Source organism: Hyaena hyaena, unplaced genomic scaffold, assembly GCF_003009895.1.
Source record: "Hyaena hyaena isolate Hyena2069 unplaced genomic scaffold, ASM300989v1 scaffold_102, whole genome shotgun sequence".
NCBI classification, from domain to species: Eukaryota; Metazoa; Chordata; class Mammalia; order Carnivora; family Hyaenidae; genus Hyaena; species Hyaena hyaena.
In genome coordinates this window covers 3,015,965-3,088,053 of record NW_024080734.1, presented here as the reverse complement: position 1 = coordinate 3,088,053, position 72,089 = coordinate 3,015,965, and the positions used below count along the sequence as shown (strand labels likewise).

The 72,089-nt window shown below is 42.4% G+C and overlaps 2 protein-coding genes across 2 annotated transcripts in view; both read right to left on the bottom strand.

The window, feature by feature from the left end:
• The window catches only part of CREBRF (CREB3 regulatory factor), a 52,777-nt gene extending 26,108 nt beyond the window's left edge, over window positions 1-26,669 (bottom strand). The window contains exons 1-4 of the mRNA XM_039235730.1: window positions 26,573-26,669; window positions 6,713-6,919; window positions 4,629-4,754; window positions 1,898-2,984 (exon numbers count right to left, since the gene is read on the bottom strand). Of these exons, the coding sequence (XP_039091661.1) occupies window positions 1,898-2,984; window positions 4,629-4,754; window positions 6,713-6,721 (1,222 nt within the window). The 5' untranslated portion in view covers window positions 6,722-6,919; window positions 26,573-26,669. The remainder of the gene's footprint in view (window positions 1-1,897; window positions 2,985-4,628; window positions 4,755-6,712; window positions 6,920-26,572) is intronic.
• A 12,594-nt stretch (window positions 26,670-39,263) lies between these two features.
• On the bottom strand, window positions 39,264-70,590 carry ATP6V0E1 (ATPase H+ transporting V0 subunit e1). The gene is made up of 4 exons (XM_039235750.1): window positions 70,410-70,590; window positions 64,436-64,483; window positions 47,721-47,851; window positions 39,264-39,764 (listed from the first exon to the last, which is right to left on the bottom strand). The coding sequence occupies exons 1-3, from the start codon at window positions 70,511-70,513 to the stop codon at window positions 47,758-47,760; spliced, it is 246 nt and encodes an 81-aa protein (XP_039091681.1). The 5' UTR covers window positions 70,514-70,590; the 3' UTR covers window positions 39,264-39,764; window positions 47,721-47,757.
• Window positions 70,591-72,089: the final 1,499 nt, after the last annotated feature.

Here is a 72,089-nt window from a genome sequence, read left to right as displayed (position 1 = left end):
AAAGCATTTCTGTTTCAAAGTAGTGTTGGTTACACCAACAAGCTCACCAATCAGGATTCTTCTACAGGAGACAAGGCAAGAGAATGTGGCAGGAGAGGACAACATCAACTGAAACACTGGTCCCTCCTCCTTATGAGAGTCAAAAGGCTGAGAACATGGAAATGAGGGCCAACTTTCCAAGTGATCTCTCTTCACAGACCTACTCATCTCTCAACACATTTATCCAAGTAAAACCACATTAAAAGATAAAGGATGAATTTAAAGTGGACTTGAAAGCCAAAAAAAAAAAAAAAAAGCAAAACTACAACCAGAAGTGAGACAGACAGTACATGGTGATGGTGGGATTTACTGACCTCCTCTGATTTATATATTCCTTTAAAAGTACTCACTGGCAAATCTCTTTCTCTACACATTCCATTTCCCTTAGTTATTACCCATCTCCTCTTTGTCTCACCCTTCCTCTACCCTCCTACCCTGGACCTAAATATGGAACTCAAAGCAACAGGGCTGATCTACAGACCTTGATGACCACTCATAAATAGCACTCTGGTCTTCCCATGGGAGGGAGCTATGTAACTTACCACTGGCTACAAAGACAACTTTCCCTGAAACACCTCAAAGCAGATTTTTTTAAAAAGAGTAAAAAAAAATTTTAAGTACTCTCTACACCCAACCTGGGGCTTGAACTCACAACCCCGAGATCAAGAATCACAGGCTCTACTGACTGAGCCAGCTAGGGGACCCTCAAAGCAGATTTTATTAATTTGTTGAGAAGGAAGTTTCCCAGCTAAGTAGAAAAAGCAAGTGTTCTACCTAGACTACACAAGAGTTCTAAAGTAGACCAAAAAAGGCACAAGCCCTTCTCTTTCACATTAAATTTAAAGGACCCTTTCCTTACTTGAAACTCTACCCAAGTCAAACAGCTGGGTTGTATCAAATACACAAATCTAAGCGTTTGTTGTAACAGAAAGATTTCATTAAAGGCAAGTTTTTCAGCAATAATAGTGCTTCAAGGACTACAATATAAACTACCATGGCTTAAAAACCTTTCTGAAAATTAAATATTAAAGTTTGTACCACCAGAAATTCTAGCAATTGTAACAAAAGGGCTCTCTTTGACAATTTATAAAGTTTAAAACCTAACTTAGTTTTTTTTTAATGTGTAAGTTATAGTATCAACATTATTTTTAAAGAAAATAACTTTTGCTTAAATTCGAAGATCTTCACTTCTTTGTGCGGTTTAAACTGTGTGCCACTTGGCAATACCATTTTCATAAATACTGCACAAGCCAACGTGGCAACAGCCTGAGCATGTAAACGCTGAATGAAGTGAACCAGCTCCCACAGGTTTCTTTCTTTCTCCCTTTTATTTGTACGTGCTGCACATCAATAAAGTAGAGTGGCCTGCATGCTCATTAAATTACGGCATGTATTTTTCTTAAATGGAAAAATACTGCGAATGAAAGACAGGGCAGACACAGAGAAAAAGCTCTTTTTTACATTATTGACTAAGTGGGCCTCGTTGGTTATGAGCCTAAGTAATACAGACCATCATCACTTGGTTTACCATTGTGGGCCCTCCTACCTTGCCTCAACTATAAGAGAAGGATGTGTGTATAAACAGGAATAATTCTAAGTCAATCAATTCTCGGTATCTTTGCACAGCTGCTGAAGCGAGTAACAAATTAGGTCCCTTAGATAAATTAAGAAGAAGCTCCTGAGGCATCAGCCTATACAGGCCAAAGTGATGATTTCAGAAGTGCTTGAATAGAAAAAAGCAATTACATATCTGAGCCGAGATACTAAGTCATCTGATCCCCAAACCAAGAAAAAGAAAACATCCGCGTCTCAAGATAGGAGGAAGGTCATTTCGGCAAGCCTCCAAGCATTACCATACCTGGCTCAGAGAAAGTGTCACTAATATCATCATCTTTATCATCCTCGTAATCCTCTTCCTCTTCTTCCTCCTCCTCATTTTCAGAAAGTTCATGCTCACTCCCAAACCCTTCGTCATGGTCCTCATCATCAACGTCTTCCTCGTCTTCTTCGTCTTCCTCAGGGCTGCATTTGGTTGGCTGTTCACTCAAGTTGTCGGAGACAAAAAGGGAATAATTGTGCTCTTCTTTTTTCTGGGAGGAATCCGAGACCAATGTGCTGGCAGAAAGGCTGCTACTCTCTCCTGCTGCAATTGACCCAGGACCCTCCTGGGACAGAGGACTGAGTAATAGTTCCTGGGTTTCTTTAAAAGGCAAAGCTGGAGTGGCCTGACCCTGAAGAGGCTCCATCCCTTTTCTCTCCGGTCTCTTTGCGACCGCACCACAGTAGCAGGTGTTCTCCTTTGCTGCATCCGCGTGAAGCTGGCTCAGCAAGGGCCGGCTCTGCTGCACTGGGCTGATCTTTACCTTTGCCTTTTTTACATAGTCTTTACATTCGACATGGAAGTTCACCTTTTCATTATGATACATGTTGGTCTTCACCATGATCTGTGTGCTTGACGTGGGTTTACTTGCTTTTTGGACACAGTCTGACAAAGGGACCTCAGCCTGAAGAGTCTTAGAAGAACACACAGGGGCAGCTGCTCTGCTTGAGATCTTTTTACTAGGGAATGAAGAGGGCAAGGGATTTTGTTTGACACTGAAAAGTGAGTCAGGGTAGTAAAGGGAATCAGAAACAGACTGAGAGTCCTCACTATTAAGCTGGGCCAAAGTTGGAGTTTTACTTATGACCTCTTCATCTTGGTAAGGACTAGAAAAGTCATCAAGACCCAAGTAATCCACTTCTTTTGTTCCCCAGATGTCACAGCTGGTTAGTTTGGTATACTTTGTTAAGTCTTCACAGTATGTATCCCACTGTTCCCAGTTTGAGGTTAAAGCACCCTCATTATCCAGGACATCTGTGAAAGACTCTAGATTTTCAATGTCTTTGCAGTCCTCCAAAGAAAGGAAGTTGTCTCTAGGATTCTGTTGATAGTTCATTTCTCTATCCTGAGAAAAGTTTAAAAAAAAAAAATCACACACCATATTTTAGGAAAGAAAATATTCACCTCCATCCTCACGTCCATGTATCAAATTGAAAAATCAGTACTTGACCTCTGGTCTGTTTTACTTTAAGATAAAGGGTATTTACAGATCACTTCACCATTCCATATAATATTATTTCCCAGTGCAAGGAAAAAAAGGGAAAATATGCCCCTTGAGAGGCTTAGGTATGGTCTAAATATCAAGGGCTCTTGAATTTTACTATAAACACTCTTCCTGAAAAAGGTTTACATTTCCTGATCTTTGACTTAGAAGGATTTGGGGATCTCCTTAGAAAGAAGCTTCAATTACAAAGCAAATAATGAAAACCTTACCTTTATCACAGAAGGATCTGTCTTCTTAAATGAGAACTTAATGTTGAGACAAAGAGCAAACCAAAGAAGAGTTGAAACTCAGTCACAGAAGGGTAAGATCTTTGGTAAGACCTTGTTAACAACACCTGGGCATGGGGACGACATTACTTCTCAGGAGTATGCTACTTCTCAGGAACAGAGATGGGATTTTTAAAATAGATCAGTGAGACTATGCAGCCATTAAAAAGAATGCAGTTAAAGTCTAATGTACGAACATGAAAGGCTGCTCACCATACATCTTTGTTAAAAGGTTTAAGTTACAGAATACTGTATCTACGAATGTGTCACCCAGTTTAAAATACTCATATATTTATTTATGAACAGAAAAACTGTTAGAAGTATCTATCTTTGGGGAGAAGGTTTGGAGAGTGGAAGTCAGGAAGGAAACAAGGAAATTTTTTTTTTGGTGCGTTTCTGTTCTGTTTTGGTTTTTCCTTTTGTTTGGGGCTTTTGTTTTGTTTTTGCTTATGTGTGTGCATGTCGGTATATTCTAACAGCTTTAATAAAATACAGTTTACAGACCTCAAAATTCACCTATATCAAGTGTACAATTCAGCGATTTTTAGTAAATTAGCAGATTTGTGTACTTAGTTTTAGTTTTGCAGTTTATATATTTCCATGTTACTCAAGGGGTATGTAATTAAAATTATTAAAAAATTTTTTTTATCACTCAAGAATAAGTGATAAGTATACTGTTTGGAATTGCTATTTTTACCTCACATTCTTTGTGTCATATGCTTTGCTCAATGTTATCATTCCTAAACATCCCATTTGAAGAGTCCTTTAGCAGTTAGGCATATCAAAAAGTTTCCCAGCCTCGTCATCAAAAACTGGACTTATCTAAAGATAAACCCTCCTCTATTTTCTCTTATGTGAGTGCAGGTAGGCATATAATTTTTTTAAATAATTATAATGCATAGTTTTAAATCCAGTATTATTAACATACAGTGTTACATTAGTTTTAGGTATACAATATAGTGATCCAACAATTCTATACATGACTCAGTGCTCCTCATGGTAAATGTACTCTTAATCCCCTTCACCTATTTCACCCACCTCCTCTCCTTTTACTATTTTCAATGAGTTCATACAGCTTTCTCAACTTACTAGACTGACAGTCACAAGAACCAAACTTGACATCCTTTTTTCTTTTCAGGCATCTATAAATTAAGTAAAACGATACCACCACATTCTACCTCAAATCAATTAAAGCAGAATCCAAGAAAATGTTACTTACCAGTTCATACATGAAATCTGGATCTGAACTGTTTGCTAAGAGATCTGTGCTCATCAGAGTCTGTTCTGAAAAGGTGTGGCTTCGAAAGGCATCCCCGAAAGGCGGATCCATTCCGCTTACACTAGGCTACAACAGAGTGATTTTAATTTTAGAAAGTTAAAGACTACTCCAAAGCCAATTTATTACACATACACCCCACTCCCATGCCTACTAACTTATTATTTTCAGAATTTTGTATATTTTTTACTTTATCACTTTTAAGAGATTGAATTAGCATTAAGTTGTGACCTTAAACTAGGAAAATAATGAAGGTATATTAAAAACAGAAAAAGAAATAGTGGCAAGTGTTATTAATATCTAACTTCTAAAAACTGAAGTTTATTTAGCCACTAGAATCAGCATACACTACTTAATGAGTACTTTTATTCAGCTACATAACATTTCTTCAAATCTATCTCTAACAACACACCCTCTTCTAACTCCCTGAGTTAGCAAAGAGAGTGGAGAATTCCCTGCTCATTCAGGCATCGATAGCGCAACAAGTGCCTCCAGGAATGTGAAGATAGGAACAGCCAAATATCCAAAATCCTACCGGTGACACCAGTCACTTGGGCATGAATGAGCTCAGTAGCCTTAATCCTCATACCCCACCCCCTCAGCCAAAAAATCCTGATTCCAGAAAAGGGTACCATTCATTCTGTAATAAGTTATGGGGGAAAAACTTGGCACCCAGAGTTGATGCTCCTTCTCTCCATCCCCCTTTTCCATTTCAACATCTACATAAATCTCTCCAGAGTGAAGTCGGGACTCATACTCCAAAGTGGCCAAACAAGTGAAAAGGCCAAACTTTGAAATCTAAGGTGGATGAAGGAAGAGGATGGAAAAAATAAAAATTCTGTCTCTGCCTTTTTGTCATTCTGCAAGTTTTTGCTGATAGTTTAAAAAATTGTATTAGCCTATTTGCTTGTATTCCTCTATTCATATAGCTTCTACCTATCACAGACTGGCCTTTTTACACCCTCTCTTATGTTTTTCTTCATTAGTACTTCCCAACCCATTCTTTTCTTTCTCTGATTTTCCCCAGCCATACCAGGCCACAGGCTCAAAACAACTGTTTTATAGCTCTAAATTCAAGTATTCAATAAAGAGCAAATTAAACACTGGGAAAGAACTCATCAAATGATACATGTAGTCCACTTGGCACAGAGATTGGGGTGAAGATAGGCCGCTGGTCTTCTTAATATCAACCAGCAAATCCCCTTTCTTTGCCTCTGCTGCCTGCCTCTGAGCCCCTGCACAGTCCCAGCAGGTTGTTTATTTTCTGTGCTCAAGGTGTAATTCTGCCTGGCCCACGTAAAGCCACCTAAAAAAGCCCCTGCCCTCTCATTATTTCTCGGCTTCTCCTCAGCACTGAACAAACACAAAGAGGTAAGGGGGTTGGAACTAACCACTGGAGGGGGAAAGGAAGAAGTATGGATGTGCAATTGGGATTAAAAGGGCTTCATTGTTTTTTTTTCAGAAATTGCTTCAAACCAGAACTGATCAATTCTAAGTAGTTACCGTAATATAAATAGATTTAAACATTCAGAAATGTTTTATGGGAGGTATATATATATGTATGGGAATGTTAAGTGTGTTTACGAAAGAGAGAAAGGTTGATCTCTCTCACCATTTCCTCTTAAGTACACTTTTCAATTTAGTAGGCATAAATGGAAAGGAACAACTGGGAAACAGAAAACAGACAAGGAGATGGAAGTGGGCTTTCTGTGGCTGGCTGATTTTCACGGGAGTTGGGTTAGCCTCCATAAAGTCAGCAGATATGTCCACCTTCGAATCAACTTTTCTCATTCACCATGTTTCCCATGTGAAGCTCATTAAATTTCAAAGTGGTAGCAAAGGAATAAATAGAAGCAATGGAAGGAAGGACATGTATTCAAAACTAGCTGAGATCATAAGTAAAATGTCTTAATAAAAAGGGAGTTTGTCAAGTTGTGTTAAGATTTAGAGAACTTACAGAATCCATGGTATGGACTTTTCTGCAGTGGGAAAATATAAAACTTTGCACCTACTCTGTTGTAATTTACCTGAGGCATTTCCAAGCCCAGATCCTGTGAGTCCGATCCCAAACTTTTTTTTTTCCTCGTTTGTGAATTCCTTTCCAGCTTTACTTTTAATTTCAAGATCAAAGACGACTTTCACAATAAATGGCAGGTTTTCCCAGAATGCCTTCAATTCAAATGCTTGGATCACTGCTCTCTCTCTCTCTCTTTTTTTAATAATTCTCTGTGAATCTGTCAAACAACAACACAAAGTAACTTCACTGAGTTCCATTAAAAACAAGTTGACCTTTCAAAAATGACATTAACAAAGAACATTTTAAAGGAGTCGGTCTTATGGTTGCAATTTCAAGAATTTGGTCATTTCTTGATAGTAACTTTTCTGAAATTCTCCATCCTTCTCTTTGTTTCTAAAATAGGATAGGTCAATAACCAATTGGCAACATAAAAAAAAAAAAAAAAACTTGACAAAATTAACTGAGGCCTACCTTTTCCTGTGATTTGAAAGATAAAGTTCCCATCACTTTATGTTCTGTATGAGAAACTATAATGTCTCAACATTTAATTCCATCTATTGTGTAATCATTACTGTGAAACTGATCTACATTTCATCTCTCTTATAAATCTACAAGAGTAATGAATACATAAAAGTCAACAACAGAATTTAACACATCATCCTCTGCATTAAACAAAATCACATTCATAATGGCATATGCAACATTATTCTTTGAGTTTTAAATGAAAGCTGTCCTTGAATTGAGAATTATTCCAATAATTTTTTTTATAACTTATTTAATAACATGTTTATTCTGAGAGACGGAAAGAGGGATAAGGATTACTCCGCAGAGGGGTTTCAAGGGTTAAATTAAATAATGACTGCAAATCACCTTGCACAGGTGCAAGACTTAAATTTAAATGTTGACTGTGGTGGAGACTTAAATGTTAATTCCCTTTTCCCTTCTCTGCAAACGCCTTAATTAAGAGGAACTAAACGGCTATATATACCCACTTCATCAACTTTTCCTATCAGTGGTCCTCAAAGCATGATCAGCGTGACCAGCAGCATCAGCATCAACTTGGAAATGTGTTACAAGTGCAGAATTTTGGGCTTCATCCCAGACCAGCTAAAGCATAAACTCTAGGAGTGTTTCTCCCAGTTGTGTCTTAACAAGCCTTCTAGGCAATTCTGATTCTCCCTAAAATTTGAGAACCATCGCTCTACACTCAACTCTTTGCTCTCATTCCATCTAGTTGCAGTATTGTTTCTTAGACTGATGTGAAGAGCCAACTTAAGCTGAGCTGCTCACAGTTAACACATCTGGACTAGAGCATAAGAGTAGTACCTTATATCACTTTCAAAGGCCTCTGCTGAACAAATAAGAGTGTCAACAAGGGATTCAATAACTGTTCCACTTTTTAGATTAATAAATTGACAACCATTTGTATTTCCTGGATCTTTGCTGGGCTCTCCCCTGTGGTGGGCTGTCATTCCTACATTGCTGTTCTAGCCTAGGAAACACCATCAAGTACCCAGATGTGGCCTAGAAACAGAATTAACATTTCAATAATTATGCATCTCAAGCCAATGCTACAGTCTAACCAGATTATTCCCTGCTCCTGCCAAAGGCCAGTTCTGGTTCAGTTTCTCCTAATACAGCCTTATGCTTTGGTCCTACTGCTGATATAAAATCTCAGTCCAAATTCCCTTGATTCTTGTGAGAAACAAGGTCAGTTGCCTTTTCTAGACCTATTACTTTAGACTGAAAAAAGGTGTATGATTCAAGTGATGCAGTCAACAAACTGGGTTAATATGGATTTGGGAGACGAGTTTGATACTCTCTAAAATGTGCAGTTTACCCTTACTAGGCAACACAGCTAAAGTCTCAAGAAAAATTAAGTTCTAGTCAACAAATACTGACATCTACTAAAGACACCAGCTACCAACAACCAGGCTTATCCTGGAAACACCAGACCAAAAAAGGGCTAAGTTCTAGTGGCAGCTCTCACTTGCAAACTACACAACACTGAGTAGGTCAATCTTTCTAAGCCTCAAGTTTCTCATTTCTAGAAAGAAAATACTACTACTGGAAATACTAGTTTCCTGGCCACTGAATTCTCTAAGCCATAAAACCATATACAAATACGGCTATATCCCACTTTTTGAAGTTCATCTTATGCCACCTCGCTTTTACAAAAGACCTACATTAGTACCGGTTTTTGCTAACTGAAAGAAATCCAGAGAGGACTTTTTGATTTTATGAAAAAAGGAAAATAGTGGTAAGCATTTGTTGGGCCCTTCTAGAGGCAGCGCACACCCCAAGCAGAGCAGCGAGAGCAGCCTCACCAGCTCCTTCCCTGGGATCCACACTCGGCGTCTCAGCATCAAGCTGCCACAGCTTGAATAGTGTCTGTGAGCACTCGGTGTCTCAGCATCAAGCTGCCACAGCTTGAATAGTGTCTGTGAGCATCTGCGATTTACCTCGATTTATTTTGTGCATCTGTTAGCAAGATGTGTCCTAGGTATCAGGAAATCCTAGGAGAGGTTATTTTTTGGGTCTGGGAATGCTCAAAAATTTTCCTCATAATTAATGGTAATTGCTTCCTCATTTTATGACATTTCAGCTTACGAAAGGTTTCCTAAGAGTGTTCTAGTTTTGCACAGCAGGAGAAACCTTTTTTCATTTAAAATTTTATGTAAACACTGGAAATCAAAACTAGGCTGTCAATGCAATTAGCAAAAAGACTACTTGTCTGGAGTACTTGACAGGAGACCTGGATTCCAGTTTTGATCTCATAATTAAAACTAAACAGTCTTAGGAATTTGAACAAGTTACTTAAATTTATGCCTTAGCACCCAAACTGAGGAATGACAATTATTCTCTTTTAACTATGTAACAGGAATGTTATGAGAATTGACTGAGATATTAAATTAGGATGTACTAATAAAATAAATCTGAAAGGTGGTTATTATAATAGGTATATTTTGCCAATGCTTTCTTTTGTTCCATAGTAGTCCGTCTCAGAAACTCAACATCTGTGACAGCTATTGGCAGCAAGGCTGAATGTTTTAAAGACACCAATTCCCAAAGAGAGGGAATCCACCATGAAAAGAGTTGAGCACGTTCTCTTGGGATAAAGGTCCTTAGTTGCTTCTCCCAGTCTCTCAGGTAACAGCAGACAGGATGGGTGAAGAGCCAATTGTACCCCAAGCAGTAGAACCTCTTTTCAGTGATAAACTCTATTAGTCTCTAAAACTAATGATCCAATGCCACGGCTAATTATCTCATTCCCAAGGTTTTGCACCCATTTTCCAAAATGCTTGGTACCATTCCAAACGTTTATTGTGAAACAACCATGAACTAAATTACCACCCAAAAGTGGAGGGGGAAAAAAAGGAATAAAGATTTCTACACCAATTACCATTGCACAGAATCTTCTGTAACAATACACCACTCCCAAATTATCTTCTATACCAGGGAGCCATATACAGAGGGTACATTAACGTTTAGATGGGCAAGTAACAAGAGGAAAAGTGTAATAACTGGCTTTTCAGAGTGCCTTCACACTTCTCAAGAATACCCAAATTCTACTCAAAGCTTTGATATTAAAGTTATGTACTTTAAAAGCAATGGTCTAATTTCCCAATGTGTGACCTGGGGAGTATTTGTTCCAAATAACGTGAAATGGCTACTCAACAAAAGAGTTGTGAGGTCTGGAAAACACCACATTAAATAAAACTGTTATACTATCTTTTCATAGGGCTTCTTGCAAACTTTAAGGTGCTAGGTGCCAATGTGCATTATAAATCACCAATAGGTGAACACAGCAGATACCATTTCCCAATCTTACTTTATCCTAAAATCCTCTACCCTGCAATCAAGGAGACCCCGAGTTTCTTAAACAACACCACCACCATAAAGGAAAGGCCAAATTAATTCCCCTAGTTATGAGTTATGGCTCACCAGTTCCCAATATAGTTTTGTGGGCTTTTCAAGGGAGAGAAGACTGTCCTCCATCAGAAATATTTGCCAACAGGAGTACCTGGGTGGGTTCGGTCAGTTAAGTACCTGTCTGTTGGTTTTGGCTCAGGTCATGATTTCATGGTTCACGGGATCAAGCCCTGTACTGGGCTCCGCGTTCACTGTGAGGGGCCTGCTTGGAATTCTCTCTCTCTCCCTCTCTACCCTTCCCCCATTTGTGCTCACTTGCTCCCTCTCTCTCAAAATAAATAAACTTTAAAAAAAAAGAAGTCTTTGCCAACATTTTCTGTACCTGAGCTCATTCAAAACTATTCAACAAAAGCTCCTAGGCACAGGAAAAGACTGTTAACAGAAAATTAGTTTTCTGAAGCACTGTGATGAGGTCCAGGGCAGACCACCCCAAAATATGCCACCCTAGTATATTATTTTTAATTAAAGTTACTCAACAAAGAGCCAGTACAAGACAGACACTCTCTCTGACCCTCTTCTGTCCCCCTGAAAGTAGGAAATAAACTCTTCACGTGGAAGGTACCCTCCCTGCACCTGGGAGATGGAAGGCATACTTACTGCCAGAGATAGGCAACTCAGGGCCAAGAAGGCTGTATAAATAAACCTTATTTCTTCGTTAATTCGCTATCCCAAGTCCAACCATCTTTGTCTTATCAACTCTTAACAGATTTATTGTTCCTTTGTCTGAAAGGTATAAAAGCTGCCTTCTTTGGTCACTTCTTTGAGTATCATATTTCTCTGTGCTCCCATGCATATGAAATTAAAATTTGTTTTTCTCCTGTTAATCTGCCTGTGTCAATTTAATTATATTAGTCTAGCCAAAGAATCTACAAGGGAAGAAAGGAAAGGTTTTCCTCTCCTACAAAGAAGATGGAGCAAATGACTGCTTCATGAGCAGTGATGGTATCACTTGGAGACAACCTTTCACAGCCCTTTTTACCAAGTCCTTCCTTAGGGTTTTTCAGTTCTCCCCTTGAAAATATGTTGAGGCTTTCTATGTACATTAGGCAAGGCAAAAGGTGAATGAAGTAAGATAATAGTAAGTACAAAGTACTTTTACAAAAGCTCATCCCTGGGATTGCTCAAACCACTAATCCAGACTTTGAAAGCCAAACTGAAGAGCTGACTGGAGTGCCCCAGGCGGCTTACACACATCCAAGAGCCCCTTAATTGTGCCTCTTCTGAATCTAAGAGTTTCGTGTGATGCCTGAGAGTCCACGTATTTTTCAAAGGCTAAAAATATAAACCAATTTATAAATGAAAATGTCTTATGGATACTATATGTGATGGCCAGAATCCCTACAGCTCTCCTTTTATGGCACTAACTTAGGTCACTGCTCCCTTTCAGTTAACGCACGGGAACTGGGTCCTCACACATGGTAGGCAGCACTTCTGAATTATCCAACATTCATCAGAGTAGAGGTCAGAAAACTTTGACACACCCATTAGGGTGGTTATTATCTAAAATAACCAGAAAATAACAAGTGGAGGATATTGAAGAGGGTATGGAAAAATTGGAACCCATGTGTAACTGCTGGTAGGAATGCTAAGTGGTGCAGCTGGGAATCTTAAGCAGTTCCTCACAAAGTTAAACATGAATTACCATATGATCCAGCAAGTCCACATCTGGCTATACACCCCAAAGAACTGAAAGCAGGAACTCAAACAGATACATGTACACCCATTTTCACAGCAACATTATTCACAATAGCCAAAAGGTGGCAACAACCCTAGTGTCCACCAACAGATGACTGGATAAGCAAAATGTGGTAAAACAAAACAAACCAAAAAAAAAAAGTAGTAATACATACAATGGAACATTATCTGGCCATAAAAAGGAATGAAATTCTGATCATGGATGAACCTTGAAAACATTATGCTAAGTGAAATAAACCAGACACAAAATGACAAATATTATATGATACCACCTATATGAGGCACCAGAATGGGCAAACTCATGGACCAGAAAGTAGAAGAGAGGTTACCAGAGGCTGGGAGAGTTACTGTTTAATGGGTACAGAGTTTCTGTCTAGGATGAGGAAAATGTTCTGGAAATGTTACACAAGAATGTCAATGTACTGAATGCCATTGAACTGCACACTTAGAAATGGTTTAAATGGCCAAATTTGTTTTACAATGAAAAATATTTAAATATTTAAAAATATTTTTGAGGTAAGAAATGCCAACACATTTATATTGATATATAATTTATACACCATGGTTTATTTTGATCTTAACTAATCTTTGCTGGTTCATGCTCATCATTTCTTTCACGTGTGCAGTTCCTGGGTTCTCTCTCTGTTACCTTTAAACTGTACCAGATCCACAATTCTAAGATGTGGCTCACTGTCCTGACCCCCTAATTTAAATAAATCATTTTTCCTGAAGTTTAATCCCCAAGAAAAGATGAAAAAAAGGAAGGAGCGGGGCGCTTGGGTGGCTTAGTCGGTTAAGCGTCCGACTTTCGCTTAGGTCATGATCTCTTGGTTCGTGGGTTCGAGCCCCGCGTCGGGCTCTGTGCTGCCAGCTCAGAGCCCGGAGCCTGTTTCAGTCTGTGACTCCCTCTCTCTCTGACCCTCCCCTGCTCACACTGTCTCTCTCTTTCTCTCTCCTAGAAATAATAAATACAAAAATTAAAAAAAAAAAAAAAAAGGAAGGAGAGAAGAGGGAAGGGAAAAGGAAGGAAGGAAGGCCCACCGAGTTGGTAATTTAAGTTTATAAAATGTGTATACCCCATGGAACCCCCCGCCCCATGGGACAGTTTACCAGTTTGCTCAAGCTCCTTAGCAGACAAGGCCCCATTGGCCACATTCCATCCATCCTGCCATACTTCCTATGTCCCACTCAACAATTCCTTTTGAAAACCATGCAGTACAATAGTGAACAAAATAGTTCTATGGAACAAAACAGTTCTTCAGATGCTTAATCAAGCCACTACCTGTTTCATAGCACAGCAGAAATCAGAGATCCACAAATCTCTAAACCATTAAGGAAGCATACACTGCCTATAAAAGTAACACACAGGGCAAATGGGGGGAGCCACAATCTCCCTTTATTATGTAATATAAATCCCGTGAACACACTGCAAGTGAATTGCTATTCTCTACCCTTCAACAGTTCTCTGGGACTCCAAAATATAGAAAACAGGTAAGTAACACTTCAAACTAGATGGTGGTTATACTTTATGTCTGCAAAAGATCCCCATTATTTATTTTCCAAACCTTACTGCTACTGGTCTTTAAGGGAAGAGTGGGGTAAAGAGAAGGCATGTCTTTTGCCTCAGACTGAGTGAGAAATGATCATTTTCCTAGCCAAGTAGTATCTATCATGAGCCTATATAGGCAGATGTGATCCTTCCACTGTAGCACTTTGTAAACTTGAAAAAAGTGTTTTTTAATATTTTTGAGAGAGAGACAGAATACAAGCAGGGGAGGGGTAGAGAGAGAGGGAGACAATCTACAGCAAGCTCCAGCCTCTGAGCTGAAAGCAGAGCCCCATGTGGGGTTCATCATGGACTGCAAGATCATGACCAGAGCCGAAGTCAGTCGTTCAACCAACTGAGCCACCCCAGTGCCCCATTTTGTAAACTCTTTATTCCTGGGTAAATCCAACAGTCTCCTTTTATCCTCATATTCAGAGAGTTTTAAAAATATGGAGGTTGAGTTAGGTTTGCCACAAACATTTAATTAAAATAATTACATTTTACTGAGAATCCTGAGGAGCTAAGAAAAGATACTACATCTAAAAAACTATCTTTCCCTGAAATATAGTTTTGGAGAAAGAGACAAGACTGCTCAGAATTTTATTTGATTCCTTTCCAAAGGCTTCTGCCCAACTTTAATCTTCGACCTACACAAACAACATATGGGAGCTTAGTTAAAACGCTTTGGGATCCAAAAAGAATCATTAAAGCAGGTGTCTGGATCAATGTGAGTCAATCAGGAAGAGCTACTTTTTATTTCTAAAAACTATCAACGACAAGACTTTAGGGGCCTTCTGAAGGATGGATACGTGTCAACTGAGTCGTTCAGAGCACAAGAATAAGAGCATGGGACAGTTTTTGACAGAACTGAAGAATGCATTTCCAACCCCAGCCACATTTGGGGGTTACCACTGGGAACAAAATATTCTCAAGTTTATATCTGTATCATTGTTTACAGACAACAAGCACATTGCTATACCTGGTCATTTCATAAAACAGCTTGGTGAAGTAGAGTACATATAGGCATCACTGCTGTCCCCTAATCTCTGTCAGTTTTTATATTAATAAAAAAAAAGTTCAGCAAGGATAAGAGATTTATCTGAGGTGATTCAGTAAATGCTTCTATGCAAACTTATTATTATAGAGACTGTCTCTACTTTTAGTGCCTCATGTCTAGAAGACTCCCAAATTCACACCTTCAGCCTAAACACATGAATGCATGAGCCCTACCATCTGAGAACCAGGTATTTCCATGTTCATCCCCACCCCATGACCTCAGACACAACATTGTCACCTTCCGATTCAAACATTTCCATTCTGTCATTAGTACCTTCACTCTCAGACATCCAGACATGATCTCAACTCTCTTTTCTTCCTCCTCAAATCTTTGTTAAATCATGCCAGGTATGGGGCGCCCAGGTAGCTCAGCCGGTTAAGCATCTGACTTTGGCTCAGGTCATGGTCTTAGGAGTTCAAGCCCCACGTCTGGCTCTGTGCTGACAGCTCAGAGCCTGGAACCTGCTCCGGATTCTCTCTCTCTCTGCCCTTCCCCTGCTCATGCTCTGTCTCTCTCTCTCTCAAAAAGAAAATAAACATTAAAAAAAAAATCATGCCAGTTCTCTTAATAAAGATATGCTGACAACTTACCGTGTACCCGGCACACATGCATCTGTTCATCTTTGCCTTTCCCACTTTCTCAACCCTTACTTGGGCCTCATTTTATATTTACCATTCCAATAGTTGCCTCACAGACCTTCCTGCCGCCAGCTCCTCTCTATCTCTCATTCTTATGTCCCACTGTATTTTCTCCCTAAACCACCACTTTGTATTAGTATTGTGATAAAAAAATTTTCAGAAACTCCCAGAAATTTCTTAGATAATCAAAATACTCGGAAAACAATGAAACTATCTTTCCAATCCCACTTTCCACTACTGTTTTATAACACTAATATTAGCTTGATCTTTCAATTCCACCAAACCTTTGAAGTACTCAAAATCCCAATTCACTCCACTAAGAATTTCCAACAGTGAGGCTCTGGCCTTTCATGCCTTTGCTCACAATAGTTTTTCTCTTCCTCCTCCTCAATCCCTTGTCTCCACTACCAGATTGTAAAATCTTTGAGAATGACCATTTCTATTTCACTACAGTGTCAAAAGCAATGCCTTGCTCAGGACAAGGCATGCAGACAGGAGTTGATGGACAATGAATGGGAAATCCCCTAAGATCACAGGTCTTTCTGGATAAGGAGTCAGAGGTGCAACTTTCTTTACATACAAAGCAGTCAGTACTTAGCATACAACTGACCCTTGGATCATGGGTTTAAACTGTGTGGGTCTACTTACTTATACATAATTTTTTTTCAACAAGTACAGTACTGTAAATGAATGTTCCCTTCTTTACAATTTTAAGAATCTTTTTTTCTCCAGCTTAGTTCATCATAAGAATACAGTATAGGGGCACCTGGGTGGCTCATCAGTTAAGTGTCTGGCTTCGGCTCAGGTCATGATCTCGCAGTTTGTGAGTTCAAGCCCCGTGATGGGGTTGGTGCTGACAGCTCAGAGCCTGGAGCCTGCTTCAGATTCTGTGTCTCCCTTGTTCTCTGCCCCTCCCCCACTTGTGCTCTGTCTCGGTCTCTCAAAAATAAATAAATGTAAAAAAAAAGAATACAGTACATAATATATATTACATACGAAACACACGTTAATCAATTTTTTAGGTTATTGGTAAGGCTTCTGGTCAAGAGCAGGCTATTGAGAGTTAAGTTTTGGGAGAGTCAAAAGTTATACATGGTTTTCAACTGCATGGGAGGGAAAGGTTGGTACCCCTGACCCCCATATTATTCAAGGGCACTGGATATTTACTGATCATCTTTCATGTGGTCTGAAGTTATCTCGCAGGAGCTTATGTCTTAAACCACTGTAGTATCATATAATAAAAAATATTTAAAATTCTACTCCTGAATTTTCTTTTACAACTCCAGGAAATGTATTATTTGATTTTCAGTTGATTCTGAAGATCGGAGACAATTCTTTAGTGAGAAGAGATAGAGGAAGGAGTAGGATTAAATTTCATTTAAACCAACTGAATCCAGGCACTGGACTGGATACTGATACTGATACAGTCCTGTTCTTTCTCTTCCCACGCCCATTTCTAATTAAAACAAAACATTTTGTGCAGGTTAAACACGAAGTTTTAAAGAATCATTAGTTTTCTGAGCTCTTTGGCAGAAATCTACAAAGGGTAAAAAGGGCACCATAGGATGAGAGGCCGTAGCATGGAAACAGACAGAGGTCAAGCAAACACACTTGAACCATCCTGCAAGACTCCAGCGGAATCACCATCACAAGACACAAGTTGTTAGGACCTACCCTAACAACTTCGACACTCTGGACCTACCCTAACAACTTCAGCGCTCTTGTTATCCGCGATCTGGGCTCTTCCTCAAACTTTTTTCTTTTTTTTTAATATTTTATTTATTTCTAGGAGAGCGAGAGACAGTGTGAGCAGGGGAGGGTCAGAGAGAGAGGGAGTCACAGACCGAAACAGGCTCCAGGCTCTGAGCTGGCAGTCAGCACAGAGCCCGACGCGGGGCTCGAACCCACGAACCGCGAGATCATGACCTAAGCGAAAGTCGGATGCTTAACCGACTAAGCCACCCAGGTGCCCCTTCCTTAAACTTTTGTCTCCTCCCTCCTTTCACAGATTGGATACTTTTCAAAAGTAGCAAAAATACATACAACAATTTTTAAATCCTCTTCAAATTCCACTGTGTGAAATGAGCTACATCACTGGCACAGGACTGTAGGACAGCTGCTACAGGGGTTATGGGCATAAGGTGACAAGGTTGTGGATGCAGTTCTGCAGTCTTTTCCGTCAACACTGAGAAAGGCTGGCTGCCTCTTTGGTTCTAATACTCCACAGGCTTGCTCTCTGAGAAGCAAACTCTAGATTCAAAATAAAAGGTTCTGCTTCCAAGTATTTGGAATTTCATTCCAGATTCTTACTTGCCTTCTTTTATTTGTAAATAAAAGAATTCCCCATCTCACTTTACAGGGATTTTGTGGTTCACATTATTATGTGCCCTGGCACAAAACAGATACTCAACAAATTGTGGCTATTTTTTATTCTAAGACTTCTTCCTTGTAATAAGATGTTCCTGGGGTATTGCAGCTACTAAGGTATAAACCCGAGCTCATACATTGTCTAAATTCCACACTTAGTTATCACAAAACTCAACTGGTTGGCACTAGGGTGTATAAGGAATACACAGGCAACACAGGTCATTTAACATCCTTGTCCTGGCTTTATAAGGGTATCAATTATGCTGGTTTAATCGGCAAAAGAATCTTTGAATTTACAAAGTAATTCATAAAGCTGCCAACTAGTCATCTCTGTACACAATCAAGAATTGGCAGGGCACCTGGCTGGCTCAGTCAGTAGAGTGTGACTCTTGATCCCTGGGTTCTGAGTCTGAGCCCTATATTGAGTGTAGAGATTACTTAAAAATAAAATAAGGGTGCCTGGGTGGCTCAGTCAGTGGAGCAGCCGACTTTCGGCTCAGGTCATGATCTCACGGTTTTTGAGTTCAAGCCCCAAATCGGACTCTCTGCTGTCAGCAAGAGCCTGCTTCGGATCCTCTGTCCCCTTCTCTCTCTGCCCCTCCTTCTCCCACCCCAGTGCGCACACATGCTCTACCAAAAATAAGCATTTAAAATAAATAAAGAAAGGAAAAACAAAACACAACAATAAAGAAGTGGCAAGTCGGGGTGACTGGGTGGCACAGTCAGTGGGGCATGTGACTCTTGATCTCGGATTTGTAAATTCAAGCTCCACGCTGGGTGTACAGATCACTTAAAAAAAATTGGCAGGTAAATTACAAGGGGGAAAGGCCTTCTTCAGAGAGATTATTGCTCTAACTGTTCAATTACATACAGTTTATCTCTTTTTTATAGTTGTATTAGCTTCACCATAGAAGAGAAAACTAGGGTTGTGAAGCAGGGTCATGAAGGAACTTTTTGGGTAATGAAAACGTTCCATAACATGACTGTAGAGGTAATTAGACAATTGCATACTTTTGTCAAAACTAAAAATGAGGTGAACTTTATTTTATGCAAATTATACCTCAATAAAGCTGATTTATAAAGAGGTATTTAGAAAATACTATAAAACTACTGAGAAGAGTACTACCACCTCTACTTGGGTAAGTTTGGGAAAGCTTAAGCAAAAGGTGATATATGAATTGGATCTCATCACAGAATCATTTTAAGGTGCATAAGAGATAGAAAACAAAACGTATAGGGGTGCCTGGGTGGCTCAGTCAGTTAAGTGTCTGGCTACAGCTCAGGTCATAATCTCACATTTTGTGAGTTCGAGCCCCACGTCAGGCTTCATGCTGACAGCGTGGAGCCTGCTTTGGATTTTGTGTCTCCCTCTCTTTCTGCTAGTCCCCTGTTCGCGCTCTCTCCCTCTCTCTCTCTCAAAAATTGAATAAAACATTAACTTAAAAAAAATTAAACTAAACCTGGAAGTGGTTATATTCTGCATTGTAACCTATGAGAAATGGCACCTCTGAACTAAAGAAAAATGCTTCATAAAAGGAAGTTCGTAGAGATGGATAATTAGTACTTGGATAGGTGTCAAAGACAAGCTGATCTCACAAGATTTCCCAAAAGGAAAGCAACCTAGACATATATTGCTGCTCCAGCTCCAATGCAAAGTAAGCAGATTGTGTAAAAGAATGTTTTTGTTTTTAAATAAAGCAAAAGGAAAAAGCAAGAGTCAGGAAAAAAAAAAAAAGACGGGGGGGGGGAATGAAACTCAAAGGGAATAAGGAAAGGGATGGAAGCAGGTGAAATAAAGGAAGAGACACATTTGGTTAGAATAAAAGGTACCTAGGGACTGACAAATTATAAAAGAGAAGGGAGATACATCAGACCTTGATGAAAGACTAAAGAAAAAACTAACAACTATGGGGAAACAGAGCATCTAATCAAAGTGAGAGCTACAGAGAAAAGAGACCAGAGACCTGGCAGTGTAGAGAAGGCCTAGGAGAAGTAGAGGACAAAGGGAAAACTTTTTGTTTTTTTCCTCCTAAATCTCACCAAATAGTCTCCTCCCCTTCCATCTATCTCCTCTCCGTGGCTCTGCCTAAGGTGAAGCCTTCTCATACCCAAGCCTATCCCACAAATCGCATATAACTTTAATTTTGTTAAGTAGGCTCTATACCCAATGTGGGCCTTGAACTCTTGAACCCAAGATCAAGAGTCGCATTCTCTACCAGCTGAGCCAGCCAGGTTTCCCCACATACACCTTTTATACCAACTTGACTGGACTAAAATGCTTCCCTCGCTGGTCTTCAAAACCCAGTTCAGGGGTGCACGGGTAGCTCAGTGGGTTAAGCATCTGACTTCGGCTCAGGTCATGATCTCGCGGTTCATGGGTTCAAGCCCCACGTGAGCTGACAGCTCAGAGCCCGGAGCCTGCTTCAGATTCTGTTTCCCTCTCTCTCTGCCCCTCTCCCGCTGGAAGCTCACTCTCTCTCTCTCTCTCAAAACAAACACAAAAACAAAACCCCAGTTCAAACAGACCTCGCAGGCAGAGTTAGTAGTCCCTCTTCCATACTTGCAGAACATGTTGTTCTAAATACTTTCCTACTGTTGAACTGCAACATCTGTCTCCTCTACTAGTCTACGGGCAACTCTCGCAGAGGATTCAACAGAAAAGAGAAAACCCTTACTAAGAAGCATTTCAAAAACCTGTAAAGTCTTTTTATAAGTAGGAAAGTTTATACATTTTAGACAACACAAGTAGGAAGCTAGAAGCCTTGCTGTTTAAAGGAATTCTACATTGAACCTTTTGAACAAGAGTACACATAGCCTATCCTACTCCCTCCCCAGAGCATAAAGGACCTTTTCTTAAAGTTCTAGGTTCTTTTTTTTTTTTTTTAATTGGCCCATGGTCGCCTTTCTTTTAAGTATATTTTTTTAAAGTTTATTTATTTTGAGAGAGTGCGTGCGCGTGCGCGCGCGCGCGCGCGCACACACACACACACACACACACAGTCGAGCAGGGGAGGGGCAGAGAAAGTGAATTCCAAGCAGGCTCCATGCTGTCAGCACAGAGGCTGAGACGGGGCTTGATCACACGAACCATGAGACCATGACCTAAGCCAAGATCAAGAGTTGGACACTTAACAGACTGAGCTACCCAGGTGCCCCTTAAAGTTTTATTTTTGTAATGCTTTAAATTTCTGGTGAATGGCAAAAATATAATAGGGAAGGCAAACTGCATCGTGAATAGTGTGTAGCAATCAAAGAAGGAAATTCTTCTCTGAGATTAAAAAAAAAAGCACCTTAAACTCTCAAAGGCAGAACATGATATACTAAAGAAGATAACTGTACAAAAAGAATCTGAAGAAAACTGGAGGACACAAAATCAGCAAACTCCTAACGTTGTCAAAGTCAACAATACCCAAGGATATAAATAAGTAAAACATGACTTTGTAACAAAATATGTAGAAAGCGGGTTTGGTGTTAAGAGGACAGAATAGCAGAGGTGGGGGAATGGACAGAATGGCGGGATGATCAGAAATGCTAGGAACGAGTGGGGAGATGACCGGTGTAGAGAGCCCTTTAGGGAGGAAAGCTCCAATACAGATTTTGGAAGAAAGGTCATGAACTGGTAAAAAACATGCAATGTTTGGCTGGCAGTGGAATGGGCTGGTACTGCAGTCGCCAAGTACCACTGCAGTCCCTTGCAACAAACTCCAAGTCTAGCCCTCCCCATGGGGATGAATCAAATTTATTAGCAAGAATGATTTTCCAGTGCTTTCCCAAGACAAGGAACACTGCTATATAGATGAACAACTATCACAACCCTCTAAGAAATAAGAGTTCCGCTCACATTTGCCAAACACTCAGAGACCAAGTGTGCCAAAAGCTAATGGCAAATCCAAAGGACAAGGCACAGAGGTTTTACGTGTGTGCGCGTGTGTTTGTATGCATGCACCTAGAAGGAATATTCAACAAATTTAACTACTGGACTATATCTGAAAAAAAAAATTTTTTTTAAGAATTCAAGGGATTTTCAGACATCATCAAAATAACTTCCTTAAAAGGTCAATTTTTAAATGAAGTAGATGGTTATTAATTCCTCCCTTCCAACTAAGCCCAACATCTCTACTAATAATAGACTGACTTATTGCCTTCCAGATAAGCAGTCTTCAGCAGTTCATTCATTTATTTAAACAGTTCAGAAAGCACTAAAAGATGTTGGGCACAGGGTGGGGCACTGGGGATATAGAAATAACAGACTCTGATCTCAAGTTGCTCACCAGGTAGATGAGATAAATGAGTAGATAAATACTGTAGAGTAGGACAAGGGCTAATAAAGATAAATGGAGAGGCAATTAAACTATGAAGATAGAAAACCGAATAGAGAATTGAGAAGTGGTTCCAAGCAGCTGGAAGTATTAGCATATTCGAAGTATAGACCTTGAGAACACTTTCATTGACACTTTCCCAATCTTACTATGAGACAGAAAATATTACCTCTCCCATTACAAATTAATAAACTGAATTACCCACAGTCACCCAGGCAAGCAGTAGGTTAACTAGAACTACAAAAAAGAATATAGGCCACATGATGCTTATCAGTTTTAAGAGACCAATATAGTCTCCTTTCTCAATTGTCATGCTTACACTTGAAATCCAGTTCAAGTCAACAAAACCAGAGAAATACTACACAGAAACTAAGCAAAAAGCTACCCATGAGAAAATTAAGTATTTGCCTGTGTAGTATTTTTAGGTTTGAGCATCTAGCCTTCAGCAAGCACTTAGCACCACTTGACATTTTCCAAGGAAGGGAAGGGGTAGCAATCTCTATCTTTGGGGTCTTGTGTGAAAAGGTATCCAACCCTACTTAGGAAATTTCACAAACATCTCAAACAATGGTACTCTCAGTGTGACTTCCAAATTAACTACAGGATATATATAAGAGCTATGTATGTCGAATATTCACTGACATCTCTTCAAACAGCTATACACAGTTTTATTAGGAATGAGATGCTAAATGCACTTTTAGACATCAATAAGACCATACCCTCAATTATATTTAGGTTCTTGGGTATCTTATCTTTTTTAAAAATTTTATTTATCCTTGAGAGAAAGAGCGTGAGTGGAGGAGGGCTAGAGAGAGGGAGACGCAGAGTCCCAAGCGGACTCCAGGCTCTGAGCTGTCAGCACAGAACCCAATACGGGGCTCAAACTCATGAACCGTGAGATCATGACCAGAGTTGAAGTCGGATGCTTAACCGACTGAGCCACCCTGGCACCTCCTTAGGTATCATATCTTAAAAGGGAAAATCTTTTCACTCAGAATGCATCACTAAAATAAACAGGACTTAATATTCCAACATTTGCTTTAAAATGTTTTTTCAGGAAATCATCTGCATATGAAATAAAAATATAGAATACAATGCTACCCCGTGCTCTTATTCTAAAAGCTCTTCAAGGCAAAAGATATGTACATTCTGCAAGTGGTCCAATTACTACCTGAGATGCATGTTTACATACGCTGCAATATCTAGACATCTAAGTAATTAAAGCCTAGTGACTGACGACTTAGGACAGGGATGACAAACCACAGCCTTCAACCACAGCCGGTTTGTGTAAATAAACCTTACTACAATACATCTCCAAACATATTGTCATGGCTGTTCGTTCACTTTGCAGAGCAGAGTAGCTGGGACAGAGACTACATGGCTCGCAAAGCCTACATATTTACCATCTGACCCTGAACAGAAAAAGTCTGTCACCCCTATCTTGAAATCATCAGACTAATGACCTGACAAATGATGTCGCCTAAGAGTTTACCTAGCCTGGATGATGAGCTCCTGAATACAATGAAAGAGAATTCTTACCCCAAACATCCACGGTCAAAACCCACAGGGAAGCAAACCTCTGCTGATTCATTCCAAAACACAGAATTGTCAATCTTGACTAAAAACTAAACTTTAAAAGCAAATGGTGGATTCAACTCTTCATCTTTTAAAAACTGTGTTATATTAATAGAATAAACATACAAACTCAACGACTTCCACTGTCACTTGTATAGTTAACTACCACCAAGGAACCATGCAAGTTATTCTTTTACTCCTTAAACTGGCATCCAAGAGCCCACACACAGTGAACCAGTAAACAAAGTAGGCCATAATCTTTGTGAAGTTTGATTTCACCTGTCATGACAAAGAATGGGGTGGTAAGTGGAACATCCAAAATCTCTTCTGGATGTATTTAGCCTCTTCTGTGCTTACTAGTCTAAAAATCCCAAAGTTGTGTATGTATGTCATATGAAAGAATTACACTCAAATAAGTCCTGCTGAATCTATTTGCCATTCTTAATTTATTTTATCTAAATAAGCCCTAGACCCAATGTGGCGCCTTAACTTGACCCCGAGATAAAAAGTGGCATACTCTACCACTGAGCTAGTCAGGCACTCTTCTCTATGCCATTCTTAAAATTTAAGGAGAAAAAAAAAAGCTAATACTTTTTTTTTCTTTTGCTGTAAAAGTCATATATACTTAAGAACTGAAGTCTATTAAAAAATCAGGGATTACATTTTTACATATCATTCTTAACAGTACTGAGTCAGTCGTGTCAAATTAATACAAAAATTGACAAATCATTTATTTACCGATAATTACTATTCTCCAGTCAAAATAGGAGATCATGCCAATTCCTAAGTACAGCCAACTCTTGAACAGCCCCTGCCTGATACCGTAAGTGCTTGACCAAAAATGCACCAACAAACACCCTGGTACCCTTGACAACTCCAGTGCAGTTACAGGTTGTAAGGTGATGTTAACATAAAGCTAAATCAAGCATTTCATAAGGCCGACGGGATGCCAAAATATCAGGAAACAAACTGATAGAAAATAGCTGATTTTCTAATTATTCCTACTGTTCCCCCCTTCATCTTTGGTGTTTTCCTAAACTATTTTGGATGAAAAGAAAACGGGGGGAAATATTTAAAACTACAATCAAGTGACAACCAGTATACCAGAGACGACCAGATTTACAGAAAAGTCTTGTCTTCTGCTTTTTAAAAAGGAAGTAAGTCCGATCTTGATCCTATTCCTCACCTGTAGGATATTCACAAGACAAAGTCCTAAAGAGCCTTCAAATCTAAATTATTTTCTCAAAGCTCAGTTTTCTCATGAAGTTGATTCACGTGAGCTACACATTTATGTTAGCAGGAGGGGCAGATTACTCCTAAGACTAGGCCAAGCAAGTGCGGGGGCGATCTTTAAAAGGCACCCTGATGGGGGAAAAAAAAATGGAAACCCCACCCAGCTCTTAACTTTCTCGGTTTTTTCTAGTCCCGGCTTGTGTGCATAATCCAGAGAAGCAGAAAACTTCCTCCTCCCTGCCTGCCTCTCTCTGAGGCCTTGTGCCGAAATTCAGACCGCTAGTTATCCAAGCACCTTCTTAAGGTACTCTTAAGGCTCAAACCCGCTCAGAAAACAGCAAAAAAGCTTTGTTTTTTGGGTTAGAGAAGAGCAATTACAGGGTTTGGCGGCCGTGTTTGTCAGGAAGGGTAGGGCCGAGAAAGAGGGAGAATCCAGAGACTGAGCTCCATCTAGTCCCAGGAACCACCCCCAGGGGCGGCTAGACTGCCCTCGGTACTTCCCTGCCTCCTCTGCTCGGGACGGGAGAGCGGTGGGTCGGGGTCTGGCTCCCCTGAGCTACTTCCTGGTCCGATCGGACTCGCCTTCGGACACCCGAAACGCCCCCGGCCCGGCTCCCTCGCCCTTTGCCCTGTCTCCTCCCCTCTCAGTGACCCACCACCACCGGTCCCCTCCCATCTAACATGGCCGCCCCCCCCGGCCCCCCCCCGGCACAGCCTAACTAATGGGGGGGGGGGGGGTCCGCGGCCCCGCCTCCCCCAAGCCCATTGGCGCGGCAGCCTCCGTCCGCCTGCTCCATTGGACGGCACAGCCTGCCACTCCGCGCTGAGGGCTCCGCCTACGAGCCGCTTCAAGCTGCTCTGAGAAGACATATAAACAAATCCCGGGAGGGAGGCCCCTCTCTCCTGTCTCTGGGGCGGAGACGGGAAGGGGGAGCGGCTACCCCAGAGACACCCCTGCCTGGAGCCCCCCCACCCCCAGCGCGCGCTTCCTAGTCTCTTGCCTGTCCGGTTCCAACCTTAGTGGACCCGGCCCTTCCTCACACGCCCCTCTCTCTCCTCCCCCGACAGCCTCGCCTCCCCTCCCTTCCGCGGCCCCTCCCACCCGCTCGCTTCTCTGACAGGCCGGTTGCCGGCAGCCACGGCCCCGGGCTCGGAGGCAGCAGTGAAGGGCCGGGCGGCCTGGCAGGACAGATGCCTGGTGCTGCCCACCCCCGGTCTACCCTGCCGCCCACCCGTGGGTCCCCTCTACCGCCGCCCCGCGCTTTTATATAACCGTCCCGGGCCGGGGGTGGGGGAGGGGAACCGGAGACCCCGTGACCGGCAGGCGGCAGCCTGAAGCCCGCGCGCCCCCAGACTGGGCCCTGGTCCCGGCCCCCGCCCCGCGCCGGCCCGGCTTAGAGCCCCGGCGCTGCTGCCTCGTAGGCCAGCGGCCCTCCTCCGCCCCCTGCCTGGCTAGTCCCCCAGCCCAGGCCCCTGCGGGCTCCGGGCGGAGAGCAACGGAGCTCACCTGTGAGTGTGGGGGCGGCTCAGGGGCTGGGTCCGGTTCCGCTGCAGGGGCCGCGGCCCCTCTCCATGCTGCCTCGGTTTGTTTTGTTTATGTCCTTCCTGACGGGTTCCCGGAAATCGCGTGACTCGCCCCCCTCACGTGGGCCGCGGCGAGGAGGAGGAGGGAGGCGGGGGCCCGCCGGCCTCGGGCCAATCGCGAGACGTTCTGCAGCCTGGCCAATCAGGAGCTCGGCCCGGCAGGGCACCCCTGTCACATGACGCCGGAGGGGCGGATTGCCGGGAAAAACCAGGAAGAGGGGGCGGGGCGGGGGCTTGGCGCCTGTCACTGCTGCGTGGGCGTGGGCCGTCTTTGATACCTAGCCGCGCTCGCGTTTGTAGCCGAGGTTCATTTGCAATGGCTTTCCTATCCAGCGTTTTATCTGATCTCACAGCTACACGGTGAGGCCTGAATATACGTATACCCGTTTATATTTATGCCAATCTGCATTTACATTCTAAGTTCAGTGAAACTTGAAGGGGGGGTACGGGAACAATAGGGGCATTAGCTTAGGAGAGGAATTGTATCGACTGCTTTAGGTACATCCTTCACATCTGAACTTCTTAATTCGCTGAGATTGATCTTGCCTTCAGCCGTTCGTTCATTCAACTAATGTTTATTACGTACGTAAGCCCCAGACATTGGTATCAACTATATTGCGTGCACCTTTAAAAGAGAGACTGCCTGTACACTACTGTACAAACAGAATGCTACTAGAAGCGCCTAGACAAACAAACATTCATACCACATGTGTCTGAAGTTTTCTTGTGCTCCCTAATCCTACTGATAACAATAGCGACCTTTTGCTCCTAAACGTGATGTAGTGGACTCGTCATCTCATTTAGCTCACCCTACAGGGACACGCAATGGTAATATACACATTTTTGCAGAGGGGGGATATTAGGGCTAATTAGGGAAATTAGACCTGCTCAAGGTCAGGCTGCTAGTAAATGAACCAGCTGGGCCCGGAACCCAGATCGGTTACCACAGCCTGTGCTTCCAAACTGCTCTTTATACTTCTTAAGGGCGCAGAATTTATCTTCTGGGCACAGAACAGAAGCAAGACTTTAGTAGGCATGGAGAAAGGAGGATTGGAGAACAGAAATGCTTGGCCAGATTCCCTCAGGCTGCCAGATTTCTCTTAAGAATAATTGCCTTAGAAAATGTGGCTCCTCTTTGCACAGACCTAGGAAAGTAGTATAATGTCAACGTCAAAACTCTGGACTTTGGAATGGGAAAGACTTCTAAAGATCATAAACTTCAAGAGGGCACGAATTAGCCCCATTGTTTATCCTCCAACCTTCATGACATTGGCAGTCATTAAATACTGGTTGTATAACAAGCTGGATTTGAATCCTTGCCTCTACCATATGTGAACCAGCACAGTTTAACTTCTGTGAGCTTCTTCTGTTAGTACCTCATGAGGTTGTGAGAAGTGAGTGGAAAAATTCATATGAGGTCCTTACCACAGTGCTTCGCATAGAGCAAGCAGTTAATGAATGGTAGTATTATTAGATTGTTTCAAAGATGTCATTTAGAAGATGTACTGTAAATTAAATAGCAAGTAAGGGTAACTCTAGACTTAAGCAATTTAACAGCTACTAAAATAATACCTTTGTAAACAATATTAATAGGGGGGTATGTGTGGATACCTAAGGAGAAAATAAAAGTAAATCTCACCTCTGTATCCTTCAAAATACCTTAGGGTCTCCATACCGTGAAGGAATGTCTTTTCCCTACTGCACAGGAGTAGCAGGATTATAATTATTTTTTTTAAGTCTAACATACCACATTCTAATTTTCCATGTCAACTGGAATTTAAAATTGAAGCATCAATAGAAAAACTGGGCTGGGACATTTGGGCCAGTTTCCTCTCACTTGTTCACATTTGATTCATGTCTTAAATCTCCACGGAATACATCATAGACTATCCTTTCCCTAGTAATACTATGTTTGGAAAAACTCCCGCTGATGGTTAGCTCTTCCATTGTCCCACTGCCCTTTTGACACAGTCATTTTCACACTTCTTCTGGGCAACAGTTCTCTGGGATCAAGAAGCAGCCCGCTTCTAGCACGGGGCTCTGCCATTGAAGGGGTTCACTTGTGAGTTACATTGGATTCCCGCCTTTGATCTTCCCCGGTCTTGGAAAGGACAGCTTTGGCTAACAGAGACATTACAGTTTGTTAATGACCAGATCCTGCTCTGAAGTGAATGAAATCACTGATTGCTAATTGATTTGTGTTTCTTTGGGTTTCATCCTGCCAGATTGTGCCACAATCAAAATTGGCAGGAAGTTGGGACTCTGGAATTGCATTGGCTTGAGGCTCAGGAGCCTCTTGTTCTAGCCATCACGACTTCCAAAGTGCTTAACCTTGCTTCTGCAAAGTCATTTACATGACCTGAGTCAAAAATATATTTATAGTTTACACAAACATGACACAGTGAGGGAAACAAAGCAATACTTAGGACTCCACTGAATTCTTAAAAATAAATTATTTATTTTTTGATTAGGTAACATATACATAGCACAAAATTCAAAAGGCACAAAAAGGTATTCAGTGAATATTAACTCTCCCCCCTGCCCTGTTCCCTGGCCACTCATTTTCCTCTCTTAGAAGCAACCACAAGTGCCCATGCTCTGTGTATCTTACCAGTGATATATATATTTTTTATATATATGCTGACATTTCCCCACTTTATTTTATTTATTTGTTTGTTTATTTATTTATTATTTATTTTACAATCACCCACTTTAAATCTTAATGTATTTGAAACACTGTTCTTGGACCAACACTTCAATTTGAGCCCTGTTTACTATGGGATCCAAGGTGAGGGCTGGACCTCTCTGGGCCAATTTTCTCCTGAAAATAATTAAAATGGTTGCCACAGGTCCTAACTTTCCTTACAACCTAAAGCTTGCAATCCTTCATTCGAGCACAGACTGAGCCCTGCCTGCGGATGACGTACATATTTAAATGGGTGTTACCGTTTTGAGTCTAAGTATTTTCTTTCCAGGCCTCTGTGGACCTGTGTGATACCTTAAGATTTCACAGCTTCAGAAGTGAGATTAATTAACTCAAAGCTGGAAGATCTCCAGGAAAAATTGTGTCCTTTTAAAAACGGATTTTAGGGGCACCTGGGTGGCTCAGTCAGTTGAGCGTCTGACTTCGGCTCAGCTCATGATCTCACGGTTCGTGGGTTTGAGCCCCGCGTGGGGCTCTGTGCGGACAGCCAACTCAGCGCCTGGAGCCTGTTTCAGATTCTGTATCTCCCTCTCTCTCTGACCCTCCCTTGCCCACGCACTCTCTCTCTCCCTCAGAAATAAATAAAACATTATAAATAAATAAATAAACAAACAAATAAATAAATAAAGGATTTTATTCCTGAGGAGACTGGAGCATTGCTGAGGGTGAATCTAAAAGATACCAATTAATGGTTGGCAGTTGGCACCCATCCCTCATTGACCTCTCCTAAAAAAAAGTCTTTGGGGGGAGAAGAGTTCAGTTCTTCCCCTTGCCTAAGCCTCTCCATAGGATGCAGTATTCTTTATGTGACAGCTCTGAGCTTTGGTGTCTTCTCCGAGAAAGCACCAACTTCAGTCTCAAGACTCTTCTCTAGTCAATCTGTGACTTCTTTACCCTGATTCCTCACTTCCCATACGGAGAACCAGGCCTACCATGGGATAGGAGCTTAATAACCGCTTGTGGTCCAAATCCTATTCATCCTCCATGGCTCAAGTACCCACATCTTTTATGAGATCTATTTCTACCATGTCTATTACTGTTCTCATTAATGTCCTTTCCTCTGCCGCCCAATGAGCACTTAATGTACTTATCACTTTGTACTATTCGTATCGTGTGATATTATGTCCTCAATTAAATCAAGCGGCATAAACACTAATATGTCCTTGAATTACAGAGAATGCAAGGCACGTCATTAGACAGCATAATCAGGCCTGTGTTTAGCTGTGGGTAGGGGAAAGAAGAGAGAGAAATAAAATGACATGTTGAGTGTCCCATATGTACATGAAGACACAGTCCACGCTCTGGAGGAACAGAACCTGAAGGAGACTGACATGAGAAGCTTCCAGTACAACAACAGAGTTTCTAGGAGGGGAGGCTGTGGTGCGGGGATTAACAACAAGATACCTATGTGTTTTGGGGCCACTTTCTTGCTAACGTATTTGGGCAAGATACTAAGCTGACTGTTCCTTGATTTTTTTTTTAATATTTTTTTATTTCTAGGAGAGAGAGAGAGAGAGTGTGAGCAGGGGAGGGTCAGAGAGAGAGGGAGACACAGACTCTGAAATAGGCTCCAGGCTCTGAGCTGGCAGTCAGCACAGAGCCCGACGCGGGGCTCGAACCCACGAACCGCAAGATCATGACCTAAGCGAAAGTCGGATGCTTAACCGACTAAGCCACCCAGGCGCCCCGACTGTTCCTTGATTTCTGACATAACTTCCCTCACGGGTTGATTTTGAAAATCAAATGCAGAACCTGATGCATAATGGTGCTCAGCGGTGTTGACTCTCCCCCTCCCCCACCTTCTAGGGAAGAATGGGACTAGAAGCTTCTTAGAAGGGAAGCAGCAGCAAAGGGAAAGTAGCAGGACAAGAGAAGGCAACCAGCAACTCAGACTGTTTGTGATTCCATTATCTTCCAAGGCGGCATTCCTGTCAAAATTGTTTTGTCTGTCCCACTGAGACTGAAAACTTCTAGGACAGCTAGTAGGTCCTGTGGGATTTTGTTTCTTTTCTTTCTTTCTTTTTTTTTTTTTTTTTTTGTTTGGTTTGGTTTGATTTTTTGTCAGCACTGAGCTGCACATACATTGTTAGTATCAGCAACTCTAACTGATAGCAAACCAGGAAGCCAGGGAGTGAGAACAATCTAGCATTTGTTGTAGGAAAAGATTCCCAAAGGACAGGTACAATGAGACATTCTTGTTGCTGAGGCCCAAAGTAGGCCGATAAAAACAGCAAATGGAGGGACAGACTGATAAGCAGCAGGAACCAAGACCTGTAGATGTGATAATAAATAGTTTGTTGAGCTACAGATGGAGGTGCGCTCCGAAAGCCTCGATCCAGTGTAGAACTAGGAGGCTGGATTTCCACATCCAGGAAGTGAACAGAGAGGTTGCTAAAAGACAGAAATAAATAAGGATGAAAAGTTCAGAGAACTATGTGGGGAGTGGGGGAGGGGGAGTTCCTGTGTATCCAAGGTTTTTTGTTTTCCCCACAAATTCACAATGTCATACACAATGTCACTGGTGTGACAGCAACACCAGGTAAGGTGCCCACCAGTGTTTTCACCCTGTCCTCGCAGGGCCCAGCCCAAGAGGGAAATGCGTAAAAGAAATGGGTACCATCCTCTGCACCTGTTCTCACAGTCATGGCAAGACACAGAGCATGTTAACAAACCTGAATGCCAACTGCAGGTAGTATCCTGTTAGGAGGGGAGATACCAGGAGGTATCCTTGGCCCGCATACCTCCGTGCCCACATCGGCTCCTGCGGGCTGCCTGCCCTTCCATACAGACTCCGAGGACACCTTGCCAGCCTGGGCGGCCCACCCATCACTCAGGCTAAAGCCAGAATCAGGCCTACAGGAGTCCTGATGACCTGGCCACAGCTCTTTCCTGGTGTCCCTACAACCAGTCAGCTCAACACAAGGGGGCTTCTGGCCCACTATCTAAGCAGCTCTTCCCTGCATGTCGAAACGAGGGAGTCGCCTTTGGGGAAACTGAGAGGAGGGGTGGAAACTGAAGGGAGATTAGGACAAAGTAGGGGGCAGTTCTCCTCTCCTTCTAACAAAGGAAGTAATCGCAGTAAATGGCCCCTGTAGACACCACAGGAGAAAAGAGGACCAGATTGGTGGTCTTCTCCTGCCTGGGGATTGGGGGGACACAGAGAAGTTGAGACTATTAGAAAGGCGAGAGATGTGCGCTAACGCTCTTTGCCCTGTCCTGCCCCAGTCACTGGCTAGTGAAGGGTAAAGTCCTTAGGGCCTGGCACCAGGTAAGGATCAGCTATTATTGATATTATTATTTTCGTAACTAAACTCTTCACCCAACATGGGGCTCAAACCCATAACCCTGAGATCAAGGGTCTTAGGCTCCACCAACTGAGCCAGCCAGGTGCCCCTGTTGTTGATAGTATTAATAACAGCAGTTCTGAATTTTTCTAGGGGTCTCATGAGAGCCATATACTTGCTCCTCGGAAAAGCATGCACGAGGGTACGCGCACCTGATTTTGCAGATGATTTCAGGTGGTAGCCTCTGGGTGAAATTGACTAAGTCACATAACCGCAGCATCTCCGGTTGTAAAATAGGAATATGCCCCACTTATTCAGAGGATAAGGTGCGTGAGGAAGCTGGAGAGGAGGGTGGTGCCAACTGCTCTCCAGGCCAAGGTGGCTTTCACCATGGGTCTCCTTTAGATCCCTCTTCTTTCTCTTTCCGCCGCTTGAGAGAGGGTGCTCCCAGCTTCCAGCCCAGACTGTCTCCTCGCCCTATACACTCTTCCTGGGCCTTGTATCCACATTCACAGGTTCGGTTATCTCCATGCTGGTGCCCCACTCCCCCACCTACATGCTCAACCTCCACAGCCACATAACAGTTGCCTACTGGGAATCTGCACACGCACACCTCTGGCGCCAAATTCCATGGTCTACAACTAAACTCACTGGCCCCCTCTCAGTGAAAGGTTCCAGTGTCCACCCAGCAGGGAACCTGGCTGTAGTCCTTGACTCCTTCCTGTCCCTTAATTACCCCCCGTCCCTAACATCCAGTCAGTCACCTGCATGTGCTAGTAAATATGCACTAGTCCCCAAAACACTTCTTCTCTGACTCCATTTCATTCCTATTACCATAATCCAGATACTTCTCTCTTGCAGACTCTTCAAACAGCTTCCTCAATTGTTGGCCTAGCTCTTAGTCATCCTTTGCGTTTACCCTGGAAGGTCATTTCCTTCAAGAAGCCTCCCCCTACCATTAGTGTTTCTAGTGCTCTTACCCAGCAACCAGTCCATCCTAAGGCACGGACTCGGCTACCTCGGGCCCCACCCACCAGGGGCACCCAGAGCTGGTCATCACCCTGCTAAACTCTAGGCCCCAGGAGCTCAGTGGGGAGTCTCTTCTGCTTCCCACTGTTAGGAGCAGCTAACATCAGGACAAAGAACAAGAGCTGAAAATACCTGTTGAGTGTTGCTGAAAAGCTTCTGTGGCTTGCACATCCACACTTAGCTTCTCAACTCATGCTTCCTCAAATACATCGCCTACTTTTACAAAACATCTGCTCTGCTTGTTCTGTTTTGGAGTGGCAACCCACAGTGTAGTACCACACTTTGGACAGTGTAAAGAAACTATGGAAACCATGTCAGAATCCTGACTAGATTCACGTGGGTAGCAGGATTAGTCTTTGAGCATCCTTAGCCACGAGAATACTCCTGTTTTAGTGCTGGCCTGGGGGGGGGGGCGGGGGTAGGGGGGGCGGGCGCGAGAGTTGGGGGTAAAAAAAAGGGTCAATACATTTCAAAAGGAGGAAATTTTAACTGATGCGGTGACAGCCTGAATAGAGTCTTGCTTGGAGCAGTTGGGACGGAAAGAACAGTGGGGTTTATTCTGACGCATGTGGGACCCTGGAATATTAATACCCCAAGCTTCTACTTTTCTATGTGGGCAGAATCGAAATCAATGCCCCCCTTTCATTTCCCCATGCTGTCACTGTGAGCACCTATACAAAAGGAGGCCAGAATTTTATATGCTGAATGCTCTGTACTTTGTCCTGCACAATGGAAACAGTTAATCAGAATTGCTGTGTGAACTTGCTGATTTTCATTGATTCAGAATAGCTTCAGCATTTTAAAAGAGCTAGCTGACTTCATTTGCTAGTAATTCAAACCCTGAATTACTCTTAAAAAAAAAAAAGTGTGTGTGTTATATAATGTTTGAAGGAAATACTAACACTAATTCTGCCAATGGTCCCTTCCAAAATGCCTTCCCCTCTACCCCCGGTTATAAAGTTAATACCATGTTCTTTTTGGAAAATATACAAAGCCGTAATAGAAATAATCATTATCAACGTTTTGGTCTATTTCTCACCAGGCTTTTTGCTATGTACAGAAGTCTTTTTCTCTTAATATTCTATTATCTTTTGTTACTAATAATTTTTTTTTACTCAAGTATTACCGTTTCATAGGAGAAAATGTTAAAAAGGAAAAAAAAAATTTAGTCATTTGTGATTCCCAGGCAGCAGTTTTGTCTTTTCAATCTTATTTCTAAGCGTATGTTCCAGAAAAAAAGAAACTATTAAATGCACCATGATAGGGGTGCCTGGGTGGCTCAGTTGGTTAAGCGTCCGACTTTCGCTTAGGTCATGATCTCACGGTTCGTGGGTTCAAGCCCCGCGTCAGGCTCTGTGCTGACTGCCAGCTCAGAGCCTGGAGCCTGTTTCAGTCTGTGACTCCCTCTCTCTCTGACCCTCCCCTGCTCACGCTGTCTCTCTCTCTGTCTCCTAGAAATAAATAAACATTAAAAAAAAAAAATAAATGCACCATGACATTCCTTCAGTTAGGTGCAGTGTAACTTATTTTAGCATCTCCTTAAGAGCTTTAAGGTGTTTTCCATTCTGTGCTATGATAAATATCCTTTACAATGGTGTTTTATACTGTGATTTTTTTCTTTGAAAACTATGGATTTTTCTACAATTAATTCCATCCATTCAACTCTTGAGAGAAAGTTGAAATAAAGAGGCAAGGAAAACAAATACATAACTTTTGCGTAAGAGCTCATCTTCATTTTAAACACATTTGTTTTCTAGGGGTGCCTGGGTGGCTGTCAGTTAAGCGGCTGACTTCAGCTCAGGTCATGATCTCACGGTTCGTGGGTTCGAGCCCCACATCAGGCTCTGTGCTGACAGAAGCCTGCTTCGGATTCTGTGTCTCCCTCTCTCTGCCCCTCCCCTGCTTGTGCTCTGTCAAAAATGAATAAAACGTTAAAAAAATACATTTGTTCTCTAAACAGAAGAGAGCAAGGATGGGTGGTGAAACCATTCTAAAATGCCTAAATATGTATTTTAAGATAGAATTTATTATTTTTTAATAGTTTTGAGACCGAGAGAGACAGAACACAAGTGGGTGAGGGTCAGAGAGAGAGGGAGACACAGAATCTGAAGACAGGCTCCAAGCTCTGAGCTAGCTGTCAGCACAGAGCCCAATGCGGGGCTCGAACCCACAAACCGTGAGATCATGACCTGAGCCGAAGTCAGATGCTTAACCGACTGAGCCACCCAGGCACCCCAGATATAATTTAAATATAGTTAATAAAAGAGCAATTGACTCTTCAAATTTTTGGAAGAGGAAACCCAGGGCCAAATCTTCCATGAGTCCAAGCAACAATTTAAAATAATTTCTCAATTCTGACACTATTGTTAAAAAAAACTGGCCAGAATAAATGAGCAAAAAGGTGCTCCCTCTGAAGCAATGTCAAAGTAACGTAGGATAAGATATTGTTGCGTCAGGGGTGAGGTACCGACGTCATTATATGTTTAGAGAAAACAAGGGAAACATTTAAAGAAAAAAACTGCCCCTCAGACTCCATCTTCACGTCATGCTGGAGATACTCCTGTTCTGGCAGAAGAGCTCACAGAACTCATGCAGAGCCTGGGAAGACAGGAAGGATGTGGTCCAGACACTTATGCTATGGTCGTTTCTAAGAGATCCCTCTCCCTGCTAAGAGCTCAGGCCTGGAGCCTGGAGCGTGCCTTTTATTTTTCTGTATCCCAAGTACAAATGACTAACCAAAAGGTGAAGCATATGGAGAAGAAAACATGGGCTGGCTTCCCCTCTGGGGCTTATCTTTATAGAAAAGCCATCAGGGGGTCCTAACGGTTTTGTCATTTCTTTGGAAAATATACTTGGGAGTCCACACTGCGTTCACCCTGGACAGGCTTTGTAGGAGAAGGGCATTTCTAGTATCCTCTTCAAGGACTGGATGGAGCTCCTCCTAAGCTGGGGTCGCGGCAATCACCGGAGCAAGAGAACTGCCGGGTGGAATGTGATCCCATCCCTCTCAGACAATGGGCCATGTTGTAACAAAATGGGTCAGTTATTAAGAATGACGTGAGGAGAAAAGATGTATCTGAGTTTATATACTGGTTGCACTTCACAGTCTCCAAGATTTCATAAACAAAGGTTTTGAGACTATTAAGCGCAAGAGTTAAGCGACTCCCTGGGCAAAGGGAGCTCGGCAAGTCTCCCTCAAAGAACCCGAGTTGATTTCCTCATTTCAGCAATACCAATAGAGCTGTGTGGTGACAAAGTCACAGTACTTGGCCCTTAGGGGCTTGGAATTAATCTTTCAGGGAAGTTTTTGATCTCTAATTTGGCTAGGAATGAGGTCCTTTCTTCTTCTTCTTCTTCTTTTTTTTATTTTTAATGTTTATATTTGAGAGAGAGAGAGAGAGAGAGAGAGAGAGAGAGAAACAGAGCACAAGTGGGAGAGAGAGGGACACAGAATCTGAAGCAGGCTCCAGGCTCTGAGGTGTCAGCACAGAGCCCGACAGACCTCATGGACCGCCCACTCATGGACAGAACTCACGAACCGCGAGATCGTGACCTGAGCTGAAGTCACTTAACCAACTGAGCCCCCCAGCAGGTGCCCCTGCTCCTTTCTTCCATAGGCTTTATGCTGAGGCTACTAGGGCCTCACTAGCAGTAAGTCCCAGTAAGGCTTGGAGAACCCTCCAGGTTCAGGCCTGAGCTGCTCCCTCATTAGGGCCTTTTCCTTCCCTAGAAGGCTTCCTGAGCAGGGTGTTCCCTTCTGGGAGACAATCAAAACCATCCTGGCACAGAACCAGGCCCTTCGGTGTTCTCTCATCCTTGTGTTTCACACTGTTATCAGTGCAGCCAACACACGAATCTTCCTGACTCGTGTCTGTAGGAATTAGATCCCGGCAAGTGGCAAGCAAGCCCTCGTGCAAAAAACAATGTAATCCAGTTGGCTTCCCAAGGTCTAATTGAGAGCAAATGGGAAGTAAGAAAAACAAACATGGATGAGTACAAAGTAACAGAACAAGGCAGAAATCAGGGGCTTGGATCAGCCAGGGTCATGACCTCTGCCTTCAACTAGGTCATTAGGTTGGAAGTGTGCCAAAACATGATCACGAATGCTGTCTTCTGTCACTGCTGCGTGTCATGGCTAAGGTCGGCTGTACTGAAGCCACACAGGCTATCAGCTAATGCAACATGGTAAACTCAAGCCAGGCGAGACCAACACTCAAAGTGCCTTGACATTAGAGGCGTCACAAGGCTCAGCTTCGAAACCATGGTGGTTTGCAAGAAAGCAGTGCAGGGTGGCAGTTGGGAAGGTTTTAGACTGACCCCCAACCCCCCACTCCCAGGGATAATGGGATGCAGGGCCTGACGTGCAGAATCTAGGTGGAGAGCTATGGTCACACTTCCCCCTTGGCCAGGGCTCAAAGACTGTAGCATCCTTTTCTGTGCCCACAGTAACCACCAGCATTGCTTTCTTAAATGACAAATATTAAGGGTCAAGTGAACTGCTCTGATGGGAGACAGCCTGGCACAAGTCTTCCCTTTTTGAAACCCACAGTTGGCTCCATCTCTGGGAGAGGCAGGATAGCAAGTGAAAAGGGCTCTTGGATGGAAATTACAGCACAAGGGTCCTGCTCCCTGGTGTGCCTCTGAGCAGCTACGCTTAAGTAGGCACACAAGTCTCTCTGTCTGGGTGCAGCTTGCTTATCTACAAAACGATGGGGCTAGCTGGCATTTGTCACCGTGGTCCCCTCCAGTGTTAGATCTTTAGGGTTTTATGGATTCCACGAAATTGGCTAAAAAGACCCTTTTGCTGGAAATGTAGAGTATGAAGTTGCCTCTCGGGAAAATCTAAAGTTCAAAAAGTAAAGGATGGAAAGAAAGAAATGAAAGGCAGGTGAGTAGTTTCAACCCGGGACTCTTTTGTTTTGTCATAATAAAAGCAAAGCAATGAGTTCAGATAGTCTGGGAGGAATAGAAAAGCACAAACTGCAAAACAGGAAATCCATTCTTGGCTTGGCCGGTTGTCAAAAAGCCACGCACTGGTGAAAATTTAGATCCATTTAAAATTTTAATTTCTTAAAACTAATAACATCCCCACATTGGTGAATTATTCAGATGCCTGCTACCAAAACACAGAAATACTGCCCTATCCCAGGCTTCTTCATCTGTCCTGATTTCTCCAGTGCTCTTTCTGAGCGTGTGATGGTACAAGAGCTGCTCATTCCACCCTGTGCCTGTGGTGGAGACAGACCCTCAATGTGCTCACCATCACGACCACTTTTGTATGGACCACATCAGACACGGCCTTGTATTACAGTTCTACGTATACTGACCTTCTCTATCCAAACTGTGTATCAGCTCTTGAGCTTGCAGGGACCTCAATCTCCCCACCGCTGATTCCTCCAGTGCCCTGGCCACAGTAAGCACTGAGATGATTACTGATGATTAAGCAAAGCACTCACCAGTCTCTTCAGGTGGTGTCAAGCCACATGACCAGGTTTATGCCTCCCACCTAGTATGAACTACAACATCGTTTTTTTTAAAAAAGCATTCTATCTAGAGAGAGAAAAGCTTCCAAAAACAAACTTAATAAACACGGAAACAAGATTTCCACAGAAAGCAGAAAAATAATTTATTCCAAAGAGATGGCAGAAATAAGAAAGTCGTCCTGAAAATATACTTTGGTGTAATTCTCTTAGCACAGATATTCCCTCTGAACACGCTCTCCTACGGACTGCCCCACTGAACTCTACTGGTCTTGCAACAGTGTTGAGACACTTCGCTGATTCCCATGTTGTGACCAGGCAGGAGTCGTCTTCAAATGCACAGGCTCCAAGGAGAGAGCAGCACGTTTCTCAGAAGAACAGCACCTCTTATCTCTGAAGAGGGCACAGACATTCTACAGAGCCAGCACGGTTTAGGTGAAATAGGCACATAGTTCATCAAAATGTAAAAAAGGTGACAGGAGAAAATACTGAACTGTAGAAGGAGATACTCAAACGTGGTGTGAGTGTTTAAGGCAGCTGATGGCCAACAGAGGCGAGTCAGAGAAGGTGTTCTGGGTTTGGAGTTGACTTTGCATCTAGAGGAATTCTCTCCGTGACCTGCAAAACAAAGCCACTCTAGTAACTAATCCTTACCCCGTCCTCAAGAGAGCAAAAGGCGATTAACATCAAGAAAAGTCAATCAGGCCAGTAATTTAAAACATACAGGTGCTCGATAAACACTTGAATGAAAAGTGGGCTCAAGTGATGTCCCAGGTTGGACAGGTTTTGCAGGGCTGTGACAAGAGGTCTGATTACTGAAGACACTGCTGAACCGAGGGTCGTAAGTAACAGCTGGACCGTGTCACAGAGAGCAGGAAGTTGACTCAGACCAGACCAATCCTACTGGAATCTCATGGGTTCATGCCAAGAACCTGTATTTGCCTCTCCTCTCTTAAGGCAAGGAAGTCAGGTTCCCACAGCCATGGCAAGCTCTTCTCCATGTCAGACGCCCAAAGGGCAGGCTCCTTGGTACCCGACGTTGCTCCTAGTTTGCTCCTCATTCTTGTAGGTATAGGTGACAAATGAGATTTCTTTTTCTGGAAGCTTAAAGCTGTAACATCTCCTTTGCAGAGCTGGTGAACTTTTAAAATAAGTATCTTCATACATCAAACTGGTAACAGTGATCACGTAAACTCCCTTAATATAGCTTATTTCATTTATTTTTGAGAGAAAAAAAGTGTGCATGAGGGGGGAGGGGCAGAGGGAGGGAGAGAATCCCAAGCAGGCTCCATGCCAAGCGAGGAGCCCGAAATGGGGCTCAATCCCACGACCGTGAGATCACGACCTGAGCTGAAATCCAAGAGTTGGATGCCTTAATCAACTGAGCCACCCAGGTGCCCCCATAAAGCTTATTTTAAAGGACTATAAAGATAAAGCCACATATGCTGCTTTCAAAATTAAAAAAAAAAAAAAAGACAATATGGAGAATTTAAAAATTAAGTCAATAGTGGCTTTCAAAGGAAATTTCCACACAAGGCCTGAGCTGGCAGATAAGAAAACAAGCTGGTCATGACACACAATTTCCTGGAATGTTGAGGGTTAAGTGTGCAGGTGGGCAAGGGGCTAGTTAAACTGGGAAGAGACATGGTTTGGGGCAGGCCCTCTGACAAGACTGAAGGTCAAGTAGGGTGTCAGGGATCTGACGGGTCCTTCAGTTTTTCCAGATCAGCGGGCACAACCTGGGGAATGCACAGAGCAGCAGTGTGGTTAAAATGAGAGGTTTCCCAAGGCCCGCGGTTCACAGTGCCAAGAAGCAGGTACAAGACGGCCGCTAAGTCTTACTGGTGCAAGCTGGGGCAGTCCAACCACCCTCACCATGGAAAGTACCAGACTGATCGACCCACTAAGGCAGGACACTGCAAACAAAATACATGCAAGTCAAGATATTATCAGAGGCCTGTTTTTATGATGTACCAGGAAAATAACCACAGCAGGCCAGGGAGGGGCAACCACCGGAGCTACTGGTTTCTTGAGGCCTCACTGCCTCATAAAACCTTTAATCTAATGATCACTTCCTCCTCCTCCTGAGGCCAGCAGAACAACTTGTCTGCACAGACCTGTGTTCCACGCAGACGAGAAGTTTTACTGGAGAACCCTGAAGCAGTGAATGCACGTGTTTTGGGTGTTAATTTTTTATGAAGCATACAGGTTAGACCTCCTCATCGTTTGGGACAAAGGAGCAATAACAAAAATAAAAAAGGAAGGCTTCATCTTTGGAAAACCACATTGGAACGAGATAACTGTCACTCAGGTTCAATGATCCTAGTCTGAGATAAATGTGAATTAGCATTATATTCAATGGCATGGACTTGTGGTTTGATTTGGGGGCGAATTAAAGCAGCACATTTTCTGTCTCTTGGACATGAAACAGCCGCTGGGGGTTGGGTGGGGCGGAACTCAAGCAAAGGGTCCACGTTCTCATTTTGTAAAATAAGGGAATCATTAAGGCTACTTTCAGATAAAACTGACAGTGAAGACAACATAAAAAATTAAGGCCTGAACCAGCAAATCTGTTCAGGGGAGGAGGAGTGTGTCTCTATATACGTATGTATGTATGTATGTATGTGTATGTGTGTGTGTGTGTGTGTATATATTTCTTTTTTAAATCAAAGAACAGGTTTTTGTTTATCTGTTTTTCCATCTTAGATAAATTCACAAAATGACCCCTTCTTTATGAGTATGTGTAAGATGTATGTTTACTGCAGAGTAACACAAGCAGCATTTAGGCAAATGAAAGGTACGTGTGTTTAGTAAGTCAAGGCAATGTACCAAGTGGATGGCAAAAACTGGAGAGCTGAACACATTCAGGGAGAGATGAACTCACTTTGAGACCAAGTGGCCAGAAAAGGAAGTACAAGGATTTGCAAGCTGGACCCATAGAAAGCATCCGAAAGAATGGAGAGGATGGGGGAACAGAGCCAAGAGGGCAGAAAGGATGTCAGCAGACTACGTGCTTGCTTGCTAATCTGCCTCCTAGATCAGCGAAGGTCCCAGGGTGGTAAGAGGCAGGAAAAGCCAAGTGAAGTTAATTAGGTCAAGAGCACGGACATGGCAGGGCTGGAACCAACAGGTCACAGAGGAAAGCGGGTGGAAGCAGGCTGCAAAAGTGGTCTGAGGGCAACTGGGAAGGCCTTGACGGCCCAGTTAGGAAGCTGGACATGATCTGCAGGTTAGTCATTCTTACGTTTTGTGGCTCGGAGGACCTGTGGCGACCGTGACAAAAGCTACCTCACGACATGTTACACAGCATTTCAAGGGGCAGGTACCCACTAAGCTCGGGGACTTCAAGTTAATAAAGCCTGCAGTAGCCTTTGGAAAACGACTGAAAGTGTCTGGGGCAAGCAGTGACCTCTTTCAGGAAGACAAACGGGGTGGACTTGTGTAGGTACAGTCACTGCAGAACAGGGAGCCCTCCCAAAGAGCCACTGTAACCACCTGGAGTCACAATGATCGGGGTCAGAAATTAGGATGCCCACAGCAGGGACAGGAAGAAAGAACAGACACGAGCCATTAACAGGATCAAATGGATCTGAGGAAAAGGAGAAAGAAGAGATCAAAGAGGTTCTGACTCTCCGCGACAGGGAGATCTATGACATCAGGAACTAAAACAGAGATATGACAGTCTGAAGTAGCGGCAGCAAATCCGGTCAGAGAGAGCTGAGTAGAAGATACACTTTCAAAAAAACATTTTTTAAAATGTTTGTTTATTTTTGAGAGAGATAAAGACACAGAGAGCGATCTGGGGAGGGGCAGAGAGAGAGGGAGACACAGAATCCAAAGTGGGGTCCAGGCTCGGAGATGAAGGCACAGAACCCGATGTGGGGCTCGAATCCACGAGCCATTAGATCATGACCCGAGCTGATGTTGGACACTTAACCGACTGAGCCACCCAGGAGCCCCCAAAAGATACACTTTTTAACCACAAAACACCTCGCACTTTTTAACTTTTCACAAATAAGGCTTACTTTCCACCTCTCAACAAGTCACAAACTTCTTCAGAGCCCATAGCCTTCCCTGAAATCCCCACTCAGTACCAGGCATCTCATGAGCACTCAAATATTTTTGGAATGCATAGAAAAACAGCTCCCCCGGGGGCAGAGGCCTAATTACCGATATACTTTATTCCTCTCCTGTCCCTACTCTGGAAAAAAAAAAATACAAGGTCTGCCCTTTAGGACTGCAGTAAGCCACATAAGTTCATCTAAAATGTTACAGTGCTGTGGTAAACTAATGTATAGGACCCGGGGGCCGCAGCCAAACCCACTCCAAGGAGATTCCATACCAACGTCACCCCCACAAGGCAACACGAAAATGGGCCATGACAAAACAGCAATCTGGATGCGACAGTTCCAGAAGCATCTTAGGACTCTAGGAAAGGCAGGCAAGGTTGGCAGGGGAAGAGATGGAGTGAGCACTGTTCTTCGAAGTACCGGGCAAGAGCTCCAGCCAATAAACATAATGTGCTGTGACTCAGCCGAGCATCAACACAGGAGAGAAAATCATGACAAAACCAAAATACTAACGGAGCAAAAGATCAGCTAGGTGTTTAGCTGCGCCGTTGAAATCTAGTCAATTCCATCTATATAAAATTATTCTAAAGATTTCATGACTTATCCACATTTTTCTCTACTAAATAGCATGTCTGGTTTACACCTCCTACTTTCCAAATCTGGCCTCTACTCATGTACAGAATCAAACATTTTTCCTTACCAGATGAAGACAGGCCTAAATCTCGTTTCTACACTCCTTTATCATCCCACTGTTGTGTAAAAGCACAAAGTTCAAAAGGGAATTTTGCTCAATCTTTTGATTTACCACAAAGAAAAATGAAGTCTTGTCACAAGAGTCCTATCTGCTCTCATGTTAGGCAGAGATTAGATCTCTTCACGTGATAAATCCAAAGGCCTACAGTTACTGTACTGCCACAATCGCTACCTCAAATGCAGAAGAAATGTGACAAGACTTTCCTAATTAGGGTTTGTCTGGCTATGCCCTCCTGCTCCCTGGTATTTTCTTATAAAGGAACCACCTTTAATATGAGTTTTAAGCAGCCCTGGTTTGTGCTGTGGACCAGAGTGCAAACAGAAGGAATTTGTCTATCAGGTTAACTTGTGATTGAAAATGGACCCATGAGGGGTGCTTGGGTGTCTTAGTTGGTTGAGCTTCTGACTCTTGGTTTTGGCTTGGCTCATGATCTCACAGTTCATGGGTTCGAGTCCCACATCGGGCTCTGTAGCTGGCAGCATGGAGCCTGCTTGGTTGGGATTCTCTCTCTCCCTCTCTCTCTCTCTTTTCTGTTCCTCCCCCACTGAAGCTGTCTCTGTCTCTCTCAAAATAAATAAAGAAAAAAAAATTTAAAGAAAATGGACAAATGAAACCTCAGATCCACACCCAGTGTTTTTTGGGTCCAAGGGCCCTCTTTCATTACACGGGAAGGAAATGAGGCTCAGAGATGTTAAGTGAAAGGCAATGCTGGAAGGAGATCCAACTCAGGACTGAAGGTCTCTGCCCAAAACCCTAATTAATCAACATCCTTACCTAATATCCACTGTAGTTAAAAGAAAGGATAATAAACAGGAGAACTTGATGAAATAAAAAAAAGGTAAAAAAACTCTTATAAATCATATATATATGAGAATCTTATAAAAAATCATAATAAATTATAAATCAAAACCCCTTTGGGCAAAGACAAAACTTTGAGGAAAAAAAGAAAAAGCGGACTACTTACCTATCTAGATTGGCAAAAACCCAGGCTGTGAGGTAACAGGCTCTCTCCTACACTGTTAGTGGAAATGTAACAATGGTACAATCCCTACAGAAGGGATGTAGCAATAGCTAGAGAAGGCATATACCTTTAACCCAGAGATCCACTTTTCAGGGAATCTAGCCCAAAGATTACCAGCAAAAATAGAAAATAAAATGTCATACGTATAGCATCATACTGTGCCTTTATCAATAATAGCAAAAGAGTAGAAACAATCCAAAAGTACACCAATGGCTGTAAAAAGAACTGAAGAAGATCTCTATATACTGATAGCAGCAGTCTCTAAAATATATTGTTCAGTTAAAAAAAAAACAAGGTACAGAATAGTAGACGTAATATGGTATCTTTTCCACAATAGCTGTGGGGGGGGATATATACGCATATATGTATACATATATATTTATGTGTATGTATTTGCTTATATACATGTATGCATATACACGTCTATATTTGTATGTATGTACTTACTTATCTTGGCAAAATGAAACACTGGAAAAACAGACATTTCCAAATGTATCTGGTTTACAATTGTGACTGTGAAAATATGTTTACATATTAAAAATATAGTAACAAATAAAAAAAATTACTATGAGTGAACACAAAATAAAACAACTTAATCTGATTATATATCAAACTGATGACGACGAGAGGAAATAATTATTTCAACTGACCTCAGAAAATGAGATCTTTTCTTTATTTGTCCTAAGGACAAATAAAGCAGCAAAGAAATCCTAAACTGCATTCGATAAACTTACAGTCAGTAGTTATACTGGTGTTATTTTGAAACTATATGTATTGCAGGATAATGAAAGTAAAGTCTGTAGGAGCCAAGATTTTCAGCATATGTGAATGGTAAGTATAAAACCAAAGAAGTCAAAACCATGTCACATTAAATTTTAAATAGAAATATTAACATAAACTCATAATTTTTTTTCTCCTTAGAAGAATTTAATTCCTGGCTCTGTCCACTTTAAAGGCATAGAAGCAACAACATCCCAGCAGAAATGGATGCACTTGGCAATCAGATCTTTTTTTTAATTTTGAGAAAGTCCAGGAGAGCGTGAGCGGGGGAGGGGCAGAGAGAGAGGGAGAATCCCAAGCAGGCTCCAAGTGGTCAGTGCAGAGAGCCCGACATGGGGCTGAACCTACAAAACCATGAGATCATGACCCGGGCCGAAACCAAGAGCCAGACGCTTAACCGACCGAGCCACCCAGGTGCCCCTCATATCTTGGTTTTAAATATCATGCCCACTGAAAGGAATGAAGGCCAGCTGGGCTTGAGGACTGACTTGTGACCCAGGTATCCTTTCCCCTTTCAGTGGGAAACAGCTGACTCCAAGTCTGGGACAGGAAGCACACAAGAGGGGTCTGGGCCATCTTGATGTTGCCAGTGAGTAAGGAAACTACCAAAGACTAATAATAAAAGGACACAGAAGCCAGTCTACTACACAGGCTCTAGTAGGCCAAAGAAAGAGCAACTGATCACAAAAACGGTAATGAATGTAACCAATTAAAACTCAAAAGGGAAGAAAAGAAAGCCTCACTGGATACCCTGGAAGTAACTTGGACACCAATATCTCACCCTGAAAATTTAAAGAATTAAATACAGATACTGCTTTTCCTGTATGTTCTATATTTCAAGGTTACTAAATAACCTTAGAATGAGGTCAAGTTCATCCTGACAAAACCTTCTATCTAATCAAATGTAGAAGTAATGAGGGAACTAGAAATCACCATTTTGCATTTTCTACAGGAATGTTTACTTCACACTAAGATCACGATCATCAATGAGTAAAACTCCCAGATAAAAGGCTGGCAGAGAACTTTCCCAATGGAGGGACCAGGCTGTCATTACTTGAATCCACTGATCATCACAGCATCACTAAAGACAGGACAGTCAGACATAGTGTGTCTCTTGATATGACTTCACAGTTCCACATAAACAGTCCCCTTGCCAAAGAAGCTGAACCAGAATCTAGGCAAGCGCTGAGTGCTAACTTCATTTATCAAAATAATAGAGGACAAGGAACAAACTTAATGACAGGTTTCCTGACTCTTGGCCAGTGAAGAAATCTTTCCACTACACCACTGCTTACCTCTCTGAGCCTGTGAACCAAAAAAAAATCTATAATTTTAACTCCAGTTTTCAAAAAGCACCTATCTCTATCCAAAGTATTCAGAATGCCCTTAATTTAAAATCTGTCAGCAACTTTTAAGAATCCTGCGATATCAGGGGCGCCTGGGTGGCTTAGTCGGTTAAGCGTCCGACTTTCGCTTAGGTCATGATCTCGCGGTTCGTGGGTTCGAGCCCCGCGTCGGGCTCTGTGCTGACTGCCAGCTCAGAGCCTGGAGCCTGTTTCAGTCTGTGACTCCCTCTCTCTCTCTCTGACCCTGCCCTGCTCACGCTGTCTCTCTCTCTCTCTCCTAGAAATAAATAAAACATTAAAAAAAAAAAAAAAAGAATCCTGCGATATCAAATGTAAATAATAGCGCTCCTGTGTCTGAAAGACTGCACGCAAACTCTATTTAAATGGCTGGGGAGCAGCAGAATTGAAAAGAATCTCATGAATAAATCCTTTGGTAAGGTGAATGGCCTAAGTTCCAAATTTACTTCTGTTCTTCAGATGTTTGCTTTCAGCAGTCTGCCCTTGCCAAGTGTTAAAATGGCTGTCGTTTTCTGAGGAAAAGTCAAGGCACCTTCCAGCTGCCTGCCTGACAACACTGATGTGAAAGGTTCAGGGCATAGTCACCTCAATGACTGAGTTCTGGAGAGGGGGGTCTTCCTCCTCACGGCCAATGATGCTTGAGGTACCAGATGGTTTCATTTTTCAATTGTGGTCCGAAGAGGGGGTTGAGCTGGGCCAGAATTGCGATCAGCCAACTAAAAGAATAATGGGGGAGGGAAAACAACAGAAAGTGGTGAACTCATGTGGGAACAGGACCATCTTCGATTAGGATGGAACGAGTGCTTTATATTTTTACCTCATCTCGATTTAGCATCCTCACAACTTCCAGGCTCAAGAAGAATGGGTGTTACTTTATCCATTCTCCAAATGCTACGACCCACAACTGCTATGACACACCTATTTTAACTGGCACAGCCAAGGTTAAATTTCAGCCTGCCATCTTCCAATTAGACTGCAACACTTGAGCTCCCCTTCTCTAATCTCCATCACCACTAAAATATGTAATACATCTTTTGGGCCCCAGTGGAGCTGAACCAAGTGGGTATTTAACTCCCCCAGCTTACTTGAGAATCTAAGCAACAAGGCATTCCTCTGTACCGTATGGACTAATTACGGAAGAAGTACAGTGATGTGACAGGATACCTCAGGGTCAGAAGTGAAAAAATAGCACCTACATTTTCTTTAAAATTTTGTTCTACTGCTCACAAAATTCTGAATAAATGGTTTTACATCTGATACAGGAATCCATGTATCCAGTGAAGTTTGAGAAACATGGAGCTAACACTAAAGCAAAAACGAAAAGAAAAATGTCTGGCCATTCAAACCATTCCATGTTTTTCCTTATTAAACAAATATTTAATGAGCACCTACTAAGTTCCAGGCCCCACGGATACAAAGGAGAAAATGAAATGTCACTACCTTCACAAAGCTTACCTAATATAATGTCAGGAAGGAAAGAAAGTGGGATGAAGGGATAGAGAATGATGGGGGTAGCCAGGGATGATCTCTCCAAGGAGGTAACATTTGAGCAGAATACACAATGCCTTTCATTCCTATTTAATATATATGAAGTGACTGGAGAATCTCTCTCATCTTACTGGGCAAGGGCATGGTAAACAAGCCCGGCCTCCATCGACTGACCCGGGAGCGCGGATTCTAATAACATCATCTGAAGCAGCTGTCACCTCGCATGGAATAGAGGGAACTGCTTTGCAAGGAAAAGGAGAGTAAATGCTACACGAGCCTCCTTCTAAAATTTTAGCACTTTCAATTCCCCTATAATAAGAGGGGAACCAGCAGAACCCAACCGGACTGTCATCTCGTTGCATCTTTTTTCTTCCATTTGCTGCCATTTTTTAGATTTCTGCCCGCCAAACTCACAGAGTCGATTCTGATCACCAGTGCCTAGACTGCTAGAGAAGCTTGCACCCGGGGAAATAAACATACCTGCTGGCTCTCCCAGCCCACTCTGCCCCACCCCATCCCACACAAGGTGGTTTTGTGACAGGAAACATGACACCTGAGGAAATCGGGCCAAAACAGATACCCTAAGCTGATTCACTTTATAAACAAAAAGTTAATTCAGATGAGATTCTCTGATCTGCCCTTAAAACGAGAGTGTTAAACACACACACACAAAATGCCAGGACTTGTAGCTGAGATCACATCTATCTGACACTGTGAAAGAAAAAAAGAAGATAGCACACACAGACATACTGAAGAGCTCTGTGCCTGCAGCGAACACTAACGGTGCAGAGCTAAGAGTCATGGAAAATTCCACACAGACCCAGGACTTCCCCAATCCCAGCAGGCAAAGAGAGGCTGACTGTAAAAACAGTCGCTCATCCTTTCGTAAGAGACTGAAATAACTGGCCAGTGCTTAGAAGTAGTAGATAAAAAATTTGCTAGAACCTAAACTAGTCTGTCTCCCTCCTTCATCAAAAATGTATAGAATGAAATAAAAACACCGTCTCCCAGCACTCTGTATGACGTTGTATCGCAGTGCTTCTCAATCCTGGCCCCATGTTATAATCACCCACGGAGCTTTAAAAGATACGATGCTATACTTCACATATGATCTTTCTTTTAATTCTTCCACAATACGGTAAAGGAAACTGAGACACAGAGAGGCTATATGGTTTGCCTATGGTCACAAATCCAATTAGCTGGTAGTAGCTCCTGAATCCAGAAATCAGGTCAGACTAATGTTCCTAACTACGTTTTGTACATAACTACAAAAGCTATCTTTGGAAATATTTTTTAACAGGTAACATTTCAGATGGGCATCTATTTAACCAAATCTAATGTGTCTGGAGCTAAGAAAACAAAGAATCCATCTGCTGATTACTGATGAGGTCCATCACAAGACTTTGTTACCTGAGGTGAAGAAGAAGTACCTCAAATCAAAAACAAAGCCCACTTTGCTTGCTCAGATCAGGACTCAGAAACGTTTTAAAATTTAACTTTACATACTATTCTTAATGTTTTAAATCAAGCAAAACAGCTCATTAAACACACACACACACACACACCAAACAAAAAAAATCCCCAACAAACCACAGTTCAAGAAAATTCCTTGGGAAAAAGCCCAGGTCAGTTCACTTGAAGTTTCATGGAGGAATTTTCCCCCCTCTAACCAGCTGAGCTCTGTGCCTGCCCTTCTGACTACCGCCTGACTTAAAATTTCCCTTTAAAGCTGATAAACACTTTGGAAAAACTGGAAAGAGAAAAAAAAAAATCCACTCTGAGTTGATGGAAGTGGGTGGAGAAGAGATCATATTCCAATGAATCTATTACTTCATGTGTCCAAGGAAAGAGAACTAAGTGTACCCTTCATATGTGCCCAAACTGTTCCACATGTCTCCAGAACCTGAAGGCCAGCCTAATAACTAGCCATCTGAAATTATTCAAACTACTGAGGCAGCTATGGTGTGGTAACATATTTCAGAGAACCGCAGGGCTGGAATGGCCCAGAGGTCAAGTCCACGTTCCTCATTTTAATGATGAAGAAACTCCATGCTCGGGAGCTTAGTTAGTCTCCCATAGTGAAGCAGTGATGGCGCTGGAAGAGGAACCCGCACCTCGTGAACCCCACGATACCAGGCTGCTTCCATAGCGTATTAAGGACAAAACGAATCGAGCAGCCCAGTGCTCCTAATTAATTCCACAGCCATTTACCAAGACCGGGCTCCATGTCAGGCTCCGAGGACCCAAAGAGGAATTGGTTAAGGAGCCAACCCCTTAGGGGCTCATGAGCTTGTGAGAGACAAAACAAGGTTAGCAGCAGAGTGTGCTTTAAATAACACGCAGAGAATTTCATTCTACAAATACTCCCTGCCCACCTATCATGAGCTCAGCTCTCGGTTATTAGAATTCTTCAAGCACAAAATAAACCCTCCGCACAGAAAAGACTATAGCCAGCTCTCTCAAATCTTGTTTTCTTTTTTGGTTCCATGCTCAGATATGAGAACAGGGAACAAAAAAGAATGGTTACTTCCCGGTGACGCACAGATTAAGCAGATAACTGTTTGGCTTCCCTGTTGCAATGCATAAGTCCCCCTAGGACTTCTCTTCTGCTCCACTGTCCCTCCAGTGAGAGCGATGATAGGGGTGACCTCTATTAGTGGGTTCCTGAAGAAACAGCAGAGATGCAGGAGAGTGACCTGACTTATGTCCATGGAGACGACCCCTGTCATATCCCTTCTTCCCAATCGAATGACACAAATTCTTTCAAGGGTGGCAATGTTTTTAGGCACTACTAGAAAATATGGCCTTCATCGATGAATGAATGGATGAAGAGATAAAAAGATTATAGCATATCTATACAATGGATTATTATTCAGCCATAAAAAAAAAAAGAATGAGATCTCGCCAGTTGTGACAACATGAATGGAACTTGAGGGCATTACACTAAGTAAAATAAGTCAGAGACGGAAAAATACTGTATGACCTGTCTTATATGTAAAAAAAAAATATATATATATATAGCAAGCTCATAGATAGATACAGGGAACAGATTGGTGGTTGCCAGATGTGGGATGCAGGGGATGGGAGAGATGGATGAACTGTGTTTTATTTAAATAATTTGAAATTAAAAAATGAAAGCTTTTATTATTACTGTAGACAGAAAAAAAAGAAAATATGAGATTCAGTATTAGGCAAGATCGGCTTTCAATTCCAGTGACACCAAATATTAGTGGAGTCAAGTCCAGGTAAGTGACCTTACAAATTGAGCCTGTTTTCCCTTTTGTAAAATGAAGATGATAGTCTCTACATCAGGATATTAATATATGAAAGTGCTCTGTGTAGTAGCTGACAACTCAGTGTTCAATAAATACTGGTTACTCCTTCGTTTTCTCTATGACACAGCCACAGAATAAAACCTATTTACTTTATGAAGGGGTTTCTCATGTAACAATGTGTCATTCTCTTTTTTTTTTTAATTTTTAAAAATTTATTTCTGAGAGAGAGAGACAGCGTGCGCAAGGGAGGGTCATAGAGAGAGGAAGACACAGAATCTGGAACAGGCTCTATGCTCTGAGCTAGCTGTCAGCACAGAGCCCAACGCGGGGCTTGAACCCACAAAACGTGAGATCATGACCTGAGCTGAAGTCCGACACTTAACCGACTGAGCCACCCAGGTGCCCCAACAATGCGTCATTCTCGTCTTCACCTCCTCTCTGCCCCCAGCCCTCTGTGGTAGGCAGAATTCTAAGACATTCTCCCAAGATTCCCATCCGCTGGTGTTCACACCCTGTCTAAACTAAACCCAGGATGGTAGGTATGCTGGGACAGCCACTCGTGAGATGAGATTGTGTTAAATGGTACTCCTGGCTTTAAGGAAAATCATCCTGAGCGGACCTGACCTAATCAGGAGAGTTTGAAAAGGGACAGGACTCTCCCTGATGAAAGGCCTTTGGAGTGTGTGCATCACTTACGAATTTACTGCCGATCATCTCCAAACACACCCTTTAATGTGTCCTCTGTCATACGCAACTGAATTCCTTTCTCTCCTTTATAGGGAACAAGATGTTGAGCTTTCTCAGGAGAGGGGGCCAGAGGGACATTGTGGGCATGGGCTGGAAGTTGGTGGAGTGGGTATGAGAATATTCCATGAAGCCCTGCACTGACTCAGGCCTGGAACACAGTCACTTTGATCTGGTAATCTCAGCCTGGATGTAATCTGTCTGCTGTCCCCCTGACAAAGACACCAGAGCCCTTGCAGGGCCTACAGGCTATGATGGTGTCCTGCTCACACTGACTCAGGGAGTCCTACCAACGCCACGAACTGCCGGCTGTCCTGCCTGTACTCCAGAGCGTGGCCTAGGCTTGCTCACCAACGCCAGCCCGGCCAAACGAGTGAACTATTCTGAGCCACAGTTTCTCCAATGAGGTCTGATTCCCTTCCAAGTCTGTCCTTCCTGTGGTACTGTCCCCCAGCGCTAGGGTACCACACAGAGTTTCCTTGTATCTTACACTTACTCTTTGGTTGTAATTAACAGCAATTATGTTAAACTTCCCCTGTTTACCCTACTGTGTGGCTTCCGTCTGCTCGTTGAACCCAGATGATTACAGGAGGAGAAGGACTTGACACAAAGGAGATCCTGTCTCGCTGGCTTTGAAGATGCAAGGGCCTCATGACAAAGAATGTGGCCTCTGGGGACTGAGAGCAGTCACCAACTAATAGCCAGCAAGGAAGAAGGACCTCAATCCGAAAACCAATTCAAAGTGAATTCTGCCACGGCCATAGGAGCTTGGAAAAGGGCCCAAGCTCCAGATGAGAAGGCATAACCTTATTTCCACTAACCTTATCCCAAAGCTCTCTCTACTAGGGTCTCTTCACTACCATAGGAATATGCCCTATTTGTGCCAACTCTACACCTGAAACATTGTTTCTTTTCTCCATACTTTCTATACCCAGACATCCAGTTCAAAGTCTGTAACAATCTCTTTATCTTCCAAATTATAAAGGAAAAGATTATATAGTCAGAGTAATTATAAATATGCTTTTTCATATAGCAGATGATAATTTGCTGGGCCAGGTGCCTAGATTTTGCTCCCACTATAAACAGTCAAGATATCCAACTATTTTTTAATGGTTTTTTTTTTTTTTTACATTTATTTATTTTTGAGAGACAGAAAGAGACAAGAGCACAAGCGGAGGGGGGAGGGCAGAGAGAGAATGAGACACAGAATCTGAAGCAGGCTCCAGGCTCCACGCTGTCAGCACAGAGCCTGACACAGGGCTCAAACCATGAACCATGAGATTATGACCTGAGCCGAAGTCAGACACTCAACTGATTGGGCCACCCAAGTGCCCCTATATCCCACTATTTATAATGTATCCATGATACACATGTAAGCAGTTCTCAGACCAAAAAACCTGAGTGAAGGCAAGTACCCAGAGAGGAAAATGAAGTGATTACAGGCTGCTTTCCACACCTTGAGGGCACAGACTAAACCAGATGAACTTGGGCTTTTATTTTCACACCTCCCAGGACATGGGAAACAGTAGACAAAGCCCAGGGCCCACTTAAGGTAGAGAATCTAATACATGTTTCACACACCCACCTCCCAAAAATGCTGAGGTGCTAAAGGGCTCTGTCTCAAGGTAAGGATATAGCAGACAGAACTCCTGAAGAAGAATGCTAGGAAAATCAGTGGTCTCAAATAAAACCATCAAGAAGGAAGGCGAAAAACTGCCACTGAAAATGAGCCATAATGAAGGTTTGTAACTCAAAATCGTACCGTATGGTTCAAACACACACACACACACACACACACACACACACACACACACACACGAAGACATTTATTCAATTTGATCCCACAGTGATAATGGCCCTTGGCGCTCAGCAGAGTGTAAATCCTTTCTGCAGAAGCCCACTCTCATAGTAGGTGCCTCAAAGACGTCACACACATGGAATTATACGGGAAACGGATAGATGGCAGTCAACTATATTAAATGCATACGGCACCATCAGTGAGAGGGACCAAAGCAAAGAGCTGATGCAGACCTGGAAGGATATCATGTACAGGCATGATCAGATGTGGACTATCAACAGTCTACTGTGTTTCAAGAAAGAAGCCTGAATATGCGCAGGGAGAAATGGGGAAGAGAGGGAGGGAGGAACGAAAAGCAAAACTTGTAAAAGCAGCAAAATAAACATCTACATAAATGAAAAATAGAATACCTGAAAATAAAAATGTCGGCTGGTGAAATTCTGCTCTGGTAAAGCAGAGTAGCTCCTATCATACTAATCCTATAGAAAGTGATTATAAACCCTGAATAGAGTTGGAAAAATAACTATTGGATGGCACTAGAGAATGTCCAAACACAGGGAGAACCCGGAGGGGATTTAATCCTCCTATGAAGGAGGCCACACCAGTAACTTTATAGAGCATTCCTCCTGAGAACATTGTCCAGTTCACGTGTGGGGCAAGACAACTGAAGCTCAAGAAATACTGCAGTCTTACTGGCGTGGGGTATTGGAAAATGAAGTTCAGAGCTGACAGGATAGCTGGAAATTAAAGAAGGAAATCTCAAAAAGGAGGGGCCAAAAAGGGGAGTCCCAAAGTCTGTGTGTAAATTTCCCTTAACCCCTTAGCTGATCCTCGAACCGTGTATGTTCCTGGAAAAGTACTGTGGAAAACACCTGGAAGTCTGAAAGGATGTTGGAGAAATTTCAGCTGCTGCCTATCACAGGAGGGAGAGGGTTCAGAGTCTGAGGTTAGAAGAGCTTGGTAAACACTCAGATTTTCCACTGAAATTCCAGAACGAGGAGGGCCACACTCTAATGGAGAATTCATTCTAATCTAAGGGCCAAACTGACATAGATCTGCCCCAACAAAGTATAAAACCAACCTTCCACAAGTTTAAGGTGATCAATTAATAACTTAACTGTTTTTTACAACAAAATTTAATCTTTCTCAGAGAAACAAAGCAGAATCCAGAGTCTCTGCCATCTACAATATCCAGTATTTAGTAGAAAACAGTCATGCAAAAACACAAGAAATGTAATCAACAGTCAAGAACAAAGGGATCTACAGAAGCTGATTCCAAAATGATACAGGTGTTGTAGTTAAAAGACAATGACTTTACAGCACCTATTATAAATATACTTAAGGACTTAAAAGAAAAACTGGCTATGAAGAATGAACAGATTGGGAATGCCAGAAAATAAATTAGAACCATAAAAAGAACCAAATGGAAATTTTAGAACTAAAAAGTGTAATATACAAACCAAAACTCTTTGGATGGGCTTACCAGAAGATTGGAGATAGCAGAAGAAAGAGTCAGTGAACCTAAAGACAGATCCACAGAAACTATCCAATCTAAAGATATAAGAGACAAAACATTGGGGGAAAAAACATCAAACGGTCAAACATAGGTGCAACTGGAGTGTCAGGAGAAAAAGAATACAGCAGAAAAAAATAGAAGAAATATAGGCTGAAAATTTCTCAAATTTGATGGAAGGCATTACCTTACAGATTCATAGAGCTTAGCAAACTCCAATCAGAATAAATTCAAAGAAAACTACACCTACACACATCATGCTTAACCTGCTGAAAACCAAAGATAAAGAGAAAATCTTGATAATATCCAAAGGAAAAAGAATGTATAAAGAGGGATAATTATTTAAATTATAGTTGAGTTCTCAGCAGAAGCAATGGAGGCCAGAAGACAATAGAAAAGCATCTTTAAAGTCAGCTAAGAGAAAAGAAAAATCCTGTCAATTCAGAATTCTTTATCTAGAAAAACTATCCTTCAAAAAAATGAACATGAAATAAAGACATTTTCAGGTAAATGAAAGATTAGTAAATATGTCGTCAGCATACCTGTGCTACAACAAATACTACAAGAAGTTCCTCAGAGTGAAGGGATATCAGATAAAAACTCAAATCTACAGGGGCGCCTGGGTGGCTCAGTCAACTGAGTGTCTGACTTTGGCTTGGGTCATGATCTTGTGGTTTGTGAGTTCCAGCCCTGTATCAGGTTCTGTATCGACAGTGCAGAGCCTGCTTGGGATTCTCTCTCACCCTCTATCCCTCCCCCAACTCATGCTTTCTCTTTAAAAATAAATAAACTCAGGGGCGCCTGAGTGGCTTAGTCAGTTAAGCGTCCGACTTTCGCTTAGGTCATGATCTCGCTGTTCGTGGGTTCGAGCCCCGCGTCGGGCTCTGTGCTGACTGCCAGCTCAGAGCCTGGAGCCTGTTTCAGAGTCTGTGTCTCCCTCTCTCTCTGACCCTCCCCTGCTCACGCTGTCTCTCTCTCTCTCCTAGAAATAAATAAAAAACATTAAAAAAATAAAATAAAATAAAATAAAATAAAAATAAATAAACTTTTTAAAAAAAGAAACTCAAAGGGGGGCTGGGTGGCTCAGTTGGTTAAACATCTGACTTCAGCTCAGATGGGGATTGTGCAGCTGATGAGTTCGAGCCCCATGTCAGGCTCTGTGCTGACAGCTCAGATCTTGGAGCCTGCTTTGAATTTTGTGTCTCCTTCTCTCTCTGTCCTTCCTTTGCTCACACTGTCTCTCTCTCAAAAATAAATAAACATTAAAAATGTTTAAAAAAATAAAAAAACAAACTCAAGTCTACAAAAATAAGGAACTTTAAAAGGCAAAGGCAGTCAGAATGGATTAAAAAATAAGACTGAATTATATGCTGTCTGAAAAAGGCACTTTCTAAATATAAAGACAGATACAACAAGCACAAGAAAGGCAGATTGACTATCAATATCAGTAAAAGCAAAAATCAAGTCATGAAGTATAACCAACGATAAAAACAGGTACCTTATAAAGATAAAAATGTCAACTCATTGGGAAGACATAATCATAAATGTGTATGCTCCTAATAACAAAGCTTCAAAATATGTAAGACAAAAGTGGAAAGAATTAAAAAGAGAAACAGAAAAATCCACAATAGCTTATGACTTTACACCCTCTTTCAGTAATAAGAGTGACAAAAAAACTCAATAAAGATACAGAAGATTTGAACTGCCCTGACCTGACGTTTATAAAACACACCACACCTAACTTCAAGATAAACACTTTTGAAGTGTACAGGAAATGATTATAATGATAAACTATTATGCTAGGTCGTAAAACAAACCCCAACTGCAAAAGATTGGACTCTTATAGAGATTCTTTTTTTTTGTTTTTTTAATGTTTATTTATTTTTGAGAGAGGAAAAAAAATGAATGAGTAGGGGAGGGGCAGAGAAAGAGGAAGACAGATCTGAAGCAGGCTCCAAGCTCTAAGCAGTCAGCACAGAGCCCAATGCAGGGCTCGTACCCACTTAACCGTGAGATCATGACCTGAGATGAAGTCAGACGCTTAATGCACTGAGCCACCCAGGCAACCCCATAGTGTATCTCCTGATAAGACATCTAGAAAAATGGCAAATATTTAAAAATTAATAGAAAATACAGTGTCATCATAATTTGTAGGCTGTGGCTAAAGTAATGCTTAGAGGGAATTCTGATGAATTAATTGCTTACATTTTAAAAAGAACAAAGGTTTAAAATCATTTACGTTTCCACTAAGCGCTATCAACAATAGCCAAAGTATGGAAAGAGCCCAAAAGTCCATTGACAGATGAATGGATAAGTGGTATATGTATGTGTGCGTGTATACACACACACACACACACACACACACACACACACACACACACACACACGATGGAATATTACTGGGCAATCCAAAAGACTGAAACCTTGCCATTTACAACAATGTGGATGGAACTAGAGGGTATGATGTTAAGTGAAATTAGTCAGAGAGACAAACATCATGACTTCACTCATAGGTAGAATTTAAGATACAAAACAGATGAATATAAGGGAAGAGAAGCTAAGATAATATAAGGACAGGGAGGGGGACAAAACATAAGAGACTCTTAAATACAGAGTACAAACTGAGGGTCGCAGGAGGGGTTGTGGGTGGCGGGATGGACTAAATTGGTGAGGGGCATTAAGGAGGACCCTTGCTGGGACGAGCACTGGGTGTTATACATAGGGGATGAATCACTGGAATCCACTGAAATCACTGTTGCACTATATGCTAACTAACTTGGATGTAAATTAAGAAGTTAGAAAAAGAGCAAATTAAACCCAAATTCAGGAGAAGTAAGGAAATAAAAGAAAATCTAAGTAAATAAAAAAGTATACCATGTTAAAGATCAGAAGACTTGGTATTGTTTAAATGTCAGTTCTCTCCAAATTGATCTACAAATTAAACACAATGCCAACTAAAATCAATAGGCTTTTTTAGGGTAGAAACTGACTAGATTATTCTCAAATCTATATGGCTATTTTAAATTAGCCAAATAATCTTTAAAAATATGAAGGTCTTCAATGTTTTGATTTTAATATAAAACTAAATATTCAAGAGAATGTGGTATTGTGATAAGGCTAGACAAAAAAATCAACCAACAGACCATCTGCAAGTAGGCTCACACATACATGGTCTAATCATTTTGAACAAAGATGCCAAGGCAGTTTAATGGAGAAAGGAACATCTTACCATCCAATGATGCAGCAACAATGGAGTATCCATACCATGAAAACAACAATTAAAAAAAAAAAAAAAGAAAAGCCTGGGGCACCTGGGTGGCTCAGTCAGTTAAGTATCCCACTTCAGCTCAGGTCACAATCTCCCGATTTGTGGGTTCGAGCCCTGATTTGGGCTCTGTGCTGACAGCTCGGAGCCTGAAGCCTGCTTCAGATTTGGTGTCTCTGTCACTCTCTACCCTCCCCCTGATCTCGCTCTGTCTTTCTCTCTCTCAAAAAAAAAAAAAAAAAAAAAAAAGGCTGATTCCACTGTTGGAGTGCCGAGGACCTTTGGGAGCAGTCATGCCTAACTGCTAAAGCGTCTCCAAGCACCGACCTATTATGGAATCCTTCAGGTCCAAATCCTAACCCAGTAACAGGAACTATAAGACTTCAGTTTAACAGGTGTCATATCTTCGTGCTTCTCAATCTTTGCCAAAATGTGCCCCCTCCAAACCTCCCAGGACCACCTATTATGACCCAATTCCATTCTCAGACTGCTCTGCTCATCTCCCCACTTGACCCAACATCTACTCTTCCCTGTCTTCAAAACCCTTCCACTGTGTTCTCTGTAACTTGGTCAATGATCCATCATTCACACATTTCACTTCCCATTGCTCCACTCTGAGGCTCTCTCAAGCAGAAGTTATTCTTATACCAGATAACCCAGGCTTTGGCAATGGGGTAAGTTCTTTGCTCCCCTGGGCTGCCTCCAGACAATTCTGTCCTGCTCTTGTGAAAACCTGACTTCTCCTTTGGAATGCACGCCTGCCGGCTTTACTACACTCTCATCCCTTCTTACATTCCTGTCACTTCCCCTTATTCAACAGAAGAGGCTTAAGGTGGCCCTTTTTCAGCCCCTCCTCTTCGACACAACATCTGAATGCTGGCATTCCTCAGCTTAGACTGTATCTCTCATCTCTTCTTTTACAGCAGGGTGTTTCTACCTCAGCACATGTGGATAATTTGGGGTCACATTAAGTCATTGTTGGGGAGACGGGGAGGGAGTGTCTGTCCTGTGTGGTGTAGGAGGCTGAGCAGCATCCCTGGCCTCTACCTACTGGAAGCCAGTAGCCCCAACAGAGGACCACTGCCTTAGGTAATTACATGCAGCCTCACTGCCTCAAAGTCCTCTCTTTGTACCATTTCCCATTTGACATCTCTCAGAACTTTCACAGGCTTCCCCATCTTAGCATGTCCTTGACTGAAGTTTTGATCTGACATTCATCGCACCTCATGTCTCCACCAACCCAAAAACCTGGGAGACAACCCTGATTCCTCCCACATCCAATCCATCACCAGGACGAATAAATTCTACTCCCAAATCACCTCTCGACTCTGTGCATCTCTCTTCATCTTTGCCGCCATCTCAGGCCAAACCACAAAGATCTTGTACTCAAATGAATACAAAAACCTTGGTGTCTCCACTTCCGTGCTGGCCTCCCAGCAATCTATTCACCACAGAGCGGCCAGAAAGATCATCCCAGCAAACCACTCCTTTATTAAAAACCTAAAAGAGATCTCCTAGTCCCTTAATATAAAACCTAAATCCCAGGGGCACCTGGGTGGCTCTGTTGGTTAAGTGTCTGACTTCAGCTCGGGTCATCATCTCATGGGTTCGAGCCCATGGACTGACAGCTCAGAGCCTGGAGCCTGCTTGGAGTCGGTGTCTCCTTTTCTCTCTGCCCATCCCATGCTCATGCTCGGTCTCTCTCTCTCTCAAAAATAAACATTAAAAATAAATAATAAAAAAATAAAACTCATAACCATACTACCACATAATCAGGTCACATACTATTCATCCTGGAAGAACCAGGGACTCCTGCCTCTTCGTCAATATTTCTTTTTATGTATCCCTCTGCAGGTAGAGGCACAATTAGTCAAGCACTAAAGATACAGCATGTTTTCCAAGAAGCAACTGTATCTTCATAATATGATCCTGAATTTCTAATTTACCCTCAAGGCGTTAAGTTTTGTAATTCTGGGCAAGCTACATCCACAATTCAACATTAAAAACTAACCTAAGACCAAAGCAAATTATGGAACAGTAATTAACAGGACTGTGTGCTTAAGGAACAAAAGTGACCTTGTGGCTCAAAGAGAGAACCAGATGTATAACATTGAGACATTCCTCTGCTGAACTATTAACACAGACTGGTTGTACTGGCAGAGATCCTGATTTTTCAGAGCTCAAACAAGTCACACCCCATGAATCCAACCTTAAACCAGAACAAACTGGAAAGAGAAAAAAACTGCCATACACTGAAAGCAATGTAGAAGTCCCTGGACATATTTCAAAATGCGACTCTGCTTAGGAGATGCAGTTTGGGGGGCGGGGGGAGGGGGTCTTATTTCAAGAGGTAGTTTCAAAAAAATATACTTACTGATGCCAAACAGTGAAGTTTTCTTTAAATTTCAAATTTATTACAGAATCTTGTCCCTTTGTGGAATCAAGTATTTGGGATTTGAATTCAAGTCATTCACCCATGTTCCAGGCAGATATTTAACTAAATAGGATATATGATCAGGTTTCAAAGAAACAAAAGAAAAAAACCAATTTCATAAAGTCTACACTACACACCTCATTACCTCATACAATGGCCTCCAGCAACATTTAACATCAGGACGCTGTGTGCTATATTTAATACACTGATGACAGAACTAATCCACTGTCAACAGAGAAGTCACCCATATGTTTGGGACAAAGGAAAAAAATCCAGACAGCAAGAGGTAAAAGCTCACAGCTATTTCTCAACTGAGTCACTAAAACTCAAAAGATGTATAATTTCAAATCCAGTCATTCATTTTACACCTGAAAATGAAAATAAGAGGCATGGAACTGATTGGAAAGGTTTATTGTTTGTTTTGAAGAAAACACGAGAGGCGCCTGGGTGGCTCAGTTGGTTAAGCGTTCAACTTTGGCTCAGAGTTCGAGCCCCGCAGAGGGCTCTCTGCTACCAGCAGAGTCCACTTCAGATCCTCTGCCCCCCACCTTCCTCGTCCCCTCTCCTACTTATACTCGCTCTCTCTCTTAAAAATAAACATTAAAAAAAGAAAGTATTACATGAAAATTAAGCAAATTTCACACACAACGGAGGACCAGAAAGTCATAAAACATTTCTGCCCCATCTTCTTATTCCCCAGTCATTCTCCTGTGCAGTAATTTTCTCATTTTTAAAACCCTACCACCAACCTTGCTGCTCAGGCCGCAGAGATCTTCAAAGGAATAAAAACAAAGGCCTTCTGACCACTCGTTGACTCCTGGACTGAAAAACAGCTCCCTTGTTGAGATTTCGATAGGGGATTCAGTGCTACAGACTGAAGCTCAATCACCCTTACAAAAATGAGAAATTCTTGATGACGTGTGTACTTCTTCACTCTTTAAAGCTAAACACAGCTGGTTTAAGAATTTTCCATTCTTCCATCCTGGAAGCTGAACTATATCACCTAAAAAAGTCTTTTACCTTTAAAGTTTTTTTTTTATTTGAGAGCGAGCGAGCACAAGCAGGGGAGAGGGGAAGAGGGAGAGAGGATCTCAAGCAGGCCCCACACTCAGCACAGAGCCTGATGTGTGGCTCCAGCTCACGATGGTGAGACCACGACCTGAGCCAAAATCAAAAGTCGCATGTTCAAACCAACTAAGCTACCCAGGCGCCCCAAAGCCATTTACCTTTTTAACGAGAAAAATACAGACTAAACAAGACAACTGTAGAAAGTCTCATCATTTAAGCCCTAGCATTGAGGCAGTCAAACACCATCGTCATTTAGCAAAACTTCTAATGTGCGTTATGATCCGGCTTTTACACACTTCAAGTTGCACTCAAACAAGGGACTGAATGGCCACATAGAGAGAATTCATTGTAATAACTTTTCATCGGGGGCAGATTCTGGTCTATGCCAACAACTAGAACCGGGTTATCCCCACACACCTCTTTGTAAAGCCTTAGTGCAAAATCCCTAGGATGTAAGAAATTCACAGATTCAGAGTCACAAAGAGCCAGGCCTTTCATCACATGACCAGAACTGCCGGTTCCTCCCTCCCGTGGGCACTAAACCACAGTTGCGCCAACACTAACATTTTCCATATAAAGAGGTTTCCGGAAGCTACACAGCGCTCTTTAAGAGAGAACCTTTGGTCCCAAACTCTAAAAAGAAGTTCATAAAAGGATGAATTTTATGGTACATGGGATGGATCTCAATGAAAAAAAAAAAAGAAACCATAAGGTCTTTGAATACGTTTGAAATGGTCATTCTTTCCACAAACTGATTAACGCTCAGTTTTCTTCTGGAGCTTGACTCATTCCATACTTCAGGGAAGGGGAGAATGTGGACAAGAACTGGAAACCTCTTTACAGTAGTTCAATTACAGGTCTGCTGTTGCTGACACTCATGAGGGTTAAGAATCCTCATTAGTATTCCAAAAATATATGCTGAGGAATTAACTTATATCTCTTAAAATAGCTTTCAAGCAACAATTTATACAGACTGTGTAAACTTTCAAATAGGTGGTGTTAATTATGATCACACTTTGATACAGTATATGATTGTTAAAAAATTCTCTTGATCGCAGTTCTCGCTCAACTTCTGTTCATCAAATAAATCATGATAAAGAATGGCTACTGGCTTCACGGTGAGATACTTAAATGAAGTGAGTATGCCTAAAATCTTTACAACAGTAAAATATAAAGTAGTACAAGGGCAACTTCTGGCTAATTGTAAGATTTAAATTTGTGCCAAATAATTTACACTTGTATTGCCAGAAGAACAAAGCATCTGTACAGTTCTTATGTAAATGTATTGAACAGCAGAAAAGCCTGTTCTTTTCTATCTTGGGTATTATTTCTAGATGTTACATAAGGAACAAGCTCCAGTGACGCAAAACTGTAAAAGTTTCACAACAATCATGTTCCACAAATTGTTTTCTTTTTTTTTAATGTGTATTTATTTCTGAAGGAGAGAAGAGAGAAAGACTGAGCGGGGGAGTGGCTAAGAGGGAGGGAGACACAGAATCTGAAGTGGCTCCAGGCTCTAAGCTGTCAGCACAGAGATAACAAGGGGCTCAAATCACGAACCTGAGATCATGACCTGAGCCAAAGCTGGACACTCAACTGATTGAGCCACCCAGGCGCCCCCACGAATCTATTTCTCAATCACACACATTATAAATACCAAGAATAATTTCCTATTATCTTGGGGAAAAAGCTACTCACAAGAGAAATATACTTACAAGAGATAGCAGCAAACTGAACAGGTTACCAGCATGGTGATGATAACTCTAAAAACAAAATAAAACAAAACAGCATTAGATAACTGGCAAACTAAGCAGACACTGCAGGATGGTGTAAGCCTCCTTCCCAAGTTCTCACACTGGCAAGGACTGTGCACCAAAAAAGCAATCTGAATCTGTTCAAACATCAACAGACTGTACTCGGTACAAGTTTAAGTAATTAACATATGTATTTAAAGGGATGCGTATTGAGGCCAGAGCTTAGATGGCTAATCCCAAACCCATCTAAAACTGAACACAAAAAGGCTGCAGTGACAATTAGTTTTGATATCCAAGAAACTTCGTTTATGGTAATTTTCAAAGAAATGACACTATACTTGTATTTTATTTTACAGGCTTGTTTTAAAAATATTCATTTATTATTTATTTTCACAGAGAGAGAGAAAGAGAGAACTCAATGAGCAGGGGAGAGACAGAGAGACACAGAGACAGAGAATCCCAAGCAGCCTCTGTGCTGTGGACCTTGATCTCATGAACAATGAGATCATGCCCAGGGTGGAAATCAAGAGTTGGATGCTTAACCATTTGAGCCATCCAGCCACCCATGACACTACACTTTTAAAAATATGACTTTCTAGGGGTGCCTGGGTGGCTCAGTCAGTTAAGTGTCCAACTTCAGTTCGGGTCATGATCTCACAGTTCGTGAGTTCAAGCCCCATATGGAGGTTGTGCTGACAGCTAGGAGTCTGGAGCCAGATTCAGATTCTTTATCTCCCTCTCTCTCTGCCCCTCTCCGGCTTGCACTCTGTCTCTCCCTATCCCCCTCAAAAACATTAAAATATATATATATGACTTTCTAGGGGCATCTGGCTGGCTCAATCAAAAGAACACGGGACTCTTAATTTCAGGGTTGTGGGTTCCAGCCCCACGTTGGGGATAGAGATTACCAAAAAAAAAAAGAAAAAAAAAATATTTAAAAAACATTAGAACTGCATGGGTTCACAATGAAAAAGAAATCATTCTTCAAAAAAATTTTTTTAAATAAGTAAATATATAACTTTCTAATGCTCACTTCTCCCCATCTCCATTCCTGTCTGAAAAACAGTTAAATCTGCACCTCTGATCAGCGGAATCTCAACATTTAAAAAACTGAATTAATGATATCCTCTTCCCATTTCTCTTTCTATAAGCTCCTCTTCCCAATTCCCTATTCCCCAGAAGAAGCTCTGTCATTTCCACCCATCCAACCCACTCCACAAATGTCATCTTTGTGCTCACACCTCCTCTTCACCCTCAGTCACCAAATGCTGGCAGATTCAAAACTTTCTTCCTTCCCTATCATCCTATCACATTCACCTCAGATCCATCTTTCTAAAATATTCTTTCCATCATATCACTCTGCAGCTGAACACCTTTCAATACTCCCCATCATCCATAGGAGTCATTTTCCAAAAAGGGGGTTTCCACACCCCACAGGATAAGGAAGACTATCTTCTAGAATATAAGAAGGAAATATTAGAATTCCTATTTATTTTCAACTCATCCTTTAGAAGCTGTGTGTGCGCGCATGTGTACTTTCTGTGGTTAATACTGGCACATCCATTCATTCATTCAGCAGATTTTCAGTGAGAGTCCAGTATGTACTAGGCTCTGGGGAAAGAGGAATAAACAAAATGGATGACAATCCCTGCCCTGGTAAACTTTACATAACAGAGGGGTGGGGGGAAACAAATAAGATAAACAATAAACGAACCATTTTTGTGTGTGTTTATTTATTTTTGAGAGCAATAGAGAGCATGAGTAGGGGACGGGCAGAGAGAAAAAGGGAGACAGAGAATCTGAAACATGCTCCAGGCTCTGAGCTGTCAGCACAGAACCTGACGTGGGGCTTGAACCCAAGAACCCTGAGATCATGACCTGAGCTGAATTATGCCACCCCGGTGCTCCAAAAACTATTTACTTATGTACTATTAGTATGCCAAATGGTCAGTAAATGCTAATGGAGAAAAATAAAGCAAGAAAGGAGAATAAGGGTATACAGAGGTTGGAGGCTGTGGTTGCAATTAAAAAAAATTTTTTTTAATGTTTATTTATTTTTGAAGGAGAAAGGGAGCGAACAAGCGTGAGTGGGGGAGGGGCAGAGAGCGAGGGAGGCACAGAATCCAAAGCAGGTTCCAGGCTCTGAGCTGCCAGCCGAGAGCCTGACTCAGGGCTGGAACTCACTAGCCATGAGATCATGACCTGAGGCGAAATTGGATGTTTAATGACTGAGCCACCCAGGCGCCTGCTCCGGCTGCAATTTTAAAGAGGGAAGGACTGGCAAGTGGGTCCTGAAGGAGGTGGGGGAATGTTCCCGACAGAGGGAATAGCGAACTCAGAGGCTCTAGGGTACCAGGGGTTAGAAGAGGACAGAGGCCCCAGCGGCTGAGCAGAGCCATGGGAGCCTAGCAGGAAGGGAAGTCAGGGAAGGAGAGAATATAGACAAGAATTGGAAACACCTTCAAAATAGATCAGCTGCAGTCCTGCAATTTCTGACACTCAGGAGGGCAAAGAGCAGTGTCTTGGTGGCCTCTAAAGGAAAAGGGAAGCTATTTGGAGGGATCTGAGGACAGGACTGACAAAATCTGATTCAGATTCCAAGAGAATCTCTCCACAGAGTGGAAAAAACTGGGGGGGGGGGGGGGGGGGGGGGCACGACGGGGGGGAGGAAGAGGCAAAGGGAAAACGCTGAGAGGCCAGTCAGGAAGGGAGCTGAAGGAGGCCCATGGACCAGGCCAAAATAACTTACACAAGATGCTTATAATACGTAAATAAGTATGCATAGGAGTTTGTGCTACAAAACTTTGACAGCTGCATAAATAATAAGAATGCTTTAAGGGGTGCCTGGGGGGCTCAGTCAGTTAAGCATCTGACTCTTGGTTTCGGCTCAGGTCACCATCTCACGGTTTGTAAGATCAGGCCCCCACATCTGTCTCCTTCCGGACGGCGAGAAGCCTGCCTGGGATTCTCTCTCTCCGTCTCTCTGTGTCCCTCCCTTGCTCGCACTCGAGTGTGCTCTCTCTCAAAATAAATAAGCAAACTTAAAAAAAAAAAATGAAGAGCTACACTATCAAGTCCAGCTCCTCACCAGTAATCAGTTCTCTCCACCCATCCTCTCCACTCTCCACTTTCACACAGCAACCTTTTACTCCCAAACGCAGGGCACCTCACTGTCCCCCAACACACCTCATGTTTGCTATTGTCCATTCCAAGCTTTTGCTCATTTTCCTCCATTCCTCTGCCTCAAGCTGGAATCCTTGTATCTTCTGTCTTCCCCAAAGACCATCTCAGGGAGCTAAAAACAGCTGTCTCATTATGTTACCTGCTTAATAGTTTCATAGCGAAAGTACCCCCAATCTTCAGGGATGCCTGGCCAGTTCAGTCAGAAGAACATGGAGCTTTTGATCTCAGGGTCATGAGTTCGAGCCCCATGCTGGTGGTAGAGATTACATTCATACATACATAAAATATCCTCTCCAGATATGTACTGAGTTGTTGCCTGCTGAAGTGCTTAGGGGTGAAGTATCATGATGAATGCAATTTACTTTCAAACAGTGCACAGAATTATATATGTGTGTATATACACACACATACTCACACCTATTCACAGACATAAAGCAAATTTGAATGTTACCATTTATATCTAAGTGGTGGCTGGCATACAGCACTCTCTCTATTTCTACCTTTCTGTATGTTTGAAAATGTTCTGTATGTTAGAAAGAACTGGAGAGGAATGAACTCCCTGTGATCTAGCTCCAACCTCTCCCCCACACTTACTGCTAAAGGGGCCAAGTGAAAACCTGAAGCTTTTAGAGCATCTGTGGATTCCTAAAGAGAGGGAAATCATGAATGGTCAGGAAAGCTGATTCCAAACACAAACTTGGTTTCATCTGGACCTTTGTCAGTGTAGAAAAAAAATGAGAACAAGGGGTTTGCTTTAGGTTTTAGAGATTTTTCTGCACTCTGATGTGCTTGGGACTTACGGGGGAAAGGATCTAACATCAAAGTCTCTCTTCTTCCCTGGTCACACACCTTTACTTATCTCCTTAACAAAGATGTTTTCAAATGCTTCAAACCTGAAATGCTCTCCTGATTAAAACTTCACCTAGTCCCTGAAGCAATCAAACTTCACATGCTAAAAACAAACCCATTCGGAGCCTCTCAGGAGATAAAGGGTAACTAGTACGAATTCAGTACTAATATTTTCATCTTACAGTAAGGAAATGGGAACACTGAAAAGTTAACTAAATTGCCCAAGGTCACAGGGATCATCCAGCTAGGAGCAGGGTTTCTCAAAGTGTAATACAGTAACTCCTAGGAGACTCTTGGTGTTCTAAGAAGGCTCAATCCTTCCTGCAAGAGCAGGAAATACAAGGATTGGGGAAGAGATTGTGAATTAGGCCCAGCTAACAGATCACTAGCAGGTCAAACCTGAATCATGACACTGGGGCTGGAAACTGAGTAGTCCAATGTACTACAAGAAGCATTTCATTATCTTAGATTAACAGCACTGGCATGAAGTCCCAAGGCTGGGCAGGGTGAGTCCCAAATGTGGGTCTTTTGAGATAGGAGTGGTCACTATTACCAGCACATGAATAAATACTTTTTTGAGCATTTAGGCTGGAAAGGCAGACAAGTAGGGTAATGAAATAATTGAAGAAAGAAACACAACAAAGAAGCACTTTGTTGTTCTCTAACTCCAGTAGAAGAAAAAAGTCTAAGAAATTAAAGTTGGTTAATACAAATTGTTTTAATGACCCCAAAACTCTGACATTCTGCACCATTTATCATAGGCTAGAGAGATGACCCTCTGTAACTGATGTTATGGGGGGAGGGGGGAAGGGGAAATACTACCAAATGACAGAAATTCATCTACCATTTTAACTCTTTAACAAATTGGCTTACTTTCAAGCAAGACATCAGTACCAAATCTAATAGAAGCTTATTCCAGACAGCAAACGGGGTCTGGGTCACAAAATATTAAGGAAGTAATAGCACTATCTCTCCTTTACTAAAGGCAATAGAATTCTCCACTCAATGGTTAGTTACTGAATGCCTACTACGCATGCAAAGCACCGTAAAGCCACCAATTTGTTTCAAAGAATAAAGCAAGAGATGTTGTTTCTGACAAGCTCTGTCTTCAGCCTGTTTCACTCCACGTGATTTTGTGCCGAGAAAAGATGACTAAGAGGCAAAAGAGGAACCAGAAAGAGGGTGTTCCAAAGCTCCTACGAAGATAAAGCTCTATCTCATACTTATAAAGTAGATTAAAAAGCTCTATTTAACAAAGAGGTCTAGGAGAACCGTCTGAGTCCACCATTCTAAGAACTTGGTACACTCAAATACAAGCGCAGGGGCGCCCTCCAAAAGGTATGACGCAGGGGTTTCTAAACAATACCTCCTGCTCTTCGGTAATTAATCTCGCTTTCGATCAGGCCCCAACTACCTGGCGCCCACTAGATGCAAGGCCTGGGCTCAACGTTGCTGCACAAGCTTGCCCTGGGCAACTGCGACAACTTGTGAGCCACAAAGCGCAATGTCTGTTTTATTTGATCCTTTCAAGTTTAGGCAAACGGGGCCTCATTTGGGTGGAGGGTAGGGCTAAAGTAGTGAAAAGTCTAGGGGCAAACCCCAACTTCTCCTTCAGTCGATATAAACCTATTTCTGACGCGCCCTCCCCAGACAGGCCCGTGGTGAGAAAAAATTTCCCTAAAACCCCTTGCCAAGGAGGGTCTGTCGGAAGTCACCCTCCTCAAGCTCGGACCCGGGAACACTGAAGCTGCTGCGGTAAGAAGTCGGGGGGCTGCAGGCGGTCGGGGCCTGCCTCTGGAGGCCCGGGCCGCCCTAAGGTCTCTGACCCTTGCAGGTCGCCCCCTCTCCCGCCCGGCCTGGCCCTCACCGCGCGTCCTTCCCAAGGAGGGTCCGGCGCACTTACCCCCGGTTGGGACCCTTAGGGATGAACCAGGGAACCAAGAAGCCGACGAAGCCCCAGAACACGCTCATCACGATGAGAGGCACCGTGAGGCCGCTATACGCCATGGTTGCCGCGGAACCTGCCAGCCCCTGCCCAGCCGCCTCACTTTGGTCCCACCCGGAAGTGTCAACACCCGGCCGCGTGACCAGCGTGCGCACAGACCCGCCTCCCGCGCCCCCACGTGACCCGCGCGCCGGACTCCGCCCCTCCCTAAATCCAATGTACTTTATCGTGAACCAGTTTCCCTGCAATAGCCGAATTTCCTTACCTCGAATTACCTCCTGATTTCTGCCTTCGTGAGGCAGAATAGATTCTTGGATTAAATAGGAAGTTGCACCAATAATCTTTAACATCTGTACCGACTCTTCAAACATGATTCCAAGTTTTTGACCTGACCAATCATCTAGGAAACTAGGTCATAGTTATGTTCATAGTGCTCCCCCAAAACATAGTAGGCAAAACTCTGTTGCCCTTAAGTTCCAGTCCAAGCACTGCCTTCTCCAAGATCTATTTCATTCTGTTAGTGTTTTCTTTTGTGGCCGAGTATCTTAACCAACCCTCTGGTAGAGGGCAAACTCCTTGAGGACAGGCACTGTTTAACTGGTGGTTGCTCCTCAGGAGTACTTATACATAGAATGTGCTCAATAAACACTTTGTACAACTGAACTTATTAGTTAAGGGTGAGGTCAGCCATAACTAAATTAGAGAAAAAAGTCTATCCCTTTCTTCCTATTTTTTAAAGTTTATTTTTAATTGTGGTAAAATATACATAAAATTCACACTCTTAACCATGGAATGTAAAGTCCAGTAGTACTAAGCATATTCGTATTGTTGTGTACTCAACCTCCGGAACTTTTTCCCATTTAACAACTCCCCATTCTCCCTTCCCCCAGCCATTGGCAACCACCATTCTACCTTGTTTCTCTAAGTTTGACTACTCTAGATACTGATATCAGTGATATCTATTTAGATCACTGATATCCACTGATATCAGTGGAATCATATAGTATTTTTCTTTTTGTGACTGTCTTGATTCACTGAGCATAATGTCCTCAAGCTTGAGCCATGCTATAGCATGTATCAGAATTTCCTTGCCTTTTAAGGATGAATAACATTCTACTGTATGTATTTGCCACATTTTGTTTCTCCATTTGAAGATAGACATTTGAGTTGCTTCCACTTTTTAGCTATTGTGGATTTTTTCCTCTTTCTTATATAAAGGCAAATATTTTCTTTTAAGTTGGTCCCATTAGGTCTAATCTTTGCCTCATCTTTTTGGCAACTTCTTTAAAAAGCAGGCGTTGGGGGTGGGGGAGCACAGGGGTGTGGCTCTTCAGACACCAGTTTTGTCTAAATCTGTTGCATGCTTTGTGAAATGAGAAAATTCCTTCATCTGGGTATTATAGTTGTGGGCTAGCATTGGCCAATAGCTCCCTCTATCAGTCAATTTGTCAAAAACATTTTTATCACACTTCAGATAAAAACTGGTGTTGAAGGCCAGGAACTAAGTAAGATTCAGTGACCTACCAAATGAAGAAATACTCTCTGACTTCAAGACACTTAAAGACTACTTCAGGAAATAAGTCAGTATGGTTCAAGGACCCCAGGGAAGTCCCTGAGACTCTCGCAGCAGGTCTGCAA

What these genes read in the sequence shown, in the direction of transcription:
- ATP6V0E1 (XM_039235750.1), bottom strand. Translation starts at nt 70,513, where the DNA reads ATGGCGTATAGCGGCCTCACGGTGCCTCTCATCGTGATGAGCGTGTTC. An exon ending in CCTAAGGGTCCCAACCGGGG is followed by an intron (nt 64,484 to 70,409) that starts GTAAGTGCGCCG and finishes TTTTGTTTTTAG; the next exon opens with AGTTATCATCACCATGCTGG. An exon ending in TCAGTTTGCTGCTATCTCTT is followed by an intron (nt 47,852 to 64,435) that starts GTAAGTATATTT and finishes TTATTCTTTTAG; the next exon opens with TTGGCTGATCGCAATTCTGG.